This window comes from Saccoglossus kowalevskii, chromosome 3 (genome assembly GCF_978046115.1).
Source record: "Saccoglossus kowalevskii chromosome 3, keSacKowa6.1, whole genome shotgun sequence".
Lineage (NCBI taxonomy): Eukaryota > Metazoa > Hemichordata > Enteropneusta > Harrimaniidae > Saccoglossus > Saccoglossus kowalevskii.
The window spans coordinates 39,499,964-39,551,039 of record NC_140643.1 but is presented as its reverse complement, the minus strand read 5'-3'; the positions used below and the strand labels follow the sequence as shown (position 1 = coordinate 39,551,039).

Genomic DNA, 51,076 nt, shown 5'->3' with positions numbered 1-51,076 from the left:
AAAAAAACATGAATAGTAATAAATCCCACTAACAGCAATGATAAAGATAGGAGAAACCATTGTTAAAAAGTAATAACAATAATAATGCGTTAATGCATTAAGGGTTAAACATTTTGGAGGTGTTGCTGTCTTAAGTCGAGGGCAGTTTTAATGAATTGTTCGAGTGTGGTATGAAATGAGGTAAAATTATAACTCATTGTCAGTGCAAATTGTTCATTAATTGTAAAATTATCAAAATTATTAATTTGTTTCTTACATTTCTCAAATATTAATTTTCTTTGGTCATTGTAAAATGAACAAGTCATGATGAAAAGTTGTTTGTCTTATATTTGTTTTTTTTGTGCAAAGTTCACATACTCTTCCTTTTACAGGTGTTTTTCGTTTGGAATGTCGTCCTGTTTCTATTTTTAAATTGTGGCTGCTTAGTCGAAATTTACATAATGTTTGTTTTAGTTCAACATTTTTCAGTGATATCAAATAGTTTTCTAATTCAAATTTATTTTTAAATTTTCAGTATGTTCTCAATTTATTACCCGCTCGATCATTATTCAATTCTTCTTTCCAGTACTGTTTAAATTGTTTTTCCAATTGTATTTGTAAATTTTTGTTTTCAGCAGCAGTTGTTGTTGTTATTGTGTCCAAATTAATTGTGTCACTTTCATTGATGTTGTTTAATTGTGTCGTTATTGCGATATACCATTTACTGTTCATTTGCTCGTTTAGTATTGCTGCTTCTTTAATTAGTACATTAGGCGAGTTTATTGCGCGGTTGTAGTATTTGATCATTTGTTTTTGTATAAATAAATATAGCAGATATTCACCCAACTCTCCGTATATTGCCATTATGGGAGTGTTTCTCTTGATACCGAGAATAAATCTGCAGAAATGTAAATGGATATCTTCAACTTCCGATTTATAAGAACTCTCATGGCCCCATATATCACTGCCATATGTCAGAATAGGTCTTACGAACCTATGGAATAGGGACATCAATGTTTTTGTATTTATATTAGGATTTTGTCCTAAACGAGAAAAAAAAACTGAGAAATCATCAAGCTAGGTAACTTGGTAATTTATTTGGTGTACGGGGCAAAAGAAGTCCCCGGCGGTGATTAGTGGACGTCGCACCCAAGTCAAAAGTCTTACTCGTGATTCCATTAGTGCATTGGATTGTCGCACATGCACGGCGCGACTAAAAGTCCACATTTCATGGAGAATTGTATTTAAAAGTCAGTTGAAATGTAATTTTTGCGGAACACTCATATGTCCCACCTATACCAGAGTATTCTATGTGAAGTATTCGCCGTTAAAATTTGTGTGAAACGCACACACATGACCTCGAACATGTAATAAATAATCGAATAATAATAATAATAGAAATAGAAAAACAATTTTTCCATCGATTTATAGCAATATGCATATAAAGGAATAGAACATTATTACTAACCAGGATTGTTCATTTCCTAATGAAACAATGTTGGCCTCATCCTAATCTACGCATTTCCACATCCCCTGAACACCGGGCATGGACAGGAATCATGGTCTCCGGTAGCAGCACGTCAGTTGAATTTCTATAGAATTATGATTTTAGGAAGCACTTCAAACAGCAGTATTGTATATTATATTTCTGTATTGATTTTGTTTATACTCGCCACCCGCCCCCGGGGTGTTACTGGTAGAAATCTACTATTAAACGAATATGCGAAGGGCGTTCTCGAGTGGAAAAGCTATACGGGTATGTGTCACCCGATTCGGGTATCCTTTTCACACCAGTTGCTAGAGAAGTGGATATCAATATTGACACGTTTATGGTATAAATGTGGGTGAAGTTATAAAATACGATGAGAACCATGTAAACCAATGGTAAGGTTTGACCATGGAGGTAATAATTAGTATTACCTCCATGGTTTGACTATATGGAGTATTGTGATTTTTGACTATATGGAGTATTGTGATTTTTGACCATATGAAGTATTGTGATTTTTGACTATATGGAGTATTGTGATTTTTGACCATATGGAGTATTGTGATTTTTGACTATATGGAGTATTGTGATTTTTGATCATATGGAGCTTTGTGATTTTTGACTATATGGAGTATTGTGATTTTTGACTATATGGAGCTTTGCGATTTTTGACTATATGGAGTATTGTGATTTTTGACTATATGGAGTATTGTGATTTTTGACCATATGGAGCTTTGTGATTTTTGACTATATGGAGCTTTGTGATTTTTGACTATATGGAGTATTGTGATTTTTGACCATATGGAGCTTTGTGATTTTTGACTATATGGAGCTTTGTGATTTTTGACTATATGGAGTATTGTGATTTTTGACCATATGGAGCTTTGTGATTTTTGACTGTATGGAGCTTTGTGATTTTTGACTATATGGAGTATTGTGATTTTTGACCATATGGAGCTTTGTTATTTTTGACTATATGGAGCTTTGTGATTTTTGACTATATGGAGTATTGTGATTTTTGACCATATGGAGCTTTGTTATTTTTGACTATATGGTGCTTTGTGATTTTTGACTATATGGAGCTTTGTGATTTTTGACCATATGGAGCTTTGTGATTTTTGACCATATGGAGTATTGTGATTTTTGACTATATGGAGTATTGTGATTTTTGACTATATGGAGCTTTGTGATTTTTGACTATAGGGAGTATTGTGATTTTTGACCATATGGAGTATTGTGATTTTTGACTATATGGAGTATTGTGATTTTTGACTATATGGAGCTTTGTGATTTTTGACTATATGGAGCTTTGTGATTTTTGACTATATGGAGCTTTGTGATTTTTGACTATATGGAGTATTGTGATTTTTGACCATATGGAGCTTTGTGATTTTTGACCATATGGAGTATTGTGATTTTTGACTATATGGAGTATTGTGATTTTTGACTATATGGAGTATTGTGATTTTTGACTATATGGAGCTTTGTGATTTTTGACTATATGGAGCTTTGTGATTTTTGACTATATGGAGCTTTGTGATTTTTGACCATATGGAGCTTTGTGATTTTTGACCATATGGAGCTTTGTGATTTTTGACCATATGGAGTATTGTGATTTTTGACTATATGGAGCTTTGTGATTTTTGACTATATGGAGTATTGTGATTTTTGACTATATGGAGCTTTGTGATTTTTGACTATATGGAGCTTTGTGCTTTTTGACTATATGGAGTATTGTGATTTTTGACTATATGGAGCTTTGTGATTTTTGACTATATGGAGCTTTGTGCTTTTTGACTACATGGAGTATTGTGATTTTTGACTATATGGAGCTTTGTGATTTTTGACTATATGAAGCTTTGTGATTTTTGACTATATGGAGCTTTGTGATTTTTTAATATATGGAGCTTTGTGATTTTTGACCATATGGAGCTTTGTGATTTTTATGGTTCTGTGGTTTTTACGGTGTTTTGGCAAAAAGAAGCGCGTAAAACGTTCGATACAACAACCATAGTTACTTACAGTAATGCCACAATTATCATAGTTTTCCATAACAACAACGTGACATAGTTACCAACAGTATATGTTATGTCAATCTTAGTTACCCATTACAACAATGAGACTATCATGGTTATCCATAGCAACAGCATGATTATTAGTCATCCATAGCATTAACCTGATTATTAGAGTTACTAACAGTAATGCCATGACAAACATTGTTAGCCATGACAACAACAAGACTATCATATTTATCCATAGCAACAATGTGACTATAATAGTTATCCATAGCAACAACATGACTATTGTAGTTACTACCGGGGTAGTATTCATAGCAGCAACACGATTATTAGGGTTAACAGTGATGCCATGACAATCATAGTTACCCACGACAACAACATGACAATCATAGTTATCCATAGCAACAACGTGACTATTGTTATCACAAGACTGTCATAGTTATCCATAGCAACAGCGTGACAATCATAGTTATCCATAGCAGCAACGTGACTATCATATTTATCCATAGCAGCAACGTGACTATTGTTATCATAACACTGTCATAGTTATCCATAGCAACAACCTATCTTAGTTACTAGTATTCATAGCAGCAATGTGATTATTAGTTAACAGTAATGCCATGACAATCATAGTTATCCATAGAAACAACGTGACTATTGTTAATATAACACTGTCATAGTTATCCATAGCAACAGCGTGACTATCATATTTATCCATAGCAACAGCGTGACTATTGTTATCACAACACAGTCATAGTTATCCATAGCAACAACCTATCTTAGTTACTAGTATTCATAGCAGCAATGTGATTATTAGTTAACAGTAATGCCATGACAATCATAGTTATCCATAGAAACAGCGTGACTATTGTTATCACAACACTGTCATAGTTATCATAGCAACAGCGTGACTATCATATTTATCCATATCAACAATGTGACTATTATAGTTATCCATAGCAGCAACGTTATTAGTTACCAGTAATGCCATGACAATCATAGTTACCCATGACAACAACGTGACAATCATAGTTATCCATAGCAATAACGTGACTATCATATTTATTCATAGCAACAACCTGACTATCATAGCTAATAGTATTCATAGCAGCAACGTCATTATTAGAGTTAACAGTAATGCCATGGCTATCATAATTATTCATAGCAACAACGTGATTATTAAAAGCTACCAGTAGTAATGCGATGACTAGCACAGTTATCCATGACAACAACATGATTATTAGAGTTACTAACATTAATGCCATGACTATCATAGTTATTCATAGCAACAATGTGACAATCTTAGTTATCCATAGCAACAGCATTATTTTAGATTTAACAACAATGCGATGTGAAAACTAGGGTTGAAGTAGCCACCATTTCGTTGAGATCGATTATGTGATGGGAACCATAGAAAATTATGACACACAATGCACACTATTATAGGAAAATGACACATTCAAGCATCAGCGAGGGGCCGCCAGAGAAAGGCTTAACCTCTCAAGATGACTTCGTATTTGACATTTCGTCGATAAGTTGTTATCGTGTATCATAATGCAAAATATCAAGTGTATTAGTTAAGGTAGAAGCCTACTCATAAATGAAAACACCCAGAATGTATTCATTTTTCAATAAATTGTACTCCTTGACAAAAAAGTAGGGGGTCACCTGCCTAATTTTTGAGAAAATGATGGATGTATTTTAGTGGACAGTGACCATTTTGTCAGTATTATAACACTTTTACCACTGATTCTCATTACAGATATGGAACAAAATCTCAAATTGTACGCGGTTGGCGGGTGCTAAAAAAAAAATCATATAATGTAAATGATGGGGTACATTTTGTTGTTCTGAATTATTTTTAAAATCTGGGTTTTGAAAAAGGCCAATAATTCATTTTTTCTTTAACATTGTGTTCTATGGAATTCTAAAAATAGTGATTTTTGAAAAATATTGGGACAAGTTTCCCAAAATACATCACTGTTACATACAAAAGAATGCTATTACATGGTGCCACAAGACAAAAGCTCCATGATTTTACCGGGAGACTTCTACCTTAACACACTCCTATGAAACAAAATTTTTGGAGAAATCTAAGAGGACACCAAAACATGCGACTGATCAAAATTATATTATTAGTTTTGGCAATACATGCTATAATAGAATATCAAGTTGATTGTTTGGAGCATTCATGAGAAAATGGCGGCCAACCCCGTGACTGAACATTTTATTTTTCTTGCAAAAAGCTTTAGCCATACATGCACATGCTACATTAAGGCACTTATGAGAAACAAGTACACACTATTTTGCAAAATGCTTAGTCTGGTGCTTGAAGTGGTCCCCAACATTTCCTACATTCACATATAAACAACTCACACAAAGACACCAAGTTGTCAAAAATCTGGGTATTATTGGCTGGTGTACATTTTTTAGGTAGCAGAAAAGAAAATTATTTCTTGATGTTTCAAAAATCAATAAAACTGTTACTTTAGACCTTGAAGCATCATCCCAGCTTTTCAAAAGATCACAATTTTGGTAAGGCCCTGCTCAAATTAGTTTTTTAAACGCTAAAACAAACAAGTCATTGAAAATGACACAGTCCCTGTTAAATTTTTGAAAGTTCTCTTGTGCTTGTCATATTAAAGCGGAGGGGTTGTCGCAAGCGTGTCCTTGAAACTTGAGTTCCAAGTGGCGTATACAACAGATTGTTTATTTACATCAAAACACGTGTTGAAATGGTACACAAATTGTGGAAATATAGTAGTAAGGCCAAAAAGTCAGATGGCTGTCAATCGGCCATCCTTGACCATATTTTGAAACAAATTGTCATGTACATGCATCCTAACATGTATAAAGTACATGTATGTGCCAAATTTGAATGAAAACTGACAGAGCATGTCCAAGATACCGCATAAAAAAACAAAACAAGATGCCTGCCAGTCGACCATCTTTGATCCAATTGCGTAATAAATCGTCATGGACATGTATCCTAACATGTATAATCTATGTACCAAGTTTGAATGACAACTGACAAAGCATGTCCAAAATACAACATTTTCAAAACATAGTTGAACTCTGGTGACCTTGCCCTTTGTTATATAATATAATTCCCTTTATCATAGTTTATTTCAATATGAATATGCATTGTCATAATTAATTTTGAATACAAACAAGTTTTGGGGTTGAACCAACAGTGGGGAATCAGTCTACCGAATGTCCTTAAAAGATGTAAATATCTTACAAAAACATTGGTGCCTTATTTGTTTAATTATTTTAAGGGACATAATTTCCAGCTTTCTTCAAAGTAATTCAGATATTTTAGTATAAAAACAAATGTCTCATTGCAAAAAAAAGTGCTGCATTTAGATGTGAATAGATTCATAAAACATGCAAGATAACAGAACATTTTAGCTGGCTTTAGTCCAAGTATTTTGTACAGGTGTCTGTCAAAAATTAATGATTCACTGAGACAAATATGAACTGCCTCATTGTGTGACTACTTTATTATATGAAAAGTAAAAAAAAAACACCCTTTATGAATAGCTATCATGTTGCAAGCTCTGCTTTGTATGCAAATCAACTTAAATAGTTATTTGGTGTCCAGTGGAGGGAGAAGTCAACAGTACTGTTGCCTCCTGAGAATCTACATCTTCAAACACTGCAATCTTTGAAGCGCGTTTTTAAACTAGTATTATAAAAAGTCTATCATTCTGTTCTAATAGCTGAAACATATTCCTGTGAGTTTTCATTTGTCGAATGAACTGTTTGTCAAATACAGAATACATATATTTTAGAATAATTTTCTTTTTAAAATGTGGATGAAATGTTTTGCTTTTAATGTATTTTTTTTATGTATTGTTTTTGATTTGATAACTTTGAACTAAATAGATTTTCTATTAGCTTCAGATCTTGATCAAAGTTAGGCACCCAGTTCATAGGAGTTCTTATATTGATTTTCTGACATCTTGTTTTCTGTAAAGATTTTATTGGTTGGTTTGCAAATGTGTATCAGACTGTGCAATCTCTCCATGAGTTGGTTTTGAAACCCAGTATGGGATTCTGAGATACATTACCAAGGATATTATTACAAGATAAATCATTTGCTTCATTGAACACATACAACAATGCACATTTCCACTGAGATCAGTGACCTTTGATGTGTATCACCAGTGATCAGTCAAGTAGAAACAGTCAAAATATTTTATCAGATTTTCTCAATTTTTGCATGATATTTTCATACAGGACATCTGTTGTTCAAACTCAGGGAAGATTTTATACTGATGAATAAGGTGACCAAGTTTGATAAAGTTTGGAATAGAATTAGTAAAGTTATTATGCACACAATAACAATTATTAACAACGACGACAACGCCGGACAAAATTTTTCCCTTATAAATATACCTTTCCCTTCCATCTTTGATGGTATGAGCAAGGTAAAAACAAGATGGCTGCCAGTCGACCATTTTGAATCAAATCGCTAAACCAATGCATGTGCATATGTCCCACATAAAGCACGAGGCACATGCAAAGAATGAACGGAATCGGCCCAAGGGATTCTGAGATACGACTCTGGATGGAGACCGAATCACAAGTCCCTGTTTTCGGACATCGTCTATATGTAGCAATACCAGCCCAATAGTTATTAATTTAACATTTTCAATTCACTAAAATTATCTTTATTCACAATAAAACTGATTGTAATAATTAATACAATATTTGAGATTTGTCCAGTTACACATACAAAAATACAAAAAATTACTACTTTTTTTTTTTAGAATTTATCAAAATATTTACGTTGATTAAAAATCTCTTGGTATCTAGTAGTTTCATTTCTTGATGTGTTATAAAAAATCTGTTTTGGCAGTGTGTGAAGTATATAATCCCTGAAGATTGAATAGCAACTTGCATAAATGTGGTGCATATGGTATATACCCATAACACTAATAATGAGTACATGTATATTGGAAGGTAATTACAGTGAGTATCACATGTTGCACATGAATCTGGACGAAAGAAATCACAATATAAAATAATACATAAACACAGTAATTGAATGAAATTTCTTATAATCAAAATACTACAATATTATGACAGTGAAACCAATAGAACATGAATTGCTTTACACTCTGTAGGTTTAAAACAAATACTCAAAATATTTAGGAAAGCCTGTTTTTGGCAGTGTACTCTTACACAATCACAGCATTCTCTAAATATCTACTACCCGGTAGGTTTGTCATTGGTGACATGCTTGAAGAATCCAGGCCAGTGTATAGCTTATTGCATGGCTCTAAATATATCTGGTGTTAGGGTAAATATTCAAATAGTAGACATTTTATCAGCTGGCCACCTGTCGATAATTGTACTACTCCAATACAGTGTGTTGTGCTTTTCACAACATAAACTGGTTGCATCAAAAATCTTAAAATTTCCGCAAACTGAATCATGCAACTATTAATTATAAAAATAACAAAATAATTGACAAATGCCAAAAAAATAAAAAGTACATTGAACAAAGGAAGAAAGAAGAGTAAAGGAAAGGTTACAATGATATTAGAATTTTTTTTTATAGATGTCTGAGATCATTTTCAATACCATATATTTTAGCTTTTAATTGATGTAATTCTCCCTGTATCATTTTAGATCTTCTTGCTGTGCGTTTGATATCCTGTAACATGGCTACGTCATCACCTTCGCTGATACCAACAGTCACCTGAAATACAAGATAAACTATATATCAGTTCCTATCCCGGGTCACCCATTCATTACATGCCTTCACTTTCATGTGCTACATAGTTTAGAATAGAAACTTTTGTGATTCAGTGATGCTTGAATTATCACTTGCTACACATAGAACATTTGTTTAAAATGGTGGTATTCAGCAAACTTAAATTGGATTTTGTTATTTATTTCTGTCAGTGAAGAGTAAATGTATATCGACTGAGAAGCATGTAATACAAATTTTATAGATCTGACAATCCAGTCTATTGTTTTTGGAGGGGCTCATATATAAAAATGTGCTATTCAAATAAAATCTTGACATTTAAGTCTATGGCTTACCCGATATAGCTGTCTTTCCACTTCCTTCAGTCTCACACGAAGGTTCTTTATGTCTGTTTTGAAACCTTCTACCTCTAAATTCCGCCTAGTTTCCAAAGCTTCATAACGCTGATTCATCAAGGCAAGTCTCTTCCCCATTTTCTCTGATCTTTCCTGAGATAAATTATTCATGTAGTGAGTGACATATGCTATTAAATCAATATTTGTAGCATCTACACATTAGGTAAGCATCTGTACAACTGTACAAGTTGTGTAAATTCACTGGCATCTATTGAACAAGATGACTAGTAAATAAAATCAATTTGTCACCATTTACATAACTTTTTTCAACAATTATCACTAGTATTAAGACAAAATAGTAATGATAACTTATGTTTAATTGGTCCAACATTAATCAAGACATAAAAACTATATATCGAAATATGAAAAATGTTGCACTAACGATTAATTGTATGGTGTTATATTATTCAACTCACTTTGAATATTTCTTTGCTGACATCGTCTTGCTCTTTTATTCTGGATAATTCATCTTCTAATTTGATAACTTGTTCTCTGTACATCTCTGTCATCTTATGAGACTGCTGTAGCTGGTTTTCAAGAACCTACAAGAAATGATCAATTGTTAATATCTCTTACTCACTAAAATAAATGATAACATATTTATGATAACATCCTGGAAATGATAACATGCTGGAAACAGGAAAATCATGCCCTTTTAATGATGACGTAGCTGTTCATAATGAGAAATACAAGTACAGAGATTCTTTGATAAGCACATATTCTAAACTTTTTGCTGCATTTCAATTTTCTGTGGCACCTTATACACATTAACGATCAACTCTTGCAGCTTTTCTAGCCAAGTCTTACATAATCACTTACATTAATTTCATCTGCTTGGGCTTGTCTCTGTTCCCATACATTCTCTGTAATATGGAGTACGTCATCTGTAGAAATATTCAATTGTTCTTTAGCTTTATCCAGTTCTTGCAGCAATCTATCCTTTTCTGCCATCCATCGTCTTTCATTGGCTCTATTTTCATATTTCAATTCAAGGTAGTCTTTAGTGCTGTCATATAGTAAGTCTTGTGTCTTATGAAGTCTGCAATAGAGTATGTATTGTGATAAGGGAGACAACCAGTACAAGCTTTTTTAACTTTTCTTTTTTGTAATTTTATGAAATTCTTTTTACAATTCTGATTTATTTTGTTAAAGTTGACTTTAACGTAATAATCCTGCACTGGTGGTGTTTCATTGTTTCAAATTAATTGAAATGCTGATATAGGTAATGTTTTAACCTCAACTTATTTCTCACTGCAAGAACTAGCTGCTGATAAATTAATGCTTGAGATGTGTATGCACTGGCAGTGAAATAACAATAGTATGATAACAACAGTAACACAAATTTATTTGAAGAAGTTGATTTCATAGAATATTACCAGGTTTTAAATCAGTCAACATAATTATTCTGTTATTTAATTGCAAAATTCCAAACCAAAATGTTGCAATACTGTCTGTATCTACTGTAAATTCTGTATTAGAAACAGTGGCTTCTATTAAAGTGGTACAATGCAAAAAAGGGATGCAGCTTCTATTAGAGCATCTACACATATGAGAAGTGATGAATTGTTGGTTCTCAATTATTCTAAAAAAAGTTTGGATGCGACTCCTAGGGTAGATTAGGGATACGGCTTCTAATACAGATTTTATGGTAATAATAATATTACAGACTACTACTGTATTTGGGTGGTACAGACTCACATCAACTAATGTGTATGGTCACTATAACACTGTAAATTGGTATTGTCGATTATCATACATTTGGCTGCAAAATGCTGTACAGACGTGTTTTGAAAGTCTTACGAACACGTTTGTAAGTCTTCCTTATTTTGCAAATGTGTGTATGTTTACAATTACATCGAATGCTGCAACAATGTGAAACATGAAATCACATCACTGAAGGCAAACAATCATGCAGACATATACATTTTTTGTTGGCATTTTGAGCTGGTAAATCCCACTAAATTATGACTACAAGCATGAAAAGATTTTTACGATAAGGTCAGTTGATATGATTACTGTACTGCATTGTTGCATACTTTGCGCTATTCTATTAATAATCTCATACAGAGATCTCGCCACGCTGGTCAGCCTCGACCAGCACTCAAAATTAGCGACCACCACGGAAATGCTTCCGACCAGGACTATTGTCTGATTGTTATTATAGTTATGTACCGACCGACATGCATCCTGCCAGTCATGGATTATGATTTGTAAACAATAGACCTGTCACACGATACATAGCGGTTAGTCAATTTTGTTAAATTAGCACTTCTTTGTAAGTAAATACTTTCTGCGATAGACAGTCTTTATATTTAAAGCTAAATTTTTTTTTAAAATCAATTCCACCTCGATATAACATGGTCAAAGCAGAGTTCATGGTCAGTTTACGCTACTCAAGAAAAAAAAACGTGTTTATTGCATGATTTTGTAAAATACATTTGAAGACCTATTTTACCTTTTAAAAATTGCTAATCACCTCTTTTGAAAACCATCATGCAGTTTTCAACTGAAATCGATACCAACACATCGTGCTACGACATCGCTTTACTTCCACAATGTAATTTTTATGATCACTACTATTCGGAAAACTTCAGATTCTATCGGCATTACCATGTGGCATTCTGAATGGTTAATAACACATTACTGTGAATATATACATTTTAGAATTTGAAGGTACGAATAATAAATTACAACAATATGCAATAATTACGTGGTCGATCTTTTGTAGGAAAATGTTTTTTGAGTAAATAAGACCGTAGACATATTCCTGGCTGAAACGTTTCAAATGGTTTTATTCAACTTTTTACAATACACATTAATATTGCAACAATAATTTATTTGTTTCTGTTTTTAGTCTGCAGCATTTGCATTTCGAATATATTTCATTTTTTAAATTCAAACTCAAACATAATGTCTTAATTCCAAAAATATTTGCACTGTGACCAAACTCATTAATATTCATTGCTAATTAATATTCATATAGCTCATTAATTTCATGACCGATCGGCACTCCAGTTAGGCTGGCGAGCTCCCTGCTCATAGTATTTAATAAACTTATCTTAATACATCTTTTCTTGCTTATTGTTATAATTTAGTAAGACAATAGCTTGAACATTGTTGATGCATCCAACGTAAATGAGGGAAAGTGATGTACAATATTTTTCAAATAAGAAAGACACTCAAATATTCACATAATAGTTTCAATGAACAGATGAATCACATACTTGTCTTTCAGGGTCTGTATCTTGTCTTGATCTCGGTCCATAACTGTCTGCATTTCATCAATTCGAACTCTTCTATCTTCTAAGAGTCCATCTACTTGTTCTTTAGATAATTTAGTTTGTTCTTCTAATTGTGCTTGTAATGCCTCTACTTGTAACATCAGTGTTTCATTATCTCTTGTGAATTGTGCTGCAGATTCTGGTGATGATGCCTTACCTGTAAACCCAAACATAATCAGACAACTTAAAACTGCTATCCTCAAAGAATCATTTTCTTTCAAAGATCTGTGTGAATAATCACAAGTAAAATGCATGTGCCTTGGTAAGTGGCATTCACACTGGCTCCCACCAAGATTTCACCCAAAAGGAGTCAAATATGTACATAATGGTTTACAGGGATAAAACAAAACTCCATTTGGTAAACCGGTAGATATAATGCAGATCAGTGTATTTCTTAGAAACTGTGTTAAGGTTAAATGTTATGAGCTGTGTCTCCAGTTGAGTTCACCAAAGTTTGGGAAACATTGGGTTATGTTGGTAGGTTCAAATATATGTATATCAGAGTGATCAATAAACTTGTTTTTATGCGTAAATGGGGATTTAAATTGGGTAAATTGTACTTATATTATAAATAATATATTGTAATAGCATATGAAGATAAAAGAAGGAGACGTCTTCAAACTTCAGTGCAGCTTGATATTTCTTGCTAAAATAAAAAATGTTGTGGTTTCAGGGAAATTTATCTTGTTACAACAAAAAGACCATCAAAATGTGTGCTGTAATTAGCCATCAACACAGTGCCTTGAATAGGCAAAAGTGGCAAGGAATGGATCATAGCACATTTACATAGCATAGCATAGTTACAAGGCCAAAATGTGCATTGAGGAGGCAGTTTAATTAGTCAGAAAAATATTCTGGTGTTAACATTTTGAAGAGTAAAATCTATTAAATATTCTACACTATTGAAACAAAACCAAAAAACTGAACACTGGTCATGATTATCTGCCAATACAGTATTTTAACAGTAAATCTGTAAGTCATAGATGTGTGTTCCATTGAGGAGTGTTATTGAACAAGATGGCACTACATGATGTAAGCCAATCACATACTAAACTTATTTATATTATCCTGGGATCTGCGTACTGACCTTTAGCTCTTCTGGCAGCCTTTTCTATGTTAGAATCTTTTTTTGATCCATGTGTCTTTAACCCATATGCATGACTTTCTTCTGCTTAATAAAAAATAGGATTATACATGTAGCATCATTATTAAAAAGCGGTCATCACGTGTTGCAATTTTCTTTAAGCAAACAATGTTGTATAGTCACATCGGACACATATTGAATAAGATTCATTGTAACGACCATACCCCTTTAACAAATGCCAAGTTATTAATGTTTGAGTTTCAGTAATCACATTTTCAGGTTGGGTATTTCATGATCAATTTCAGGGTTTAAGTAACTGAAAATTGTGCCTAGAATTTAGTATCAGAAACCATCATTCATATTCTATATAAACAAGAGTTTACAGTGAAGCTTACCAGGTGAATGTGGATATTTCTTAGCTGGATGCCTCTGTGCAACGATAGCTTTGGATGGTGGTTCTTTATGAAAATATGTCACTTCATTATCTGTGGCTCCTGTCAAAGCCAATAGATGGTGGATTTTTTTTCTGTCTTCTAATTCCATGATTTTCAGTCTATCATTTTCAGAATAAAGTCTAAGAACATGTTCTCTTTCTTGGAACAGGTAGACTTGCATATCACTGAGTGCTTTTTGTAACTCTGCTATTTCCTCTTCTCTCTGTCTCAATTCCCAGTGTGATTTATGCTACAAACATACAATAAAAAGTCTTAATAAGTAGATAGTAAGACTGTTAATCCAAACCTAAATTGAGGTACAATTCAGAGATTCAAATATAAAGTATGGTAAAATCTGTATTAAAAGTCCCACTTATTAACAAATCGAGAACTAAAAGATGACCATTACTTGAACAAGTAAATTTAGACACGTGGGCACCATCCAGCATATTGATTGGTTAATTAGTGACTTGACCTATCCGGTCAATAATACGTCACGTGAGCATTCAAAACCATGGCGGATATCGTATCGGCTGTTTACATGTGACTGAAATCATTCGCTTATGGGGAAACTAAGTTGAATTTTACTTGCATTTTATAACAATTCAACGGATTTATTTTTCGTGCGTTATTGTAATCACTACTAAATAATATCAACACTTCGAAAACAAGTAAGTTATTCACTTGTGACCCGCAGCATGGCCGGATCGAGCTACCGTTATGTGATCATTTGCTACTAAGCAGTGCATTCGTGTTTTTATTTGAAACTTCTGTTGGAATATACTTTTCGTTACCAAGAAAATTAAAAAAATAAATGCATATTATATTAAAAATACTGAATATTTTTTGTATCATGTGGAATTTTTTTTTGATTGACTGTAATTTTTCAACATTTCGTAACGCCTATTTTAGAACCAAAATAAGGCCTTTCACTCTTCCCCGACACCTATTCAAGAAATTGTACGGTGTATTGTTTGTTTTGTGCATGTGTTGTGGACAAAAAATGACCACGCCCATTTAGTGATTGCAATATGTACGTAATAGAAACTGCACCCCGAACTTGAGCTTTTGATCCCAATTTTTAAATTGATACATTGTACATGTAATATAAACCGCGGTTTATAATAGGACTTTAACGGTAGAGATTCTCCCTCTGTTGCATTGTACCATTTTCATCGAAGTTTCAAATTCTAATAGAGATTTTAAGGTCATAGACATGAATGAATTAAGCTGCTAAATAGCATATTTGCTCTATTACCAATAGTAGCACATATACCGGTACTTGTGTATGTTACAGGTGTTTCTATTGGTAAAATAAGTAATATTTTAGTTTAGTTTACAACAAATGCAATTTTTCGTTTATATGTGCTTCTAATATAGCAAATACAGTAGTCAGTTGGGTTCACTATAAACATTTTTGTGTGAATACTTTTGTATACTTTTCTATAGTGCAATATTAAAAACAATATTGCAATATTAGTAAATGAGGCAATTTCCTGTAATATTATTGATCAATCACAAAAGTGATTGTGAAAATAATAATTATTGGAAAGAGACCAAGAAAAGCATACATCACATAAGTGATCAAATAGAAGCCAGTTATGTAGATTTGTGGAGAAAAACAATTAATTCAGAAAAAACTAAATTTGAGTAAAATAATAAATTACGAACTTACAGTACATTCAAGAAAGAATTTAAAACAGAGCAGTACTTGACAAAAATTAAAAATCCAGTTTATAGAATATATGCAAACTCAGAATTAGTGATCATAATTTTAATGATAGAGAAAAGGTCGTCATACAATACCAAAAACAAAAGCGGATGATAGAATGTGTGAAAGATGTGGTACTAATAAAGTTGAGGATGAATTTCACTTTCTGATTCATTGTCCCCAACACAAAGAAGCAAGAATGAGACTATTTCAATCAGCACAAACCTCAAATCATCAGTTCAATATGTTAGATAATGAAGCAAAGTTTATATATATTATGGGCAACATACATATAGAACTGGCTATTTATATTAACGAAAGTGCCATTTTCTAAACCATTTTCATCTCTTCTTTTTTTGTTTTTTTTTTGTTTTGTTTCTTAGAATAGTGTTTGACTATGTTCTATTCAAAATGAATAATGTCAATAAAGTTATTAAATGGGTTGATAATAGAATAACCTGCATACTTTCATAGAGTACAGGTACAGCCACTGTGTCAAAATATCATTACTGGCTTCAAGGAAGGACAATCTATTTGGAAGAACACCATTTTCTACAAGCACTAGAAAACATAATGTAACATGTACTGTATACATGTGTTCGGGCAGAGTAGCTACAAACCTGTTGTTCATATGTCATCTTATATTGTTCAAGTTTATTCAACATCTCTTCATGTTCTCCATCAAAATCAGCGATCTTCTTGCGATAATACTCCAACAACTCTCTTGACGGTCTGAGATGACCAAGTCTTTCATTGACGGATGGAATCTGAAGGTCATCTTTCTCATCATCAGAATCAAAGGTTATATGTCTAGGAGGTGTTCTTCTCGCTGGTGAGCCTCCGATAAATGGTGGAGAATAACGAGAAGATCGGTTTTGACTGTGTCTGAAAGATCTGTAATGGATAAATATAAACTTCTGTAGAATAATTGCACATCATGAGATTTTTATTTTGCATGCAGCAGAATTTTGTGTGTATTATTAGCCCTCAAAGTTTAATTTTTTTTCTAAGTGGCACATTGGCAACCAAGTTCAAATTGTTGGCAGGTAACTTTTTAGCCAAGTACATAAGTATTGGTTGCCAGAGTTTATTATGTTGAAATTCAGATCTGATGACATTGATTCACTGACAGGATGAGATCGTTTTTCAATCATATCCTTCTCCTGCACACTGTGTTTGTTTATCAATGGACTTGCAAAATATGTAACTACTGGATGTTATATGTACATCAATTCATACCAATAATTAAATATGGTTTATAACGAAAAGTTTATGTGAAAATTTAGTGGGTAGAAGTGTGCTGAGAAGGTTTAAAATCAGTTTTATTTTGCTTTGCCGGCAGTCCAAATTTGTTTCAGCCCCAAACGGCAACCTAAATATCAATTTCAATCCCCCCAGATTAAATTTAATCATCTTGGCAATCAAAATGATCGCAATCTAGCGACCTGGTATTATACTATTAATTACTGCATGCAACTACACTAGCACAACTTTTGAGAACAGTTTAAGAGTAAAACATGGCAGACACACATTTATTTTATGTGAGACTTGTGTGCGACAGGATTAAACTATTGTCATTAACATGTTTTTTACAACACTTATTATTATGGTAACCTACATTGGGTTGCAAAGTGGAAATAAAGCTATTGCGAGGGGAATGAACTAAAATACTATGAAACTAACTACTCAGGATGATTGTATTGGACAAACCATAGACCCTCTATTAGAGGGTCTATGGACAAACCTAGCATAAAACCTTCAGGACTAGGTAAATGTATTGTAATATCAATCTACTGAAGACAGAGCAACAGAAATAAATGTTTAAAGATTTGTCGCTAGATTTATAGATACTTTAGTATTTACAAATTAATAAAGACATCAATGTATATCAAAATTGCCTGGGATAAGAACGCTCCAAAACAAACGACACCGAGACATTTCCTGAACGACTGGAAGTTCATTCAATCACGAATTGAGCTATTAGTATGAACATTAATATATAGCATTAACATGGCGTCTTGTTTTCATTATTAAACTGTAGCGCGAATTAGAAAATATATATTTTTTTCAGCCTTCAACAACTAAAGAGACGACCGTCAACTGCTCCAAAAAACAAGTCGAAGCAGATCCTGGTATCCTCATTCTATCGAAAACATGATATTCAAAACGGTGATAAACGAAAGCCACATTCATAAACTGTATTCATAATATAACCAATATACTAATACAATCATCTCAGATTTGTGCAACGATGTTTCCGTATTCAAACCTCGTCATAAATATGGTATTATTATAAACTGTGCCCTACCTGCCCGGAGACGGTGTTCTTGACGCCATTTTGAGTTTGCCGCTTGGTCTACTACGTAAGAAGACTTATGATTGGTCCGTGTACAAACACGCCCTCAACATTCTAAGGGTAGAGCATCAGACATTATGGGGGGGGGGTCTAAATCCCGGTACAACACGTTACATCATGTTTACATCAACAAACAATAGGTTAAATGTTAATACTAAGAAAATATATAAAAAGGAACACAGAAACAGTATTCCATGGCACTGTTTAGCTGAGTTGTCAATGGCTGCACAAATAAGTATATTGTAGTTTTTACCATTGATCAGAATCTATACAGAAGCTTTTCAGTAAAATATGTTCTGTCCAATCTGATTAAAGTCCGATGTAGGTATAAAAATTAACAATAAAAAATTATAAAAATAAAAAAATATGAAGCCTATACCTACAATGGATTTTAATCAAATTGCTTCTGTCCCATCCATTGGCTTAACCACCGTCTCACCACCGAGTTAAGCCACCATTGAGTGATATTTTACAGTAAAGAACTGAAAATATTGTTAGAAAATAAGCAAATCTGAGAGACTTCCATTTGAGGTACATTATCAAAGCAATCAGACTTGAGGTTTTCAGCAAGATGTCGAAAATATAACTTTTTACCAAAAATATTCATAAATATTAGAGAATTGAAGATATCATAAAATGAACAAATCTAAGAGAGGTCTGCCCAAGGTACATACATGTATATACCAAGTATCAAAGCAGAGAATTGTAGTTTTCATGAAGTCGAATAAGTAAAAGGTTGACACGGACGATGATGGACTATAAACGACGGACAATCACATGTATAAGCTCCGCTTAACAAAGTCGACAGCAGAGCTAAAAATAAGATCAAATGCGATTGTATTCAAAAATGTCACTTTGAGTTCATAAATGTTCATAATCAAATCATATTTCAAGACTAAATATCCTATACTGATGACCAATTAAATCACACAACTGTCACAGTGATAGAGGGACTACGGTACCTACCTACCTTTCTTCTGTGGGGAAGGATGGAAGCATTTTTCTACAGAATATGTTGTAGATTTTTATGCAGTATTCAATGATGTACCCAGTTAAATTTTCCACCATTCAAGATACATGCAGACATGTTTTTTTTTTTAACACAAATCAATATATATGAAATATAACTGTCATTCATTGCCTTTAATCGTGACATCTCACCACATGCTTTTCTCATTGTGACATTGTATCTTAAAATCAATTTTAATGTTAACCAATTTAAATCCGTTTTACTTTGTGTGTTTTTTTTAATTATATAGTCCTGTTATATTACTTCTATATGTACTTGTTTATTGGCATTGTATCAGGCATTTGATTTGTTTTTCTCAGACTACGGTTTCCCAAATGACTACAGTTTAATAGGCGCCTTAAACCATTTGTCTATCAAAATATGACTACCGATAATAGTTGCAATGAATAAATGCGTATAGGGGTATGATTTGCTTTGGTGTACTTTATTTTAGGAATCATTTTGATGGTTGACAACTTCCAAGAAGTTTCCATGCGTTTAGCTCAGTTACGCAAACTATTTGATTAAAACAAATTGTAGAGAGACTGAGATTCAAATATTCATTTAAGAGCACGAATATCATGCTAAGGGTCAACATTTCGTGAAAGTGATTAAAATGCCATTTCCAAGTTGGGTACCAAACTTTGATCAACGTACCACCCTGGCATATTGTGTGCATGCTTATAGAAGATAATATTTGGTAATCGTAGTCCTAAATAACTATTAAAAATAGCTAGACGTTTCGAGAAATGGCTCTTTATCGATAGCATAGGAGAAACATTTTCTCCATTTTCTCGATAAAGAGCCATTGCTCGAAACATCTAGCATTTTTTAATAGTTATTTAGGACTACGATTACCAAATATTATCTTCTATATATCATATTTATCAGTCCAAGCAGCGTTTATTTATTTATAAACTACTATTGTGTCCATGCTTAATGGCAATATACCACATGTATATAGACACACACAAAGAATTACAATGACGTTTAAAAACAATTCCAATTTTGCTTTAAGTGTTGGCAGGATTGGGCGAGTTGATTACTATGCATACACATATTTGAAGAGTGAGGGAAACTTCATTATTACAATGCATACACATGTTGGCAGGGCGCCTATTAATATGCATACACATGTTCATTAATGTGCATATAAATGTTGGTAGGGTGTGGTGGTGAATTATTAATAAGCATACATATGTTGGCAGAGTGGGGTTGACTATGAATATACATTCAAATGTTGGTGGGGTGGGCGACTTCAATAATAAGCATACACATTTTGGCATGGGGTGACTTCATTAATATGCATACACATGACCACAGAGTGTTGCGACTTCATTAATATGCATACACATGTCCACAGAGTGGTGCGACTTCATTAATATGCATACACATGTCCACAGAGTGGTGCGACTTCATTAATATGCATACACATGTCCACAGAGCGGTACGACTTCATGAATATGATCAGTCTTGTAAATTGCACACTGACTGGCGTCCATGTGCAATATACTCGACTCTAACTAAAATTGGCGTTTCAGAATCAGTTTCTTCCTTGCAAACTGTCCAGGTTTACTCATAAATAAAATAGTTTCTTTGCTACAAACTTTTGTAAATTTGCTACGAAATAGTTTACTGGTTAGTCAGGCAGATTCAGACTGAAAAAGTTCTCTCCTACTAGTAAAAAAACGCCAACCATGCATAAGATACTTACAAGCTTTCAATAAATCAATTGATAGAGTTTATTTATAATTGTATGCCATGATCAGTGAAACAAGACAGGAACTACCAATTAAGAAATTACACTGGGTTATTTGTATGACTGCACATGGGTTCTGTGAACACATGGATAAAAATACAATGATACATCAGGTATTGAAATGTGTCATAGTGTTTGATCATATTTGACGACAAAAAATGTGACAACTTATTTTTCAAATTGTCCATACCATATTTGCTCAATTAGCAGCACATAAACTTATGATTTATGTCTGGCCAAAAGAAATAATATTTGAATGATTGAGTAAACAATTGTTTACATGCACAATATGGTATATGGAATAATGATGAACTCTATAAATTTCATAAAAACTATAAAACAGCTTTTTGTTCCGGACATAACATTTAGGGTAGTGTCTTAATTTGAGGGTTAACACATTTAGTACCACGCACATGTATGTTGCCAATACACATCAAATTTATGTATTGATGCAATCCCTAAATTAACAGGATGTTAATATTACCGCATATATGTATATACAGAATGTAAAACTTATTAATCAGCCCAGTCTGCTTCACAGTCACTATCTCTACTCATCTTTGGAGGGGGAGGAATCATGGCTGAAATTTTTCCCATCACCGAATTCTCTCCGACTGAATTAGAACCACGATTACTGTCATCATTCCCAGCGGGCTTCTTCTTTCCTGAAATTCCATCTCTTCTCAGCGCTAACCTGTTCATCAAATCGGACATCAGGTCCCCACCACCACCACCACCACCTGCTGCAGACTTATCTTTCTTTTCCTTTTTCTTCTCCAACTTCCTGTCTTTCACACTTTTAAGTTTCTTTGAACCACCAGCTTTCCTGATGGAATCCAAGAGATTAGCACGACCTGTTGCAGGTGTGGCCACCTCTTTAGGAGCCCCTTCAATCCCTGTGGGAGGAGGTGGTGGAGGAGGAGGAGGGGCACCTTCTTCTTGTGGTGGCGGCGGGGGTGGCGGTGGTGGAGGTGGAGGCGGTGGTGCACCACCAGGTGGTGGGGGAGGTGGGGGTGGAGGCATAGAATCCCCGGGAGGAGGAGGAGGAGGAGGTGCAGACGTCTCACTAGTTGATTCCGAAATAACATTTGGCAGATCAGGTACATTACTGCCAGGAAGTGAAGGAGCAATGGATGGTCCTAAATCAGCACTATATGTCAAGTCATCAGCAACACCTATATAGAAAATAAAGTTTTATATAATTACATATTCAACCATAACATAAAGTGCCCAAAATGTTGTCCTATTCCAGGCACAATACATGTATATTAATCTAACCCATTTTTATATTTACCAACTTGTTTAACTACTACTAGGTTTTTAACGGCCAATTGGCATATTGGTTTACATAGTACTGTTAAATGATTAAGAAGAGAAATCATTCAGCTGATGTTGATGTTTCTTATTCTATCCGTGTTGACCAGGGAAATGTTACAATTTATTTGCATTATTTAAAGTACTTTCCTTGCCACATTATTATTCATAAAAACTAAGAATTTTTAAAGAGTATCATTGTCATCAATAATTTCTTATTCTTTGTATTACCGTATTTATTAATATGAGGCATATTAGCAAATTACTCTGCATAATTTACATATGTGGCAGTTTTGAAAGCAAACTAAGCCAGCATAAAGCAAGCTCAGACTGTGTTGTACACACATAGCATACATACATAAATACACACAAGGAAACTTCAAAGACTCTTATTGTTTGGAGATGGGGGGAAAGGTCACAGTCTTACATTACAAATTTCATGCATTGTTTACAAAACTCACTAAATGCCTTCAAAACTATGCAAATTGCCCAAAAATAAAGATCCCCAGATAGTTTAGGAAAGTGGGTTTTAATTTAGATAAAGCCTTTGCGCCTTAAAGTTTGTCTCAGGTCCCTTTATCCTATACTCTATCCTAGTCTATTTTTTTGACATCATCTAAGGAGTTACTAATATGTGTTTTCTTGTGGTCACAACCTACCGGGTAGATCAGGTAAATAGACAGGGACATCAATTTCTGGAACAATTCCTAGATCAGGTCGATAGAAGTAACTATCCCCACCCACTCTATCCAGTTGTTCTCTTTGAGTGATGGATGCTGGAGCTGCTCCAATGCCATCAACATCATCATCTTCTAGTGATTTTCTTGTTTTTGTCACAACACCAAGAGGATCTAACATCACATATTTCTTATATCTGGAATAGTAGAAATAACAAAGAAAGGTCATGATACAACACAGTCTGTCAGTTTTTCAGTGTAAATCCATATAGGAGTACATGTGTACCTATGTCTTATGACAAACCAGGCATGTCATCTGGTAAAACAAAATGGCCACCTAACAAAATAAAATAATGTGCATCAAGGTACAATTATGTCAATGTGTTTGTAAAAGATCCAGCTCAAAATGATGGAAGTGCTTGGTTTTGATGAATCTTTTTATTTTCAAATAATTTGGTCTTCTTGAATTAGATATTTAACAAGCAGCTTCTCGGCTGAGATAAACATGTATAGTATCAAAGCAATCACAGTTGCTGTTTTCAACAAGAAGTCGAAAAGTCACTTTTTACCAAAATTACAAAAATATTCACCAAAATTAGAGAATTGAAGATATCATCAGGAAATGAACAAATCTAAGAGGTCTGAGCAGGAAAACTAATCCTTTGTGTACCCTGCTAACATGACGTTGAATGAACGAAAAATGATCCTGTATATGTGATTTAATAGTTTGCCATTTTAGTACAATAAAATCATCATAATCGAATATTTCTGTCATTTTGGAACCAGATCCTTGTTGTACAGAGACAGATTTCATTCAAACTTGGCATCGTACTTACCCGCTGATAAGCTACTGTCTGGGTATAAGCTAAACCCTTGGTTATAAATAAACCCAGTGTTTTTTATGTGCATCAGCAATGGTGAATTTAATTCTTAAAAATAATATGTGCGAAAAAAGTGTTTCATTGCATGGAAATTGTTATGTCTGAAATTACCGACCTAAAGTGGAAACATAAATATTAAGAATATTTCAAACAATTATTTAAAAAACAAGCCATGCATGGCACAGTCCCCGTTAGATTATTCAACTTTCAAATACTTGTTCACAAACACCAAGGAGTCACAAAGCTTGACTATGTCAACTGACTTGCCAGGAACAAAATAGATGACAAGATTGAAAAGTTCAGGTTATTGACTTGTAGCCATAATTCCAACAGCAAGGAAGGCTAGTTGATATCATCACAAACCAACACATAACTTTAATGATTCACATTATTCAACATGTGCTATAATCTATAACAGGCACAAAAGTAGACTATTCTCAAAATGGATTTTAGCGCGAAATGCTTGTATTTTAAACTGTTGTTAAAGGTGTTTAAGTTACTGTTCAGTTCTCAATTTATATAAAATCACGACATCCACATAACAGCTCTGGTCACACTTATAGTGGTGTTCCCATAATGAAATTAAACGACAAACATCAAGGGTGAGAATTTCCTTGTCCAATCAATAAGGTTGTGTGCATCACATTACCAAACAAACAATTTGCATGTGTCTGTGTGCTATAATTTGCTATATACATGTACGATTAGAAATGGATTGTCCCAAAGTTTTGAGTTTATATAATTTCTGAAAAATGACTTGTACTGCAGTTTCTAGTATTATATTTGACACTGCAGATGGCAGCCAATAAGTTGCAGACTTCATTGAACTAGTTTCTTGACTGCTTCATAACAACAATGATTTATAAATAAAACTCTTGGTAGTAGTTTTCATTTACTACTCAATGGTTGATGTATATTTTCATAATTTATTTTGGAAAAATCTGTCAATATATTTTATTCTGTGGATATATAGTTGTACAAGTGCATTATATTCCACATTATCACTCCATTACTAATAGGGGTTTATTTGTTCGTTTTCCTTGTGACAATCATTTTATTGAAATACAATATTAATACAAGCAGCCTGTTGGCCGAGATAGCTGTTAGCAATGCACATTTCAATCAAAGAACAGAAGATATCTTTAGAAAATGAACAATATGTATAGTACATTGTATCAAAGCAATCAGACTTGCTGTTTTCAACAAGAATTTGAAAATATCACTTTTTACCAAAAATGACAAAAATATTCATCAAAATTACATAATACAAGCAGCCTGTTGGCCGAGATAGCTGTTAGCAATGCACATTTCAATCAAAGAACAGACGATATCTTTAGAAAATGAACAATATGTATAGTACATTGTATCAAAGCAATCAGACTTGCTGTTTTCAACAAGAATTTGAAAATATCACTTTTTACCAAAAATGACAAAAATATTTATCAAAATTACATAATTGAAGACATCATCACAAAATGAACAAATCTTAGAGAGGTCTACCTAGAGTACCTATATATATAATATCAAAGCAATCGGACTTGGGTTTTCAACAAAAAGTCGAAAATATCACTTTTCACCAAAAAAGAGAAAAATATTCATTAAAATTACAGAATTGAAGATATCATCATGAAATGAACAAATCTAAGAGAGGTCTACCCAAGGTACATATACACCAAGGATCAAGCATTCAGGCTTGTTGTTTTTAAGAAGAAGTTGAAAAAGAAAAAAAGTTTACAGAAACAACCACTGACAATTATCACTCATACATGTAGGATAAGCTCCACTCGACAAAGTCGACAGTAGAGCTAAAATTATCACAATATAAAGAGCTATAAAAAGGACTGAATAAGTAATGAAATAAAAGCATTCATATCTAGTACACCAAATTTGTCAATGTGTTACAATATATATACATAGTGTTACAAGTTCATGACATTCAGTAGCTCAAATACATCACAAGTAAAACACTTACATGTATGACATATCACCAGTCCTACCAGACGCACTCATATTTAAATCAACTAGGGTATTTGTTGTCTTCTACAAATAATTTTATGAAATATATGAATATACGCATCTTTGAAATTGTTGTTCATGACTCCATAGATGATTGGATTACACCAACAACTAGAAAAAAACAGCCACGTAGCAGCATTCTTCAGAATTCTTGGTATTGAAAGATAGTTTGTGACCCCATGAATCATGACATAAGGCAGGTAACAGAGGTTGAAAACAAAGAAAATAGTTAGAAGCATTTTAACAAGCTTTCTTTCCTTAAAATCTTGACATTTTCCCATGTTTTCAGTGTGAACCTGTTTTTTACTCTGATGAAATTTACGATAAATGCCAGTGTAGCAGCATGAGACAGTGACGGTCGGAAATAGTACTCCACAGAACAATATATACAAGGTGTGGCTCCTGTTGCTCTTCTCAAATGTACAGAGAAACATGTCTTTTTGATAACCAAACTGTCCAAATACACCTACTATTGTGGGAATGTTGCCAATGGCAGGTAACATCCAGGTGACAATTACCATTAATCCTGTGTTTAGCTTTGTAAAGACTTTCTTGTACTTTAATGGATAGACTACTTTTATGAATCTGTTGACAGCGATGAACGTAATATTGCACCAAGACACCACATCATAAGAAAGGCTAACCATCTGCAGAACGTATCCCCAAACAGCCATCTTTTGTTCACATAGGTTACCATTATGAATGGTGATAACAGAGGTGGAAATATAAGATCAGTAATGGCAAGATTGAGGATAAAGATGTTAGAAACATTGTGAAGTTTGGGTGAGATGATCACTGAGACGATGACAAGAAAGTTACCTAGTCCACCAGCGATGAGAATCCACAAAGTAATGGCTACTCCGATGTAACAGATCATTGCCTCATCTTTGTCATGTTCGTAGCTTTCCATTGTAAACGTATTTCTACTGCTGTTATCCATATTGATCTTCAAGTAAATATCTATGTTTCTTGGCGATTAATACAGTAAAACCCCACAGTTCTTATTTCAGTAGTCACACAAACCACAGGTGATAACAGTGTGAATGTTATTATGTGGACTTACAAAGCTGGGAAGCACCAATCTTCACATGCAAGCACAAGCAGGCATCTACTTGGATGCGCTTGTATTAAAAATGAAAGTAAATCCTGTCAACAGTGGTGTCACACTATACAATTGATGATCAAAAGATACAGGACCTTTTGCACAAGAGACAATGAATGACTAGTTCAGCAGGTAATCAACATATTCAATAGGATACCTTGAACATATAAAATTAAAGTCAATCAATACCCATAGTGCATCTCTCATCACCATAGGAACAAGACTGAATTTTATTATCCAATTTAGAAATGCAATTAAAGTGAGAGGATGGCATTTAAAGGCAACCCAATATTTATTGGACACTAGTATAGCCCAAGGTTAACCTATTCAATTTTTAAAAAAGAATCTAATTTTTTGTTATGTAGCAGGTGTTCGTGTATCTTGCTGTTCATATCCTAAATGACATGTTTACCCACCTAATTTTCTAAAATATCTGTGTAGCATACAATTTGACCACCTATGTTTTGCAGTTGGACTTCCTACTTAATATTTTAGAAGAAAAAAACAGTAATCAAATCAATACAAATCTTCAGGTGATTCTGAGCAATGATTGAGTTGTGTACCTGGATCAAACAGTGGTTTATTACTAAATATTAATAATATTTTCCTTATTATTTTCTATTTTTCAAACACAGATCAATCAATGATAAGAAAACCCTGCCATGATGTTTTCAGGGTGTGGAAGTTATTTTCACTAGATGCAGTGTATCCTACGGCAGTATTTTTATGACTGTAGCACCATGGTGTTCTGTTATTATTACATATGTCCACCAACTCATCCAAGATATTTGTTTAATCTGGCATTCTATTCTATTCATATGCAAATGCAGCTCAGATACACACTCATTGCAAAATGAAAATGAGGAGTGGCAAATATGCAGCAAACAGAACACATTTCAAGAGTGAATTCAAATTAAAACAAGTCATTGAAAATGACACAGTCCCTGTAAAATTTTGGAAAGTTCTCTTTGTGCTCGTCATATTAAAGTGGAGGGGTTTTCGCGAGTGTGTCTTTGAAACTTGAGTCCCAAGTGACGTATACAACAGATTGTTTATTTACATCAAATTCGAACACGTGTTGCGTGACGACCCCTCCGGTTTAAGACATAGCAAAGAAAAACATAGATCACAAGTGAAAGCATGTCCAAGTTATCACATTTTAAAGAAACAAGATGGCCGCCAGTCAGCCATATTTGATCAAATTGCAAATTGAATTGACATATACTTGTATCCATTTATGACATACTAAATATCAATGAAAATGATATGTGGGTGACAGAGATATAGTAATATGGCCAAAAATAAAAACAGCTGTTATTCGGGCATCTTTGATCTGATAATGAAACAAAGTGACATGTATGATGTATGTGCCAAATACAAATGAAAATGGTACATACATCTTGGAAATACAGTAGTAACGCCAACAATTTAGATGGCTGTCAATCAGCCATCCTTGATTCGATTTTGAAACAAATTGTCATGGACATGTATGCTAACATGTATAAAGTATGTGCCAAATTTGAATAAAAACTGAAAAAGCATGTCCAAGATACCACATTTAAACAAGCCATGCATGGCACAATCCCAGTTAGTTATCAAATTTAAGATAATATAGTTTTGTTTATAGTAATATAGCTGGAATATAACCATGTCAGGAGTATGATTATGATGATTGTTTAACATTAAAATGATTGACATTTGTACTTGTCCATATTGGGAGTTTTGCTCTGGAACAGTATTAATTAAAACAAAATCAACCATTTTGAATACATGTATATATCTATAACATGATGTATAACAAATAAAATTTGAACATAATCAGTCAAAGCAAGTCAGAGATATGGGTCTAGAAGCCCATTCATTAAAAGAAAATGGCCGCCAGTCAGCCATTTTGAATCCAATCTGAAAAATAAAATTGTTTGCATCAAGGTCCCATAAGGTGCACGCACACACGGACGGAAAACACGAACGCACAAGGGTCAAAACATAAGTCCCCGTTTTCGGACTGCATTCGAATGGGGACTAAAAAACAAACAAGATGCCTGCCAGTCGGCCATCTTTGATCCAATTGCGGAAGAAATTGTCATGGGCATGTATTGTAACATGTATAATCTATGTACCAAGTTTGAATGAAAACTGACAAAGCATGTCCAAAATACAACATTTTCAAAAAACAAGATGGTTGCCAGGCGGCCATTTTGAATCTAATCGATAAACCACTGCATGTGCATATGTCCCACATAAAGTACTAGGCACATGCAAAGAATGAACAGAGTCAGTCCAAAGGATTCTGAAATATGACTCCGGACGGATGGATGGACGGTCGGAGGACATGTATCTTGACATGTATAATCTATGTACCAAATTTGAATAAAAACTGACAAAGCATGTCCAAAATACAACATTTTTAAAAAACAAGATGGCTGCCAGTTGCCGATTTTGAACGGGGACTAATAATTCAATATAACCGATAAAAAAACGATTGTGACGCAGGGTGTTTTTATAATATACCGGTATACTGCCAATATATCAAAGAATAAACACGACTTTCAATAACAGTTAAACCTAAACCAAGAAATACTGAGTGTGTCATTTGCTATGGCAAGTTTCAATCCTAGTTTTTGATACATTTAAGGCTGCACATTTTGTTTTAATGTGTTGAGATCTATATAGAACATTTTAATTTGTTCCCCTTTGAAGAAAAGACAAACACAGATAAGACTATAATAGTCAAGACACATCAACCTGATGTCAATATTGTGTATATATTTACTTTGTGCAGTTGAGCTCAAGACTGTAAAGATGGTTTAGAATACTGATAGTTGTTTAGTACGAAGTTCTGAGATCATTGTGGGAATACATGAAATATATAAATACGACAACCAGCCTGTCGGCTGAGATAGCTCCACTGTTAGCAATGCACATTTCAATTAAAGAACTGAAGACATCATTAGAAAATGAACAATATGTATAGTATCAAAGCAATTGGACTTGCTGTTTTTAACAAGAATTCGAAAATATCACTTTTTATCAAAAATGACAACAATATTCAACTAATTTGCATACATTTACATATAATTTACATACCTTTCATTCATTAACAGAACCCATTTACAAGTATGAATATTAATGAGCTCGGTCACAGTGCAAATATTTTTTTTAATGGAATCAACACATTACGTTTCACAATTTAGAAAAGTTTGAATTTAAAAATGAAACATTCTCGAAATACAAATGCTGCAGACTAAAAACAAAAACAAATAAATTATTGTTACAATATTAATGTCTATTGTAGAACGTGAAATGAAACGCATTTGAAACGTTAAGCCAGAAATATGATCTTGAATTTCATGATTTTGTTTACTCCTTCAAAAAATCGACCACGTAATTAATTGGCGTATTGTTGTAATTTATTATTCATACCATCAACTTCTAAAACGTTGACATTTACAGTAATGAACAAACAAATAAAACTTCAAAACGATCATCAAAATTATGACGTGACATAACTTACTTTGCTATGTTATACAACGGTTATACCACTAATTCCTCTTACTCAGTCATGATGTCATGCAAAAAATGTTACTTCTTTTTTTTTGATATGAAATGAAAGTAAAATCTGACTTATTTTTATCGAGAGTGATTATTTTTAATCACTTGATCGCTTCGGTAAAAACACAGACCCGCCATGACGATTGTGATTCTTGACCGGCATGTATCCTTTGACCCAATGAGTCAAGAATGCCATTAACGAATCAAAATGCCGCATGGTAATGCCGGTAGAATAGTTTTCCAAATGGTAGTGATCATAAAAATTACATTACGAGAGTAAAACAAAATCGTGGCACGATGTGTTGGCATCGATTTCAGTTAAAAACTGCATGATGGTTTTCGAAAGTGGTGATTAATAATTTTTAAAAGGTAAAATACATATAATTCTTGAAAGAAGAGTTTTTACATGATTCGCGATGATAACAGTTCAAATGTATTTGACCAAATCACGCAATAAACACGTTTTTTTCTTGAGTAGCGTAAACTGATCGTGAACTCTGCTTTGACCATGTTATAACGAGGTGGAATTGATTTTGAAAGAATTTTAGCTTTCAATCTAAAGACTGTGTCTATATTATAAAGTATTTACTTACAAACAAAGAGGTGCTAATTTCACAAAATTGACTAGCCGCTACATACATGTATGGTGCGACTACGTCTATTGTTTACAAATTATAATCCACAACTGGCAGGATGCGTGTCGGTCGGTACACAATAACATTTGGACAATAGTCCTAGTTGAAAGCGTTTCCGTGGTGGTAATTTTGAGCCGACCAGCGTGGTGAACAAACCTTTTGCACATCCGATATTTGCATGTCAAATATGAAATCAAGCACCAAGGTAGGAAAACATAGCTCCGAGGTCCCAAGTAAAGCGCCAAGATTCACAAATATAGCACCGTGGCGCAGCGCTAAAAATCGTCCATTAGTCCACAGCATATATGTTCCAAGTTTCATCAAAACCCAATGAGTGCTTCCTGAGATCAGTGGAACAGACGGACACATACATGTACTCAAACGGAATTTTATGATTGTGCTGCCTGTCAAAATTTGGATATTTAAATTTCATTGAAATTACAATTATTCCATTCAGTGTGTTTCAAGGAAGAACCTCATAATGGAATACAAGTAGGGTTACTAACACACATTATTACATGAACAAGTCATTGACAAAACACAGTCCCAGTCATGCAATAGTAAACAGAAATGAATAAGAAATTGAAATGTCAATACTGTAGAATTCTTTATTTTCGTTTGGAATTGATGTACGTTTTTTTCGCTGAAGAAATGATTCAGTGAAAATAAGATCCAGCGAATATACCTTTTTCTCTATATTTTACATTCAACTTGTCAAAAACAAAAATTAATTCCAGCTAAAATAAAGTATTACCGAGGTATGTAGATGTGAAGTTTGAACTTGATCAGTCCATTTATAAGTCTGAGCTATAGATCCAGAACTGTGATTGTTAAAACAAAATGGCCACAGCAAGAACCAAGTTTGAATTAAATCAGTTTGTCTATGCACGACCCAGTTTCAGTTCTAGAATGGCAGATGTATTAATGCATTTTTGTAACTAAAATGGCAGCATGCATACACATGATGTATGTGTGCAGTTTGAACTTGATTGGTCCATGCACATCAATAATATGAATTTGGACAGGTGTGACTATGCCTGAATAGGAAATAGTAACTGACCATGAAAACATTAACAAAGAACTATGAGTGTTGTTTAAAGATTTCATTTCATAAAAATTACTTACGGATTTTCACTGGTGTTAAAGAGTAACAAAGAACTAACAGATGAAAGATTACTTGGTAGACTCCCAAGTCCTTCTCCACTGTCGTCTTTATTTGCCTGTCTTATTTTCAAATGAACATTATAAAACTGTAGTTTCTCTTTCAGACTCCGATCATCAAGTGACTGATGCTTGCTGTGGATATGTCTATGTGGGTGATGAATTTGTTTCAGATTATTTTCATCTTTGAACGCAGATGTGTATGGATCAAGCGACTCTGCAGCTGGGTACTTTGCACTGGAGAACACCTTGATAGCTTTCTTTGAACCCTTTATATGGTCTACTTTAGCCTGAGCAGTGTTAATTCTTTCATTAATCGACTGGAGTTTCTGTCTATTCTCAGTCACCTTGTTGCTGATCCTGTTGAAAATATCGTTAGATACTTTGTCTAGATAATCCAAAGCATCTGCAATCTGTAGTATCATCTCCTCCCTTCTCAGATCAGGTTGAATGAGTGGAACATTGTACGACTCATGAGGCATTTTTACAATTAGATGTGTTCAACTTGTTGTATATAATTTGTGAACTTCACATTAAATTCAATCTGGTAAGAAAGTGGAGCAATAAAAACATGTAAATTTGATTTCATACGCACTTATAATATTCTTGTAACGGTCACGGGTGGCATTATGGTTCACTGATGCGAATACCGACAGACGAAGTACATGACCCATCTAGACCCAAAACGTAGCAAACCACCATGCTTAGTGTATCTTATTCACAGTTGGGGGGCTGCAAATGACTTGTCCATTATGTAATTTCAATCATTAAGCTAGAAAGATTAATCTACACTTGTTTCAAATTACATGTACAAGGGTCCCAGTGATTCCGGCCTTAAAAGTGACCTGCCAGTGCTGGAGAGGGTTAGAAACATGTACAGTTCCTTAGACACGTGGTGTGCAGCCAGAAAAAGATGTATTTGTAGACGATCGTTGATGCGAATAGCAATAACCTTCCGGTTGATCGACTGTACCCCCCCCTGATCAATCAACAGACTTGCGTGTCAATGAAAACTGTTAATGCACGCCTTGTGGTTAGAAACATGCATATATCATTGGATACATGATACACAGCAAAAACAGAATATATTTTATTGTTATCACTCAATGTTGTAATGAGTCGTTGACACAGACGGCCGCCATCTTTGTGGCTACCAGCCGACAGGGAATTGCATGAATAAATTAAGAACAGAATGTAGCAAGACGCATTTCACTTTGACACCAAGTTACATGCTCTGCATTTTAGTTCATAACTAGTTTATAACTAGACTGGCTTGGTTTAAAAAAAAATAATTTGGCTTTTTTAGCGTGCTCGCGAAAACTAGTGCGACCGCAAAAGAAATCCGAAATCTTCGCAGCGAGTGGGGAACATATTTTTTTTAATTAAAAATTACACCCATATTTGAAAAAAAGCGCTCCGACTGTGGTCAGTCTAGTCTCTAACCACTCTCGTCACTTACAGGTGCTAATTTTCCTACTGGGAGATGCGAGAATGGCACCAGTAGGTACCAGCTGTATTTAGTGGGACCGCATGTACAACAAGAAAAAATCCTAAAATGCCAGATGCCTCAACCAACACATATTTTTTTTCATCCTTTTTGTTTTTCTTTCATTCAAATGTTTGTGATTGTCTTAATTGTTGTTACATTTTGTTTATTTTTGTTACTTTATTGTATTTCCAACCCAAATCCCACACTGAGAAACGATTTCAATAAAGATTACTAGTATTAGTAGTATTAGTATTATTGTTGTTTTTATTTAAATGGCGTTTCTTTGGCAAGACAAATACACGCCCGTAAACAACACCAATGTCAATTCATGTCACTTTAATCACGATTACTAGAAGAACCGTGCTTTAATGTGGCGTGGCAGTGAATGTACTGTTATGTTGACTCTTTCTCGCAACTCCCTCTCGATCGAATCTCATTTATGAGGTCAAACTGACCGAATCGGTAATATATAAAACCTTTGTATGGTTAACTTAAAATACGCGATCAAATGTGCTCGAACAATCAATTTAACAAGATATTGACAATAACTGGAAAAAATAAACCTCACCCGTGAAAACATTTGATCTGTCTTCTTTCCTGCTTCCACCTTCGTCCATGCGCGACAGACAGACACTGTCAGCTGGCCGATCAGGTGCTCGTTATTCATTCGTGACTGTTCTACTAGGTGTCAATAGAGGGCGCACTAACACAACAAGTTACATGTAGGGCTCATACCACTAATTGAATTTCCATAGACAACAATGTTGACATATGACGAGATTGCTATATAAAAATGATGAAGAAAGTTGAAAACATGGCTCAAAAATGGGAAATCAACATGCCAGTAATCAACCATATGAAAAAAACTAATATGTTGGCCAGCTCAAACTCTTACAAATCTCAGGTAAACAAGACACACCTACTGTATTTAGATTGCACCTAGAGAAATCACTGGAAAAATACCAAGATTAGAACATCCAAATACACACAGAATAAACCCACAGGTACACAGCCGCTAAGTAGTAAACAAAAGACCACATGTTGGTCTCACCTTTGACCCAGGTGATTACGCCCTCAAACAGGGAGCACCTGAGAAAAAAAAAATATTAAAAAAAATTTCATTAGTTCTTTCAAGGCATTTAAATGGCTACGAGCAGCCATTGGTTAATTAGTGGCATGAGACCTGTACACTGATACTAGTACAATATTTTATCAGTATGTACTAGTATTTTTTTTGAGAAACACGGTTTTAAATTGTGTTTTTACACCATAGTAATAGAATTGCATTTTTCAACAAGAAAAAAAAAACAGCATTACATTTATTGGAAAGGGCAAATTACTTTTCAACATATAACAAGTATCATCATTATAAACTCAAAATAATCAAGGTATCTATGACTCATTCTGATGTAACTTATGTAAACGTATTTATTATTTTTACGAGAATGTTGGATATAATATAAATGCTTATACATCTACAATATTAATTCGAAATGTTTCAATGGAGTCAGTCATACTATGATACTAGAAAAATACATCAATTAAAATAAAAAAAAAATGAAACAGAGAATTGGGAGAACGGGTTGGGAGAAACGAGTCAGCTGAGTGTTGTAGTTCGAGTGATGTTGGCGTATTTTTAATTCATACTAAAAAACTTATTCACTCACTGTTTACTGATAAGTCATCTGCCGATTTTTCGCAACCAAAAACGCGATTTTTCATTTGGGGTTTAAACAAAAATTAACATCATCAACTAAGAGTATTACGTGTACTGTGGCATTCCCACATAACGTCAACATGCAGTAACAAGGACTTATAGATGTTATAGTAGCACTTCTATGAGATTGACTTACTAGAATGTATGGGTTCAATTACCAGTGTTCTCTGATGATGTCATCAAATTCAATTACGCACACTTGATATTCACAAACTTTGTAAATTACAAACCTGTCTATTTATCTTCGACTTTAAACACAACAGATATGCACATGGCCTCAATAAGTATGTAAGTATTTCCCACAGTGCTATCCCCACAAGGTCAGTGTCTAAGGGAAACTTGTCAATTCCTGTTGCTCAACTTACAGTTTCACAACGAAATTTTAAATTTGCTGCAGTAAAACACTGGAATTCGCTTCCAGACTCCCTTAAAAATATCAACAACAGAAACAAGTTTAAATATGAAATGAAACATTATTTGCTTTGTTAAATTCCTCGATTACTTCCCACTTCTCTGCATTATTTTACTGCTTCTGCATATAAACTCGGTGTACCAGTAGTTTGCTTATATTATTATTACACATGTTTATATCTGAATCATATAGATTACTTTTCATTATGTAAATAGTAATTTCCCTTTCCATTACTAGTACTTTGTCAATTTCTACTTGACAGTCTGGGCCACGCACTACACTAGTCCATAAGGACTATTTCCATGGTCCACACCAGAATTACTACCATTTTATTTTGTTTATAAGTTCTGTAATAATGATCATTCTGGTGAAATAAATAAATAATAATAATAAATAATAATAGCCTTCTAGAGACCAAATGACGCCATGCAAATAGGACGTCTACTTCACAGCCGTGTTATGCCCGATATATAGGGCATTCCGCAGCACATATAAGTTGTTTTTATCGCCAGAATGTTTTCATTGATCCTAAATTCCCTGTAAAGAGCAGCAAAATTGTGTGTTTTGGCACATTGCCTGTCTACTTTGTTCATTATGCAGTGAATAATCTTTGTTCAACTCTTTCTCAAACATGTATGGGTCAATTTTGTTAAAGCTATTTATGAATTACTTATGCATATGTTAAGGAATAGGCCCTTGCATAATTTGATAATCAAAATCGTCGAGATGGCGGGGACGTAATACATTATTTAATGAACAGTTTAGCAATTTCAGGAAAAAAGAAGCCTGCTGGGAATGATGACAGCAAATTTTAATTCAGTCAGAGAGAATTCGGTGACGAGGACATTTTCAGTTATTATTCCTTCTCCTCCAAGAATGCGTAAATTAATTATTATTGATTATTCACTGGGTTTTAATTTTAATTATTTTGCTACAAAAAAATGCGCTAAATTAAAACCCAGAGAATATCTAAATTGAGCATAGAACACATTATCTAAATGATAAAACCGTGAATTTAAAACAAACTAATATGCTTGGAATGTTAAATCAGTGAAATTTAAACACAGTGAAAATTAGTCATGTTACAGTATTGAAATGAGCAACATCCGGAGATGACAGGCTTTGTTGGGTTATCTTTGTATGCGTGAAAGAATTCAGAGAAAAAATGGAACCCACTATGAGTAGCCATCTACCACATACCATTGTTTCACCATTGTTACCGAACACAATTTTGAGACATAATGCAATTATAGGGTGGTGTATTGCTCACATATGAATATAATTGATGATATCCATTGTCGTCTAGGTACAACAGGGACAACATACAACAAAAAATACATTGTAGTAATAGAATGGAATGGGCAAAATTACAATTTATATCCCCTCAAAACAAAAGACCGAACACATTGTTACAGGTGGCAGTAATACAAGAAGATGGGCCAGTTACGAAGTGGGCCAGCAGAAAAGGGGGGCCAGTTACGAAGTGGGCAGCAGGAAAGGTGGGCCAGTTACGAGGTGGGCCAGTTACGAAGTGGGCCAGCAGAAAAGGGGGCCAGTTACGAAGTGGGCCAGCAGGAAAGGCGGGCGTTAGTTCCAAGGTCGTGCATTGCTATTTCCCCCGCTGAGATTTGACAAAATATTCTTCCCAGTGGTAAAATGCATTATAAAATTGTACAATAATACGAGTAACCTTAAATTTATCTGGTGGAGTTGCTACGTTTGGTCTCTCAAATTCATACTTGTATGAATGAATTGTACAGTTTCTATTTCTGCAAAACTTGTTGCAATTATTTTTTTTAATTTTTTTCCTCAGTTACTGGGCCACTTCACCGACAAATTTGCTGGTTTACCCCGTAACTGGCCCACGTTTTCTACTGGCCCACTTCACCGACGAATTTGCTGGTTTACCCCGTAACTGGCCCACTTTTTCTACTGGCCCACTTCACCGACGAATTTGCTGGCTTACCCCGTAACTGGCCCACTTTTTCTACTGGCCCACTTCACCGACGAATTTGCTGGCTCACCCCATAACTGGCCCACTTTTTCTATTGGCACACTTCACCGATGAATTTGCTGGTTAAGCCCGTAACTGGCCAACTTCTCCGGATATCTCCAAACCTACCCGGCTCTTTCTTGGGAGTCCGGAGTTTCGCCATAAATAAATTAACACAAGCTGCCAATCCATTTTGAACAATTTAAACAACAATGTATGAGCAATTGCATTCAACACGTGCAAAATGAACACAGTCAGGCAGGCAAGTTTTGTATTTATAATTTCTCTGGGTAAAGATCAAATGTTTGGTATAAGGACATCAGCATTTAAAGCGGGAGGATCTTCATCTGCGCACGCACGGTAATTGAGTCCCAGGCGACGATAACAACACAAGCTAAAAACGCAAAGGCTCATGGTTATCACAACTAATCTTTATTGCTATTAACTGATAGAAATATTGTATTTCTAAAGATGCAACAAAGTTATTATTATTATTATTATTATTATTATTATTATTATTATTATTATTATTATTATTATTATTATTAATAATAATCGGCACGCTATGGCCATTTGACGCATGCGCAGTTGTCGACTCGCCACTTTAAGATTGTGACGTCACATTGTGAATGAAGTTCAAAATACGCATGTTTGTACAACGTAGTCACATCACACATGTGTTTAATTTTTGAACACTTAAACACATCACAAAACACTGAACACTGCCAAGAGATTCCAGAATATAAAAACATACTTTCACCCTCATGTGTGGGTTATGGCTACCACGTGACCAAACACACAAAATAACCTCAGTATATTAAGGTGTACACAAATGAGTGGTGGTGGTGGTAGTGGTGGTGATGGTGGTGCGTGTAATGTCACATGTCACCGTGCCCTTCAATCGTTCAACGATTCACTGACAATCAGGCATAGTCTTAGCATGGTCGACTACTGACAAGATAGTTAAGTCTTTCACTGCCTTCTCTGATACATGGGCATAGTCAGTTTGCCAACACATGAAATACGCGCCCTCCCTTTGGTTTTGGTTAACCACGTGTCACATCACAGTCACATGAAATATCTACCACTTGTAACATCACATTAATTCTTATATTTTTGGCACAGATGGGACAGTGTTTGTTGTTCGTGGGGAGTAGGCGAGTATGAGTAAAAAGGATGATTACGTATACTATACTATAACAAATCAGCCGCCATTTAAACAGTCGAGAACACAGTGGGAAAAACAGCTTTGGGCATTTCAATTAGTCGCAATGGATCAAACGCCTGCACTGTATTAAGGACCACTAATAGTAGCACGTCTGTTAGAGTTGCTGTCAGTCACTGACCAATGCGGCGTATTTTTAGGTAAAATATTAGAATGGTTACATAGATTCATTTTTGCAAATATCAAATCACAAATGTGGGTGATGCCTAGAGGTTAGATGTTATACTTTGCGAAATCGTAACCATGTTATCCGAGACGAGCTTACAAGTGCGTATTTTTTTTCAGTGATTCGTTAATCCGGCCTGTCATTTCACATGCGAAGTGTTGTGGAGTAGCATCATATCATCGGGGTCCGCGTCACTTTTTTTCACTGACAATTTTTGTGTAATTTGGCTGTAATTGTGTTGTGATTATAAAGTTTGAATATAAAAAATGGTATGTCTCACTGTACATGTAATTTGAACTAAAGAAAATTATATATTATAACATTACAGTTTTTACATTTACAATTTATTAAAAAAACATTAAAAAGATTAACGTATACTACTGTAAAACATGTCTTTTTTAGCTAGCATGTTATTTTAGCTAATTTAGCTAATCTGTAATTTCGCTAATTCAAGGTGTCACTAATTTAAAATAAAGTATATTCTCACTATGAGATTGTTGACACTTTAGCTAAATTAAGATTCAGTTAATTCATGCATAGAGTCAAATTCGCTAAAATGGCATGCAGCTATTTAAAAATGGTGTACAGTATACTACAACTAATCAAACTTGTGACAATTTTAACATAACGCTGTGTGAGAATAGCTTTGGGCATTTCAATTAGTCGCGATGGATCAAACGCCTGCACTGTATTAAAGACCATAAATAATAGCACATCTGTTAGATTTGCCACCAGTCACTGAGTCCAAGACGCAGTGAAACAACATATCCTGTGTAGCATCAGTAAATTTTTATGTTGAGTGTGTTGTACAGTGAAGATGGTTGGTGGTCACAGGCCTCATTCAAATAGACGTAAGTTGATTTGAAATGTCCGTGCACATAATTACAAGTTTCAATTTTTAAAATCACGAATATTGTTAAAAAGTTGCGAGAATGTGATAAACGAGTGAAACCGATGCTTTTTGAAACGTTTATTATGAGTCAAATATATTATTCTGTCTTGAGTATTCTGTTATTACAATGAAATGACTAATATATATATATATTATGATTTCTAGTATACCCACAATTACAGCAGCGTAATTTTCTCCAGGATGAAAATATACGTTTATACGTAATGTCACTTAACACTTAAAGTATGTTTAAATAAATGTATTTTGTTAAAAAATTAAAAACAGCAGGAAATGACACAGATAAAAACGTCAATATCCGTTTCATCATTTAAATATTTTGAATTAACACTATGTAAGTTCGGAAGAACTAGTTAGACAGAGATTATGACGTAATAACTTAAGGAAAGATAATTTGTGATAATATTATCTATCACGTTGCATAATTTATGTAAATGTTATCAACACTTACACGGATAAAAAATATCTATAGTTTAATATATAATTGTGGAGAGACAATCTTATCTTGTGAAATATATTAGTGTATGTTGACATGATTCACGTACACGTAATACAATAAGGTATATTACAATATAAACTATAATGTACAATTTCAGTGTATTTTAGTCGTTCCACGCAATTGCGGTAATTCAACGTAATTGGAAAGGTATATTACAATATAAACTATAATGTACAATTTCAGTGTATTTTAGTCGTTCAACGCAATTGCGGTAATTCAACGTAATTGGAAGTACAATGATCATAGTTAATTTTTGACCAATTTGTAGACAATATACGTCTAATGAATACTTATCACATAAGTAACACGGTGTATTTTTAAGTAAGTGGCTGCGGCCATGACGTTATGATATTTTTACATATGTTTCTACACTTTATCTGTTATCCGAGATAACATATACAAATGCAAATTCTGTTCAGTGATTGATTGATCCAGCTGTCATTCCCTACACAAAATCTTGACAGACACGAGCTCAGTGTGTCAAATCCGAACCAGTTTGGAACTCACGATCACCTCCCATTTTATATAATACGTATGCGTATTTATATATTCGTAATTACATGTATAATAATAATTGTTAATATGGGCCAATCAATGTGGCTTAGTATGTGGACATGAATGTTATTCATGATGTTATTACAGATTGGTATAAACTTTTTTTCCAGTTTGTTTTCTCGCATTTATTATCTTCTTCGATTCTGTATTTGGGAGAAATGTTGATCAAGGTAAGAACGTTTTTGAAACAAGTCTAGTTGCCAAGGATCTAGATTTATTTTTGCAAGATTACATTTAAACTAATGTATATCGAGGATTACTCAAATTACTAATATGACAACACCACTATTGAGGGAGTTGGTATTTTCATTTTGTTCTATCCACAATCCCAAGCAAACAGAACAACGTTGTGTAACCCGGGCTAACTTTAGGCATTTTTGACCCATAATACATGGCATTGTTGTCTATTGTTCGACTTAAATCGCTTAAATATGCACCATGTAGTTTTGTGACATAGCGCCCTCTTGTGGTACACTTGTGCTACCTAGCATGGTTTTCGGTAGTTAGTATTTTGTGTGATTTATTATTTATTTGTATGCATTTTGACTTTGTGATTCAATAGTTTTGGAATTTTTTGCGTAGTATGTATTATACGTGACAAGTTATGAAATTGTTATTCTGGAACATTCTGAAAGCTTTGCTCTGGAGGAGAGAAAAAACGAACGGATCTCTCTCTCTCTCTCTCTCTCTTGGGGTTCGAGCTGGCAACGTCGTACTGTGTCGTCAGGGAGTACTGTGTGGCCGCTGAGTGAAGATCGGAAGTGGATCGGGGATTCCGGGACAGAAGAGGTGCCTTAGAAGAACACCGTTGTTGCGGTGCACCGTTGGACTTCTAGTTCAACCCGTGTGAAGTTCGTCGTGACAGGTAGGTGAACTGTAACCGTAACTGTTCGGGAAGGGGCCCCGAAACGTCTTTGATTGCAATCGAATGTTGAACAATTATCCCGTGAACTTTTATTGCGTCAAAACTTTTGTGATTTACATCATTGTAGCTTTTTGTGGGTAGTGAGAGCACTTTTTCCTGTTTTGTTTAGTTCTTTGTGCGTGGCCGCCGAGATTGCGTCATTCCCCTGTAGAGCGCCTCGTGAATTTTCCTAATTTTTCCCGTGCTTTGCCTGGGCTGATTAGACCGCCGCTTGTGGTCATCTTCTTGGGGAACTTTCCTCTGTTTGCGCATTTCGTGTTGGGCCTTTGCACTGTGTTGTTTCGGCTGTATTTTTGGCGAGATTCATTTTGGTCACTCATTTGAGAAACCATAGCGAATTTCCTGGTTTGGCGGCGTGTTTGGGGCAGCGACGCACTCTCTTGGTAGATTGTATAAGCTGTTTAGTTAGTCGCATTTTTTTCTGGTGACAGACATGGTGAGCAGCCTGCAGTTCCTGGAAGTGAGCCCCAGCACAGTCCTGAGGTGCCCACTAAACAGCGAGAGGAACCTGAAGCAAGTGGTGTTGGAGCTTGTGCGTCTGGTAATGTGACAGAGACCCTGAATGTCAGAAGATCTTCACGTGAACGCAGACCACCATTGTGGTATGGTTTTGATCAGATGATTTTACTGGTTTTATTGTGACGTTGTACATTTTGTTTGTGTACGTGGTTGGGTGCATGCCTGTGCGTTTGCAGAGTTGGGAGCTAGTGTTTGCTGTGTGGACGTTGTTGGCCTTTTTTATCCGCACACCCTGCTTCTTGCGTGGTGTGGGGCTGGTGTGGGCGGCATTTACTGTTTTGTTCAGGTATTTTATTTGCACAGCAGTTAGTTGTTTCATTGTATTTGGCGTGAGTGTTAGGTACTGCCAGGTTAATTTAGTTAATTTATAGGCAAGTTCCTGGCAGGTTAATTTTATATAGTTTTATTTTTCCAGTGACAAGGCGCCACTGGGTTAATTTGATCAGCCTGTTGGATTGACTTAGTCTGTTTATTGACTTGGTTCAGTTGCTAGATCCTGTCAGATTAATACTGTATACCTTTTGATAGTAGGCTTTACTTAATTGTGTTATGTGGCGAGGTTAGTGTTGACGTTCTTGTATTAAATTGACAGTATACCTGTCTCTGTTTGTAACCGTAATATATGTGTTGGCTGTTTTTTTTGGGTTGACTGATTCATTCCCTGACTGTATCTGCATACCAACTCCTCTACTCCGGACCATCAAGTCTGTCTTTGGTATGTGAGACAGCCCCTGTGATCGTGAGGAGAAAGAAGACTATTGGTATCCTGCGGAGTTTATTTAGATTGGTGAAAGGATGTTTCATCATCTGCCTCGCCCTGTCGGAGTCCCATGAACGCCGGAGGGCGGGGGTGGCAGATTGGTGCCCAACGTGGGTTCGATTGGTAATTGGACAACAAACTGGGTGTTTGTGCGTGTGGATCGCTGTTTGATTACATTGGAGCAAGAGTAGAGCAGAAACCGTCTGGTGTTGGTTTACAGTTAAGGGTGATCAGTCGTTATTCGGTTGTGACATTGGGTTCACTTTGTGCTTGTGACGGAGTAGTTCATTAATTTGATTACTCCTGTGGTGGCTTTTGTCCTTTTTTTGGTTATTGGTATACATTGGTTATTATGGCAGAAGGAGGTTCTTTTTTGGATACACCTGCGCGGGGTGGAACAATACCATCACCTGTGTCGGGTAGTGCGGAACGTACTGAGATGTACAGGCGATTGCTTGATGAGTGCGAGGTCGCTGAACTGCGTGAGAGAGCCCGCAGATTGGTAGATGAGGAGCTTAAACAGAAACAAACTGATGAGTTTCTCGAGGAGGAAATGCACAAGGAACGTGAACGACGCTATCGCGAGATGGATAGTTCACATGACACTGCGAGGGAAGGCGTGGTTGGCTGCCCTGGCGTGGAGACACCGAAAGGTACCACCACACCTGGGAACAGCATTGAAGGGGGAGAACGCATTCGGTATGTAGTTGGCCCTGGGGCATATGCGAGACCCCAGGTGCCTACGTTTTTGGGTAATGATCAGCACAAGGGTGATGCAAGCTTCCGACAATGGAAGTATACTATTAGCTGTCTAAGGAGAGATGAGAGCCTATTACAGAGCACTCTGAACACTGTGGTGATGCAGCGGAGTTGGTCATGAATATGGTGAGGACGCGCATGTTGACGACATCATCGCAACATTAGTCCCCTATGGTGAAGTAGAGAGTGGTTCGATGCTATTGGAGAGGTTTTACAAGGACAGTTGGCAAAGAGAAGTTGAGGGTATAAAGGACTATGGTATGCGATTGCAACTCGCCCTCAATACAGTGAAAGAGCGTGGAGGCATTGCAGCCACTGAGGTAGATCGGACATTGAGGAACGTTTTCTGACGTAATTTGCGCAACAGAGACATGAAGTATGTGGTGCAACACAAGTGCAAACAAGTTTGAGAACATCTCAACGTTCAAACAATTGTGGTGCGAGATGCACAAGGCAGAACAGGATGAACTGGAATGGTCAGGCAGGATGAGAAGTAATAGGGTCGCCAACATTAAAGGTCATGTATCATTAGTTGGAGACAATCGAGAGAGTGCAAGAAGGCGTGATGGTGCAGAGAGAACTGCTATGATGACACTGCTAAAACAACAAGCAGATGTCATAGAAATGATGAAGGGGGAGTTGATGGTCAAAGATGTGGCAACCCTGCCCTCTGTTGACAAAACCTCTGCCCTTAGCTCTGCATACTGTGGCACTGCAGCGTGGCAACCGCAAGTTCGGTGTTATGTGTGTGATGATTTGGGTCACATAGCCAGGGAGTGCCCAGTCAGATCGGAGAGAGTGGTTATGTGTTACGCTTGTGGGAAGTCGGGACATATTTCATCTAGGTGTCCCATGCATGCTGTTGGGAATCCCGATAGTAGCTAGAGTTTGACCAGGGCTGGAAAACACCATGGAGTTAATCGTCGCTCCTGGAAATGCAAGCGCAGTAGACGTCCTGTTGCAAAGCATGTACGAAAGAGTGTTGAACATTGTTATGGTGATGGGATCCATCTTGTAGAAAAGAAGGAGAACCAGATTGTATACATACAATCAAGGCCAAGAAACCACTCTTGACGACGAACAGTGTATGGGATCGATTGGTTGGATCGAACCGTGAGGGTTTGCTGGATACGGGTTTGCAGGTCACGTCTGTAGGGAATGCTTTCTACCATAAACACCTTGCAGACATTAAGGTGAAGCCCCTTGATGATTCCTTTGTTGTCACGGGAGCTGGTGGTGAGAGATTGCCGTATGTAGGGTATATTGAGGTCCCTCTGTCTTTTCCTCGCTCTATGAATGACAACGAGCAGGAATATCAGACATTGGTATTGGTGGTGGTCGATAATGAGTACAACTGCAGAGTGCCGGTTACTGCTGGTACTAACCTGCTTGACTGGTATTTAGGAAGAGATGGGTTGTCTGGTCAGTACAATAAGATAATGTCCATGCGTATGTCATGACTAGGCAGAGAAACTTGTCGTGCACTCAGAGCCAGAGACAAGTTTGTTGGTTGTGACGGTCATATTGGTGAGGTTAAGGCTATGTGTAAGACGTTGCTTACGATGCGACCTGACACTGATCGCATTGTTTGGGGCAAAGTACATGGTGGGACTCAGCGTGACAGGTACGTGGTCATGGTAGAGCCCAGTGACAAGATGACATGTGATATAGCGACGGGTCCAACGGCATGCGTGTTGAGTTGCCACAAGAGGAATTTGCATGTGCCAGTGAGGATCAGTAACACTACCGACAGACCTGTGGTAGTTAAACCTGGTGCGATCATAGCCGAGGTGAGCGCTGTGGTGCAGATAGTGCATCTGGGACGCGATGCAGCCTCCCAGGACACTGGCATGGGAGAAGTTGATGATGTGAGTAGGCGCTTTGATGTAGACGGAGTGAACTTTGACATGTCCCAAGCCCAGCTCCATGGACATCAATTGGCCGAGGTGAAGGACTGTTTAGAATGCAATGCAGATGTCTTCTCCAAACACGATAATGATTTAGGATCTTGTGACCTGGAGAAGCATAGGATAAGGCTGATGAATGATGAGCCGATAAGGGAACGGCATAGGCGTGTACCACCTGCTCGTTATGAAGAACTAAGACAGGTGTTGCAGGGAATAATTGACAGTGGTGTTATACGTGAGTCGCACAGTCCATGGGCGGCTCCGATTGTGATGGTGACTAAGAAAGATGGGAGCACGCTGCTGTGCATAGACTATCGGAAGTTGAATGCACGCACTATCAGAGATGCATATGCTCTACCGTGCATTGAAGAGTGTTTTGTTGCTTTGAAGGGGGCGACATTGTTCAGTACGTTAGACTTGAAGTCTGGGTACTGGCAGGTGGTCATGGACGACAGAGATGTGGAGAAGACGGCATTCAGCACACCAGTTGGCCACTTTGAGTGTCTCAGGCTCCCCATGGGACTGGCAACCAGCACCAGTGAGTTTCAGCGGATCATGGAGAAGTGCTTGGAAGGACTAAACTACAAGACCTGTTTGGCCTACCAAGATGACATTGTGGTGTACTCGGATACCTTCGAGGAACACTTGCACAGACTTCAACAGGTGTTCCAGCGGCTGGTAAAGGCAGGCTTAAAGATTAAGGTTAAGAAATGCAAGTTCTTCCAGGAGAAGATCAAATAGCTTGGCCATGTGGTGTCGAAGGATGGCATACAGATGAACCCAGGGAAGACAGAAGCCTTGAGGGCCTGGCCAGTGCCTACCAATGCCAAAGAGGTGAAGACGTTTCTTGGGGATATTAGCGGGATATTATCGCCGCTTCGTTGGAGGCTATTCGAAAATCACTAAGCCACTCAATGAGTAAACCACAGGGTTGTATGAGAGGACAGGTAGAGGGAGTAAGATGAGACTGGTGCCAGAGAGTCAGCGGCCAAGGTTTGAATGGACTCCGGAATGCCAATTGGCGTTTGAGACTTTGGTTGAGCAGCTGACGACCCCACCAGTCCTGGCATACCCTGACTACAGTAGGCCCTTTGAGCTTTACACAGATGCGAGTTTGTTGGGTCTGGGTGCGGCCTTGTATCAGAATGAAGGAGAGCAGATGAGGGTTGTAGCATACGCGAGCAGAAGACTGGCCACGAGTGAGTGCAACTATTCAGCTCACAAGCTTGAGTTTTTGGTGCTGAAGTGGGCTGTCACAGAAAAGTTTAGCGACTACCTGTACGGCAACAAATTTGTTGTTGTGACAGACAACAACCCGCTCACGTATGTTATGACGAGCGCGAAATTGAATGCGACCGGACACCGATGGCTTGCTGCATTATCGGAATACCACTTTGAATTGCAGTATAGACCTGGTAAATGGAATGGTGATGCAGATGGCTTGTCCCGTAGGCCACAACAAGGGTATACTACAGATGACACTGGTCGTGGTGGCTGGCTTGATTGGATCCCGCCTGGTGCAAGGGAGCATGAGACTATGTGGAAGGAGACTGTTGCGGCCATAAGCAGTGCTCAACACACCTCAGTCTTGCCTGCGGTGGAACTACTGGGAGTCTCGGCGGCAGCCGTTGATGATCAGCTGGAAGAACCTGAAAAATGGGTGCATTGTCCAGCGCTTCCCACTGTCACCATGGATGAATGGAGGGAACTACAGCAGAAGGATCCGGTGATTGGTAGACTGTGTTGGTACGTTGGAAGATCCCACAGACCCTCTCGACAGGAGAGAAGCGATGAGATTGCTGAGGTTAGGTTTGCGCTAAGAGAATGGAATCGCTCACGCTTCAAAAATGGAGTCTTGCATAGAGTGCGAACAGATGCGGAAGGAAAGGAGTGCTGTTAGCTGGTTTTGCCTGAAGCATACCGTGGTACAGCCATGGAAGCGCTTCACGATGACATGGGGCACCCTGGCAAGGAGAGAACACTTGACTTATTGAGGTTGAGGTTTTATTGGCCCAGGATGGAACGTGATGTAGATGCAAAAGTGCAGACCTGCCATAGGTGCACAAGACGGAAGTTGACCCCCGAAGGAAGGACTCATGTTCTGCTGGTGAGCATTAGGACAAGTCAACCCCTTGAGCTTGTGTGCATGGACTATCTCACCCTGGAGCCATCAAAGGGAGGATGTAAAGACATTTTAGTCATTACAGATCACTTTACGCGGTAGGCAGTAGCGGTGCCCACGAAGGACCAGGCTGTGAAGACTACAGCAGCAGCGTTAATGGAGCATTTTCTGCTTCACTATGGTTTTCCAGCCCGACTCCATTCAGACCAAGGCAGGAACTTTGAGTCCAAGGTGATTCAAGAGTTGTGTAAGATGTTAGGTGTGGTTAAGTCTTGCACCACCCCTTACCACCCTCAGGGGAATGGGCAGTGTGAGAGATACAACAAGACCCTCATTGACATGTTGGGGACGTTAAGAGAAGATCAGAAAGCTGACTGGAAGAAGTATGTTAGCTCGATGGTGCACGCGTACAACTGTACCAGAGGCGAGACCACTGGGTATTCTCCTTACTACTTGATGTATGGAAGACAACCACGTTTACCAGTGGATATTTATCTTGGTCTACAACCAGACAGCTGTGAGGGAGACGATCATGATGAGTATGTGTCGCGCCTGAGAGAGAGGTTGAAGGTTGCATATGACTTAGCATCAAAGGAGGCAGTCAAGCATGAGGACTACAACTGTAAGCATTATGGGTTGAAGGCCAAGGAAGCGGTCCTATATCCAGGCGATAGAGTGCTGGTCTGTAACGTTAATATATGAGGGAAGCACAAGATCGCTGATAGGTGGGAGAAGGAACCTTATGTTGTGGTTCATCGCATGAATCCTGATGTGCCTGTTTATGAATTGAGACGTGAGACTGGAGATGGAGCCACTAGAGTGCTACACAGGAATCTATTATTGCCCTGTAGCACATTGCCTATGCCTTACCCTGATAGACCAATAAGGGAGAGGGCAAGGAAGACTCGGCGACGGTCAGGGATGAGAACTAGAGCTAGGTGCATGCTGATCAGTTCGGAATCTGAGTCAGAGTCTGAAAAGGAGAGTTCTGATGAGGGATTTGTGTATTGGATTGAATATCCAGTACCACAGAGATCCCGTGTTGAGCCTGTGGTTGCTGAGCCAGTGATGGCCAGCCCTGTGGTGCTTGAATCAGTCCACCGGGATGCGGAATCTGTTGGATCTGAAGTTGTTGGTGGTGACAGACATGGTGAGCAGCCTGCAGTTCCTGGAAGTGAGCCCCAGCACAGTCCTGAGGTGCCCACTAAACAGCGAGAGGAACCTGAAGCAAGTGGTGTTGGAGCTTGTGCGTCTGGTAATGTGACAGAGACCCTGAATGTCAGAAGATCTTCACGTGAACGCAGACCACCATTGCAGTATGGTTTTGATCAGTCACATAGAGCTTTACTAGATGGTAATGAGACTAATCCTACAGTCCTGCTCAATAAATATGTGAATATGGCATTGCAGCAGCAGTGTATGGAGAAAGAGATGTCGCTGGTCAAGGAAATGATTTGCGGATATATAGTGGAAACAGTATAGTAAAGATGGGCTTCATACTTGGGCTTCAAGTATGATGGTTGTTTTTCTGTTTCTGTTTCTTCTTTGTGGTTTCTTGAGGTCTTTATGTGTCTTTGTTTGTTTTCCTGGTGGAACAATTCTCGTTCGCACCATTCAGGTTTTCGTATTTCAGGTACACCTACCAATCCAGAGAACAGGAGATACAAAGACGAAGAGGCTGGAGATAGCGAACCTGAAGAGGACCCTGCCATCGTGTTCCAGTGGTAAAGCTCCGCCTTTGCCAGGGTCTCTTCGAGACGGGTTTTTGGAGCACTAGAGGAGGCACCCTGTGTATGCCCTCTGAAGGTGAACAGACTAGCGTTGTTGTTACTGTTCAGGGTTTGTTGGTCTTGTTTTTTTAGTTGTTTGCATACCTCTGGGTGTGTATGCAGTTGGTATAGTGTGTGTCTGTGTATGTGTGTGTTCCACTTTCGAGGTTGGGCCGTGAAGGACGTTACCCAAAGTCTGAAGGATGATACCCGAAGTCTAAAGGATGTTACCCGAAGTGACGAAGAGGCCGATAGGTCAGGGATGACCTGAGGTTTGAAGGGGAGGGTGTAACCCGGGCTTACTTTAGGCATTTTTGACCCATAATACATGGCATTGTTGTCTATTGTTCGACTTAAATCGCTTAAATATGCACCATGCAGTTTTTTGATATAGCGCCCTCTTGTGGTACACTTGTGCTACCTAGCATGGTTTTCGGTAGTTAGTATTTTGTGTGATTTATTATTTATTTGTATGCATTTTGACTTTGTAATTCAATAGTTTTGTAATTTTTTGCATAGTATGTATTATACGTGACAAGTTATGAAATTGTTATTCTGGAACATTCTGAAAGCGTTGCTCTGGAGGAGAGAAACAACAAACGGATCTCTCTCTCTCTCTTGGGGTTCAAGCTGGCAGCGTCATACTGTGTCGTCAGGGAGTACTGTGTGGCCGCTGAGTGAAGATCGGAAGCAGATCGGGGATTCCGGGACAGAAGAGGTGCCTTAGAAGAACACTGTTGTTATGGTGCACCGATGGACTTCTAGTTCAACCCGTGT

At 36.4% G+C, this 51,076-nt stretch overlaps 2 protein-coding genes across 3 annotated transcripts; both read right to left on the bottom strand.

The window, feature by feature from the left end:
- Positions 1-8,127: 8,127 nt before the first annotated feature.
- On the bottom strand, positions 8,128-18,508 carry LOC100376772 (coiled-coil domain containing 77-like). Of its 2 annotated transcripts, none has more exon segments than NM_001184877.1 (9): positions 8,128-9,193; positions 9,541-9,693; positions 10,017-10,142; positions 10,420-10,639; positions 12,825-13,038; positions 13,969-14,049; positions 14,361-14,649; positions 16,731-17,004; positions 18,419-18,459. In NM_001184877.1, coding segments are annotated over 9 exon segments (1,533 nt in total). In that variant the 5' UTR covers positions 18,448-18,459; the 3' UTR covers positions 8,128-9,046.
- Positions 18,509-21,193: 2,685 nt separating this feature from the next.
- Positions 21,194-34,738, bottom strand: LOC100376621 (WASH complex subunit 1-like). The gene is made up of 4 exons (XM_002734309.4): positions 34,630-34,738; positions 32,537-33,116; positions 23,208-23,422; positions 21,194-22,409 (listed from the first exon to the last, which is right to left on the bottom strand). The coding sequence occupies exons 2-4, from the start codon at positions 33,052-33,054 to the stop codon at positions 21,751-21,753; spliced, it is 1,392 nt and encodes a 463-aa protein (XP_002734355.2). The 5' UTR covers positions 33,055-33,116; positions 34,630-34,738; the 3' UTR covers positions 21,194-21,750.
- Positions 34,739-51,076: the final 16,338 nt, after the last annotated feature.

Bases quoted from the DNA above. Each gene is read 5' to 3' on its own strand.
- LOC100376772 (XM_085496497.1), bottom strand. From the start codon at position 18,447: ATGGCGTCAAGAACACCGTCTCCGGGCAG. The intron at 14,650-16,730 runs GTTTGTAGCTAC...GTATGTTTGTAG, and splicing joins AGATGACATATGAACAACAG to CATAAATCACACTGGGAATT. The intron at 10,640-12,824 runs GTATGTGATTCA...ACTCTATTGCAG, and splicing joins ATACAGACCCTGAAAGACAA to ACTTCATAAGACACAAGACT.
- LOC100376621 (XM_002734309.4), bottom strand. From the start codon at position 33,054: ATGCCTCATGAGTCGTACAATGTTCCACTCATTCAACCTGATCTGAGA. The intron at 23,423-32,536 runs GTAAGTAATTTT...CTACTATTCCAG, and splicing joins TTTAACACCAGTGAAAATCC to ATATAAGAAATATGTGATGT. The intron at 22,410-23,207 runs GTAGGTTGTGAC...TTTTCTATATAG, and splicing joins CTATTTACCTGATCTACCCG to GTGTTGCTGATGACTTGACA.